The sequence below is a fragment of the Lithobates pipiens genome, unplaced genomic scaffold (genome assembly GCF_037356315.1).
Source record: "Lithobates pipiens isolate NorthernLeopardFrog02 unplaced genomic scaffold, aLitPip1_a1.2 Scaffold_13, whole genome shotgun sequence".
NCBI lineage: Eukaryota > Metazoa > Chordata > Amphibia > Anura > Ranidae > Lithobates > Lithobates pipiens.
In genome coordinates, this window is record NW_027507718.1 from 50,958,809 (window position 1) to 51,030,897 (window position 72,089).

General features: G+C 43.5%; 1 protein-coding gene across 1 annotated transcript; it reads left to right on the forward strand.

The window, feature by feature from the left end:
- The first annotated feature begins 7,996 nt into the window (after window positions 1–7,996).
- TYRP1 (tyrosinase related protein 1) lies at window positions 7,997–24,572 on the forward strand. Its single transcript, XM_077475095.1, has 8 exons — window positions 7,997–8,154; window positions 9,295–9,708; window positions 12,820–13,142; window positions 16,080–16,284; window positions 19,669–19,836; window positions 19,941–20,120; window positions 20,566–20,712; window positions 23,998–24,572. The coding sequence occupies exons 2-8, from the start codon at window positions 9,315–9,317 to the stop codon at window positions 24,186–24,188; spliced, it is 1,608 nt and encodes a 535-aa protein (XP_077331221.1). The 5' UTR covers window positions 7,997–8,154; window positions 9,295–9,314; the 3' UTR covers window positions 24,189–24,572.
- The last annotated feature ends 47,517 nt before the right edge of the window (window positions 24,573–72,089 follow it).

Genomic DNA, 72,089 nt, shown 5'->3' on the forward strand with positions numbered 1-72,089 from the left:
TCATCGCGCAAGCTTTCGACGGACTGTTTGTGCATCCGTGTGTGGTCAAGTCCGTTCATTCGAAAGTAGGACGGACTGTCCGTCGGATTGTATGGCGGACTAAGTAGGCCATACAATCCGCCCGTGTGTACGCGGCTTTACGCATCCGGTCCTTCCGAATGCAGTCAATTCACACTGTGGTCTCCTCCCTGCAAGGGGGAGAATTTATGGCATCAATAGACATCAAGGATGCATATCTCCATGTGCCAATTTTTCCCGCACACCAAAAGTATCTAAAGTTTGCAGTAGAGCGGCGCCATTTTCAATTTTTGGCCTTGCCGTTCGGGCTCGCTATGGCCCCTCGAGTCTTCACAAAGATTCTGGACCCTCTCTTGGCAAACCTAAGAGCTCAGAGTATAGCCATCATGGCTTATCTAGACGACTTGCTTCTCATGGAGAAAACAGTAGCGTTCCTGAACCACAGTGTTTCCAGAACGCTAGAACACCTGCAGCACCTAGGTTGGATTATAAACCTAGAAAAGTCGTCCCTACAGCCTGCTACCATGTTGGAATACCTGGGTATGTTTATCGACACTGCTCAGGGCAAGGTGTTTCTTCCAAGGCCAAAAGCCTTGGCCATTGGGGATCTGGTGCACCTAATTCTGGGCAGGAGATCTTCCCCCATTCGCTTGTGCATGAGACTGTTGGGGAAAATGGTCGCCTCCTTCGAGGCCGTTCCATTTGCCCAGTTCCACTCAAGGTCTCTGCAAAGATCCATCCTTGCGACTTGGAACAGGAAGCCCCAATCCTTGGATCTTCCTATGCGTCTATCCCCAGGGACACGCAAGAGTCTCGTCTGGTGGTTACAAACCGAGAATTTGCTGAAAGGCAAAACTTTTCTTCCTCTTCCATGGAAGGTTATTACGACAGATGCCAGCCTGACAGGCTGGGGAGCAGTGTTAGAGGAGACGTGCTCGCAGGGGAGATGGTCTGCGATCGAGAAGCTATTGCCCATAAATGTCTTGAAGATCCGGGCAGTTTACATGGCTCTCATAAAGGGGTCTTCCAGACTATGGGGTCTCCCTGTTCGGGTTCAGTCCGACAATGCCACAGCAGTGGCCTATATCAATCACCAGGGCGGTACCAGGAGTCTGGTTGCGCAAAAAGAGGTGAATCGCATACTTGTCTGGGCAGAAAAGCATGTTCCATGCCTTTCTGCAGTCTTCATTCCAGGAGTGGAAAGTTGGCAGGCGGATTTTTTGAGCCGCCAGCAGTTGTGCCCAGGAGAATGGGCTCTGCACCCCGACGTGTTTTTGGACATATGTCGCAGGTGGGGTACTCCAGACGTGGATCTGTTTGCGTCCAGGTTCAACATAAAACTGGACAAGTTCATGTCAAGAACAAGAGATACACTTGCTCAGGGGTCAGATGTTCTGACAGTTCCCTGGGATCAGTACAATCTAATTTATGCCTTCCCCCCGTGCCCACTTCTGTCGCTGTTCCTGGGAAGAGTCAAGAGGGAGACAAAATCGGTTCTTTTGGTAGCCCCAGCTTGGCCCAGGCGACCGTGGTATGCAGAGATCATGAAGTTGGCAGTAGGCAGGCCATGGATCCTCCCTCTCCGGCCAGATCTGCTCTCACAGGGTCCGATTTACCATCCTGCTTTACACAGTCTGAATTTGACGGTTTGGCTGCTGAGAACCACATTCTGAGAGACCGTGGGCTTTCAGGGCCAGTCCTTTCTACTCTGGTTAATACCATGAAGGCGGCCTCCAGGCTTATTTACTACAAAATCTGGAGAGCATATGTTTCCTGGTGTGAACTCAGGAAATGGCATCCTAGAAAGTATGTCATTAGCAGGATCTTGGCCTTCCTCCAGTCAGGCCTAGAAATGAATTTGGCCGTAAGCACTATCAAGGTGCCGATTTCGGCCTTATCAGTGTTTTTTCAGAAGCCACTTGCATCGCATTCCCTGGTGTGGGCTTTCATCCAGGGGGCTATGCGGATAAGGCCGCCAGTCAAATCTCCGGTATGCCCATGGGATCTGAATTTGGTTCTCTCGGCTTTGCAGGGGCAACCTTTTGAACCTTTGCATCTGGCTTCATTGGTTCTTTTGACCAAAAAATTGGTTTTCTTGGTAGCCATATCCACAGCTAGAAGAGTGTCAGAACTAGCAGCTCTCTCCAGCAAAGAGCCATATCTAATTGTTCATAAGGACCGGGTGGTCATACGCCCCAACAGGTCCTTTCTACCTAAGGTGGTTTCGGGATTCCATTTGAATCAAGATGTAATCCTACCATCCTTTTTTTCCGGACCCACAGTCCGCAGAAGAAGAATCTTTGCACACTTTGGATGTGGTTAGGGCAATCAGTATATATCTTCAAGCAACAGCTCAGATAAGGAAAACTGATTGCTTATTTATTTTGCCGGAAGGCCCTAGGAAGGGCCAGGCGGCATCAAAATCCACTCTCTCAAGGTGGATTAGACAGATTATTTCTCAGGCCTATGGTGTTAAAGGGAAAATCCCTCCTTTTCAAGTGAAAGCGCACTCTACTAGGGCTGTAAGTGCTTCTTGGGCAGTGCATCATCAGGCCTCCCTGGCTCAGATCTGTAAGGCTGCAACTTGGCCATCAGTCCACACATTCACCGGATTCTATCAGGTGGATGTCAGAGGGCAAGAGGATATCGCCTTTGGGCGCAGTGTACTGCAGGCTGCAGTTTAGGTCCTCCGACCCATGGCGGTCTATAATTATGATCTGTGTCTCCCTCCCCTCAACCTGAGCATTGCTTTGGGACATCCCACTATGTAATGAGCTCCTGTGTCCTGTGATGTATGATCAAGAAAATAGGATTTTTATATACAGCTTACCTGTAAAATCCTTTTCTTGAGAGTACATCACGGGACACAGGGCTCCTGCCCCTCTTGGGTTTTACGTGGTTTCCTATTGCTTTGCTACAAAACTGAGGTGCCTCCCATATGGGAGGGGTTATATAGGGGAGGAATTATCCTTAATTGGGGTTAACCAGTGTCCAATCACCAGAGGTGCCTATATAACCCACTATGTAATGAGCTCCTGTGTCCCATGATGAACTCTGAAGAAAAGGATTTTACAGGTAAGCTGTATATGAAAATCCTATTATTGTACATTTACATCAGTCCCTGCCCTCAAGTAGCTTTACCATCAGAGGTCCCTAATGCCACGTACACATAAGCAGACTTTTCGACAGGCTAGGTCCAAGGGTCTTCCCAACCAAACGGACTTTGCCACACACAAGCGCACCAAAGTCCAATGGATTTGAACATGACGATGTAAGACCGGACTAGAATAAGGACATTTATAGCAAGTAGCCAATAGCTGCCCTAGTGTCGGTTTTTGTCCTTCGACTAGCATACAGACAAACTGATTTTCCGACCGGACTCAAGTCCATCGGAAAGATTTGAAGCATGTTGAGGGGAAACCCGGAGTGCCCAGAGGAAATCCACCCATGACACAGGGAGAACATGCAAACTCCATGCAGATAGTGTCATGGTTGGGATTTGAACTGATGACCTTATTGCTGCTATATATGTTATGCAGGAGAGTGTTCATCAGGTTCTGATGCTTTTCTCTTAAAGCTTTGTCTGGGAAACCTGATACACTGAGAAATAAATACAAATTTACAAACAGGAATCATAAAAGTACACAATTGTATTATGTCAAAACACATCCAATAATATTTATCCAATTGGATTTAGCGATGCCTTTAAGTAGTTTATTATCAGCATGCACCTTGCACTGCTTCTCTCTTTCCAAAACTAAGCTCTGCTATACATGGACTACAAGAGGTTGATACCAAGTCAAATGCAGGTATCTTACATGGCTTGAATAAAAAAAATAAAAAAAGTAGCTGGACTTTTGTAATAATGTGAACAGTATAAGTTCACATTATGGCATAATTGTCCTCTAGTATGTCCTCTTCCAGCAATATGTCTTTTATATCCGTTCAGCTTTAAAGTGATACTTTAACACTTGCAGAGTAGCTGGACCCCTGTCATAATGTGCACAGCATACATTCACATTATGGCACAATTATCCTCTTGGTGGTCTTCCAGGTTTGCCCTGTTACATCATCAGAGAGCAGCCACTGATGATGTAACTCCTGCTCTTGCACACTTTAGTCACATTACCCTGTCACTAGGGTTAGCATACACTATAGGTTTGTAACAGACCTGGCACACCTTTGGGCGCTCCAAAGAATATGCTTAGTGCCCGCTCGCCCTCCTGTCAGGCCCTGTTCCAAGCCACATTCCTGTCTGAATATTGTGTCCCGGTTTCAGGCGGACTGAAACCTGGACACATGATTCAAAACCGAACTGTCCGAGTGGACAGGTGCCAACCCTACCCATCACACAGCTTCTTTCTCTGCATCTTGCTGATTCCAGGAATAAGCTGGGAGTGTATGCTACTCTGCAAATGCACACAAAGCAGAATACACAAAATAAAAAAATTACTAGAATCGGATGTCGGAGTGTGTCAGCAGAGACATGTCTGCCTGCAAAACTGAAGGTAAAGGTTAAATTTTTTTTTTTAAGTAATAAAGATACTTAACTGCCCAGTGCATTGGTTTTGTACAGAGCAGCCCCAAACCTCCTCTTGTAGGGTCCCCCCATTGGTGCCCCTTGATCCCCCTCCCTTCCAAGTGCCCCATAGGAAGCCACTTGCTATGGGGGCACTCATGTGGGCTTGATCCCAAGCCGGGCTGTCTGCACCTATTAACACGCATAGCACAGCTTGGCCTTGCCCCTGTTCCCTCCTCACAAGATTTGATTAACAGCAGCAAGAGCCAATGGGGGTTATTTACTAAAGGCAAATCCACTTTGCACTACAAGTGCAAACTACAAGTGCAAAGTGCACTTGAAATTGCACTGAAAGGGCACTTGGAAGTGCAGTCACTGTAGATCCGAAGGGGACATGCAAGGAAAATAAAAAACAGCATTCAAACTTGCACATGATTGGATAATAAAATCAGCAGAGCTTCCTCTCATTTCAGATTTACCCCTCAGATTTACAGTGACTGCACTTCCAAATGCACTTTCAGTGCAATTTCAAATGCACTTTGCACTTGTAGTGCAAAGTGGATTTGCCTTTCATAAATAACCTCCAATGTCTCCTACTGCTGCTTCGAAGTCTGGTGATAAGGGATTGAGAGAGCAGCACTGCTGGTTTCAGCACAGTGCTGTATTTAGATCAGACTTGGGTACAGTGGCACCCATCCTCCCCCCGAGTAGTACCACCCCGCCCCCCGCTGTTTGCCAGTCGGTCTGGCACTTACCCCATCGTTGCAGGTGGCAAGCAGCATGGTGCAACGGCTCGGCTCCTAGAGTCCTCTCCTTCATGGCGATTTACAGCTCCACCCCTCCTCCTCCTAGGCATTCAATAGGATGACTTGTCCTTTCAGCCAATTAGGGGACCAGAGTCAAACCCCGCTTCCTGATTGGCCGGGAGGAGGATCAGTATTACAATAGCAAATATTGATTTGCTGTTGTAACACACCTGGGTGGGTTTAGAGCGCACTCTCTGCAACACAAGCTCACCCTATATTGAAGACTATTAGAGTCTCTGGCGCAAATCGATGCTTGAAAAAAAAGCCCTTCCACATTGGAATCCATGTGTCTGTGTCCTGAAAAGGGGTCAGACACATGACTAATGGAGACGCCGATGGAATGAGGGGAGCAGCGCCCATGCCCCCTTAATGGATGGGCCGTAACTGCTTGGGTAAGTATTTGGGGGAGCTGAGGGGGGACCTGATCACAGAATGTTTTTTACGTGAATCCAAAGGATGCATTAGGGTAAAAAAACATATTTACCCCTGAATTAGATACGTCATCCCTGTATTGACATGCGTTGAGGAGGGGTCAGGACGGCACGACAGGCAGCTTGTAAGCTGAGAAGGACACTTATATCATCCCAATACCATTTTGGTATATACTTGTACATGCTTATCATAGAATGGCGCACTGACGTACCCGATCTGTGTGAGTACCCCTGAAGGGGATTTTGCTTTATTTAATAAATTGTTTAAAACTTTATTGTACTATCGAGTTTTCCTATTTTATATATCCCAGATGGACATGCTGAAGAGGTGGTTCACATGCGTGCTTTGGCTTAGCTTAATTGCAAAGTCGCATGCTCTAAGGTGAGCATTTGCTACCTAAGGGGGACACCTGAGTGATGACACCCTAGCACGTCTTGAATCACATACCAATTTGTTTTTCAAATTACACAGACTATATTATCACATTATTAGTGACGTAGCTGAATGCTATTCATATGCACATGAGCACCTTGTCATATGACCTGAACCAAACATTTTACTTGTATTGCTTTTTCCAGCTCGGTCATTAATGAAATATTTGGACTCTTTATTACTGCACAGGAGCACTTTGCTTTTTTATTTGTATATGCTTTTGGTATTTCAAACACAGTTACGCACCAGGCACTTATAAAATGAGTTTACCATTATATGTTATATACATTTATTTTATGTATTTACTCTTATAAGTATTTAATCTATTAATTATTCATTTGATTCAATATTTATTTTAGAAGCAATTTACACACTTTTTGATGTACTAATATCAATTTTTAGTGCAGCGTATATAATTTGTTCAGGGTAAAAAACCTTCTAACTTTATAACCACTTTAACTCTCCCAGATCTGGGTGTACTGATTCTTTAAATACATTAGTAATAAGTAAAGCTTCATACACACGATCGGACTTTAAACAAACTTTCCCATGGATTTCTGTACAAAGGGCATTGGCCGTGAACTTGTTAAACATACATACAATCTGACTTTGTCAGCCAACTTTCACCAAATCATGTGGTTTTTCTGCTCTTTACCACCACCTTTGGTCAACTTCTGTATTGTTGTCTGATCTTTTGCATTGGTTCTGAGCATGCGTGTTTGTAAAGTCAGATGGTTTTCTGTACACATGATCGGACTTTGCTCCATCGGACTTATGTTGTCGAAAAGTTTATTTGTTTGCCCAGCCAACATTTGTCTGATGAAAACCGAAAAAGTTTGTCGGATGGAGCTTACACATGGTCAGATGTTGCCTTAAAACAGCTAATTTGCAGGTTTGTTGTCAAAAAGTCTGATCGTGTGTACGGGCCTTGAGAACAACCGGTTGAACAGACATTTGGATAAGAGTTATGAGTGCTGCTCTAGACTGATAAATGTTTAAGCAATACATGTAACCAACGTTGAGGTTCATTTATAAAAATTATTATTCCTTAAAATTATTTTTGGACTGGTAAATATAAAGATATTTTATTATGTCAATCAGAGAGGACAGAAAATTGAGCCACTTGCAGTAAAGATAAAATAGCAATTTATAAAATGATTTGGTTCTCATGTTGGCTCTTTAAATTTAATACTTCCTGAGTTACTTAATCTGAACAAGCAACAAAATATATTTCTGACTTTCACAGGCTTTCACTGGTGGTATGCTTTTTCTGGGTTAGAAACACTAAAGCTAGCCACAGCCAGTCAAATAGTATTTTCCAAAAGTCAGCAGTGGAAACGGTCATATTTTATCTATGACAGGTATACTTTCAATCACTAAAAGGGTTAACATGGGAGTAGTGGTCAGCTTGATCACTCATCAATGGATTTGATAAATAGGTTCTTCAGCAAATAGTGTTGCATATACGCTGGATCTCTTTCTAGGTGAGTATTGCCACTGAAATTGGCGTGAAAACTTTATAGAATCTAGTTTTTTTTTTTTTTTTTTTTTTTTTTTTTTTTAATGGTAGTTCTATAATCAGCGTTTCCCTGTAATGTGCATGTGATATTGCACTGACTTGATAGACAATTGCTCTCTTCAATACATATGTTTGGGGAGAGTTGGTCTAATAAGCTGCTAAAGGGGAAACATTTGGTTTAAGGAATGTTATGTCCAGGTTTGTCATTCCTTTCTTTGATCCATGCTTGAGCGTTCTGGTCACAAGACGATCATAATGAAAGAGATCATGTGCTGGGTAAACTACAGTGATATAAAGGGATTAGACTGGGCAGGAAAACTCTTCTGATTCTATCAAAGGGATTATCAGGGAATGGACCTGAAAACAAACTAAAGGCTATCTTTTAACATACAACTTTCAAGAGCAGATGCAATCTTTTTGATGTAAAGGTATGTGATGTTTAAAATGGTGGGGTGCTGATAATAAATTTAAAATCTGATAGCTGCCAAGAGCTATATTTTATATATTAAAAAAATCTTCTTTTAGCGCTAAAATATTTAATATAAGCTTGTCAATTCTATTTGACACACGTGATCTTTTTGAAATTTGAAACTGCTTAATCTGTATACTTTATATGAAGGAAATGTAGGTAACCTTATTTTTCCTCTCCTCCCTTTTTTCATTACTTCTAAGACTTATTTTGCTGTGCCCCCTTTTTTAAATTTTTTTTTTTTTTTTTTTGTATTAAAATATATATGGATGGCTTGCTAAAGTGCTGTCTTTTGACAACTAATCAGAATTGTCATTTTAATATTGTAAGTTAAAACTTGACTGATAATTCGGAACGGAATAATTTTTAATTATATTCTATAGTCTTTTTGAATACATATGCCTATACAAATGTGTGCGCAAATATAGGGTTTTATGGCTTTTGGACTATACACCCCCAACATATGATTGTTTGGTGGACAAGTAGAGGCTAAGCATGGATGTTAAATGGACTAAAAGTTGTATTGGCTTGTCACTAGCAGGGATTATAAAACACATGCTTTATTGTACAAGCCTCAGAAGTAATTGATGTGTGAGGAAGCTACCTGGGTGTGGCTTTTCATCCATAAAGCTTTAGTTGAAAGCTATGTTGGAGAACCACTGAATCATTAATCTGTAGGGGTGTTTTTTTTTTTTTTTTTTCCTCTCTACGCCTGTGAAGTTAATATTACAAACTTTTTTTTTTTTCTTTTAATGTCCAAAATCTTTTTGCTGCCTTGCAGCTTCATTACATGCATATACGTTTTTTTTGTTTAGCTGACTCGAGTGTATAATTGCAGCAATCAGATTAGTTAAGCTTGGTGTGAAAATCGCTTGTTCTGTCTGAGCAAATGCTTTTTACAATCGCTAATATGGCAAACATCGGTTAATATGCCTATTAGATATGCTGAGTTACAAAGGAGGGGCCCTTCATGAAAGCTGGTAAAATTTTAACTGCTAAGCTTTATTAGGCTTCATTTCGGAGGTTTTATGTAATCTAGTTAAATGCTATAACTCTGACAACACCAGTTCTCTCATCTGTATCTGTTCTTCGTCTACAGCTGTGACTGTCCACCAAACCATGATGTTGTGCTACATGTCTTGGCGTACCTTTGCGGTGGCATTTGTGGTTGCTCTTTTTCATGGCCTGATTTCTGCACAATTTCCTCGTCCGTGTGTGACTCCAGAAGCCTTAGCTAGTGGAGAGTGCTGCCCTGGTCTCTTTCCCCAACAGTCTCCAAATCCTGCTGACCAGTGTGGCTTTACTGTTGGCCGGGGGCTATGTGTGCAAGTTACAGCAGACTCCAGACCTCATGGACCCCAGTATACACTTGATGGACTGGATGATCGTGAACGTTGGCCTCTCCGCTTCTTTAACAGGACTTGTTTGTGTAATGGACGTTTCTATGGGTACAACTGTGGAAGCTGCAGACCGGGATGGACTGGTGACAACTGTGATCAACCGCTTATAGTTGGTAAGTGAACAAAAAACTAGTTTGACCGTTAACTACTGGGGGGACCATATAAATCATACCTGTTAACCCAGACCTCTGTTATATAACCGTCAGTCAAATCCCCATTTATTTATTTTTTGATTGTGGTAAATGGCATTTGCCAATCATTTCCGGTGTTTGTAACATTTTCTGCAATAATTCACTTGTATTTACGGTAATTATTATTTTTTTTTTTCTGACAATCCTTTATTAAATGTCTTTACGGTCCAAAAAAGTTTTTCTAATGGTTATAAATATGACAATGATGGGTAGCTTTAGCATGTGAAAGGTGTATGCTAAAGAGAATCTGACTGTACATGCAATGGATTCATAAACCCCTGATTTTTTTTTCTTCCTGTTGCATAAAAGGGATATCTGGGCATCACTTGGGTGTGGGTTTTTGTTTTGTTTTATTTGGAAAGCATGGCACCTACTGATTGCAGATGCAATGCAGAACTCCTGCAGACTTCTTAGTGTATATGTTATGTTCAAAAAGTGACCATGGGCACCTGTCACTGGAGGGGGGGATGGCTGCAGCTGTTGGAGCATGTTCCAGAAGGTGAACTGCTGTTCCAGACTACCAGATGAGACTGCTTGAGGGTGGAGGAAGGACTGACCTGGTTCTCAGGGTTGGACTAATTGTTAGTTATTGATGCTGTGCTAAAGAAGACCTCCGGAGGACAATATATTCTTGTACCACTCAAATTCACATGAAATCCTCAACTGATTAAATATGGCATTTGGAACCCTTGATACATTCTCGTATGTAATGTGCTAAACCTTTCTATCAAGGGGAATATCCAACCACACTCCCTTTTTTATATATCCCTTTTTGTAATTCCAATTTTATTGGTTTGTGGAGCATGAGATCCCAGCTGGTTGGATGACCCACCCCTAACTGTCTTTGTAATGTTCTCAGGCTATTCACCACTACTAGGAAGGCCATGCCAAAATTTCAATGTATCTCATGGGATGCACTGGCCGGCTTCTTTATGGTCTCTTATGGTGCTATTAAACAGCTGCACAGCCCAGATAGCAATTAAGTCTGCCATAATGTAAGCCGACTCTAATTGCTGGCCTTACCTCAAACCTGAGATTGGATGGGGAAATGATGCGCTCAAGAGCCAGTCAATTTTGCTTGCATATTTTACCAAATATGCAAATTACAACCAACCTTCAATAGGCATCAAGTTCTTATCGCTCTCTGTATATTGCTGCAGGATTTAAAGATTCACATACCTAGTAATTGCTACAAATCCATTGTGTGCCAAATAACTATCTTGTTTGCCCGATTGTAAACCCCTTTCCTTACCTTAGAGGCCAGGAAAGACTTTTTTTTTTTTTTTCCATAGTAAAAAAAAAAAAAAAAATTTGCTTAAGAGGCCACCCAGTTTGACTGACTGCGTTTTAAGGGTCCTTGGCTAGGATCTACCTCCCACTGCTCAGACTTGGAGGCTTTGATCTTTTAAATCTGTACACCTTATGTTGTCGTCCTGATGACCCAGCTATTGCTCTTAAATGTGTTTTAAAAATAAATGAAATGATTTTGCAGAGTCAATGGGGGTTATTTACTAATGGCAAATGCACTTGAAATTGCACTGAAAGTGCAGTCACTGTAGATCCAAGGGGGGACATGTAAGGAAAATAAACAGCATTTTTAGCTTGCACATGATTGGATGATATCAGCAGAGCTTCCCTTTATTTGAGATCTGTCCCTCAGCTTTACAGCAATTGCACTTGTAGTGCAAAGTGGATTTGCCTTTTTGTAAATGACACCCCCCCCCCCCCCCCGTCTTGTTTCAAAGCACATTATGCACAATTATGAGAAGTAACATGCTCTTAACATGTTGGGTATCTGCCTTTCTCTGGTTTTAGTTGTCTGTCTGTCCCAGGGCATGTAAAGCAAGAACTGCTCTGCATACTTGTTGCAGGTTGGTAATAATTTACATAAATTGATAGGAATGGGAAAAAGTACTACATAGCTATGCCATTGGAAACCTACATATATTTACCAGCAGTCTTCCATTTAAAAGCTTTTCTGGGTTGGATGCAGTTAATCAGAAAACATGCTGGTAATTTTAATTGTGAAAATCCTAAACTTCCCCCTGCCCACACAAATTGTGACTGTCTTTCCTGATCACGTCATTTTATGCTCTACTCTCATTCTCTTGCTCTGTTTATAGTTCCTCCATTAGCCTAGGTTCGCACTGCCTGCGACTTCAAAGACTGACTCCAGCGTGATTGGGCATGACTTGCATGCAATTTTTTTTTTTTTTTTTTTTTTTTTTTTTAAGATGTCAATGCACATCAGACCAAAAGTAGTACTGGAACCTTTTTCTAATTCAGAGTGACTCGAGGCACACCGATTAGAACAGTTGCATTGCACAGAATAGGGTTTGACTTCTGATGCGACAAGTGCTCCAAAGACAGAGCGATTGTCGCATCAGTGAGAACCTGGCTTAAGTTCTGTAAACAGCATTTTCTTTTTTTTCCATAGTAAGGATACCCATCATTTAAAGATGCAGTGAGTGTTTTAGTATCATGGCATCTAAATGGTGAGCAGGTAACAACTTTAATGTCAGAAGTGGAATATGTTTGCCAGTTGAGAGTCTGTCCACCAACAGTACCCATCTGTTGGCTCCCAGAGTCGCAAACTGCAATGTATAGGTATAAATCATAACCGCAAAGACTCTCCTTATATGGAGTCTCTTTTCTGACAACAGATGAAGCTGAGCCTCAAGAGCTGGAAAGATGGAGATGAGCAGCCTTGTAGAAACCAACTGAGCACTTTCCACTGCTGTCAGGGCTGGCATCTCCTACCTACTAACAGAATAATTTTACACTTACTTTAAGTTGAGACTATGGCCATTTGTACTATGGTTTAAGATACTAATTACTTGACAGTAGTTTCACCTATATTAAATCCTCTTCCTGTGTCACAGGAAAACAAATGGCGGCAGCTTTTCTTCCTCTTGGCATGAGCAGTGACACTGTTTTATTTATAAATTATTATTATTAATAATATTATTATTATATATTTTATATTTTTCTAAAGGTAAATGTTCATGCTAATCTTTGCACTTTGTATTCTAGTAAGAAAAAACATTTTGGACCTACGTGCTGAGGAGCGCCAACGCTTTATTAGTACACTTGACCTTGCAAAAAATACTGTGCATCCAGACTATGTCATTGCTACAAGGCACTACAACGAGCTCTTCGATCAAGCTAGGAATACTACAAATTTTGAGAACATTTCAATTTATGACTTCTTTGTCTGGACACACTTCTACAGTGTCAGCAAAACCTTTCTGGGACAAGGTCAAGGAAGTGCTGGTGGCATAGACTTTTCTCATGAAGGTCCAGCATTCTTAACTTGGCACAGGTTCCACTTGATGCAACTGGAAAGGGACATACAGGTACAGTTTATCTGTAACTACAATATTTTGACTGTGTGAAATGGCTACTTCTTTTTTTTTTTTTTTTTTTTTTGCCATCTTTTACACCTGGGTGCAGGAATGTCCCTATCTGACGCCCTGACAGATATGCACACTTTGTCTTGGGTCAGCTGTAGACATTTCTCTAGTCTATTTCATATAAAAATGTAAAATCTCTTTAAAAATTAGCTGCAGGGGTTGCATTTGCAACCTTTGCTGCTCCACACTCAGCTGCATGCAAACATACCTTGGCATCACAGTACAGAAGAGTGAGACATCCCTGAGCTGCTGGATTACCGAGTGGGCGAGAGCTGTGAAGAGGGGATAAGCTGCCCTAGCTGGGGGGAGGGGGTGCAGCGGAATGGCTTGCTGCAAGGTGCTGAGATGAGAGCATATCTCTTAAGGCTCAGAGCCTGCACTGACAGTGATATGTGGCACTGAAACGGCACAATGGGCATTGGCAACATTGAGCACTGATGGACAGTCCTGATCAGTGCACTGATGACCAGTGCCTTGATTATCAGTATAAACCATGTACTGACAGTCTTGCTGGTTAACAGCTCTCCTTTCCTCAAACCAACACATGGTGGGAAGAAAGGACTGCCAAGTCTGTGTATACCTATGATCAGCTAATCGCAAGTTAAAGGGCTGCTGTGGTTAGCCTTTTACTGTGATCTGTGTTGGATGCACATTGGAGGCAGGAGGATGTCGTGGACACCTGCCCAGCGCTTGTATGGAAGGGGGGGGGCTCTTCATGGTTTCTTACACCAGGGCCCTGAAGGATCTAGTTGTGCCTCTGGCTGCATCGAAGATTACAGAAAATGTCATATTGTAGGATAGGGCAATGTCTTCTATTTAAAGTAGTTGTAAGGGGATGTGTGTGTTTGTTTTTTCTCACCGTTTATGCATGAAGGCAAAAAAATGGTGTATAGCAGTGCCTACAGCCCCCCCTAATACTTGCACTATCTTGATCCAGTGATGTGCACTCAGCTCTCCCAGATCTCTCCCTCATTAGCTGAGACAGCAGCAGTAGCCTTTGACAGTATTTGGAGCCAATCACAGCCAGTGAGCCAATGAGGGTGGGGCCAAGCCATGCTTGATGTGTGACTGGACACAGAGCAGCAACTCAGGAGTGAGCCTGCTTGGGTGCCCCATAGCAAGTTGCTTGCTATGGAGGTACTGGGCAGGACATGGGGAGCCTGGTGTGTCAGTGGGGACCTGAGAGAGGAGTAACAGGACTGCAGAGCAGGTAAGCATGATGTATAGGTTTTGTAAAATAATTATCCCATCACTTATGCTAGAGAATTTTTGAAAGCCTTGATTTAATGATGCTGATGTGATTTTTGTATTCAAATACCTCATTACATTTTAAAATTTGAGACATTATTAAAAGGAGTGGAAATGCCCAATTTCTGTGGGAAGAAGGAATAGTTTGTTTCTGGAGTCCTTAAGCACTGAGGGGCAAAAAGGTGGTGTAGTCCATGAAACCTGTACCTAAAGGAATTTTAGCTTTTGGGTAGACCGATTCTGTAATGGAAATGTGACGTGTGTGTGTGTGTGTGTGTTTTTTTTTTTTGCACACAATCCAGTCCTTGAAACATCACACTCCACCCCCTTCTCCATAATAGTGGTTGGTTCTAAAGGCAGATCATTTTTGTATCTTAATGCATTTTAGATACAAAACCTTCTGTGTGCAGCAGTCCCATTCCTCCTGAGCCCCATCTCAAACCAGCAATGTTGCACGAAAGACTCAGCTGTCCGGGACTCTCCCTGATTGGTTGAGACACACAGTGGATGCCATTGGCTTTCGCTGCTGTCAGTGAGCCAATGAGGAAAGGGGGTGGGGGCCGAGCCACAGCTTTGTGTCTGAATAGGCAAAGAGCAGCCCCTTGGCTTGGGTGCCCCGTATCAAGCGGCTTGCTGTGGGGGCACTTGGCGGGCGCCAGGAGTGCCCACGAGGGACCAGAGAAGATGATCAGAGCTGCCCTGTGTAAAACCACTTCACAGAGCAGGTAAGTATAACACATTTTGTTTTTAAACAAAAAGACTTTGTATCACTTTAACTATCTTTCTGCGGTCTTATCCCTGTTTTTTAAGAAAAAAAGGCCAGAACATTGTTTTGGTCCAAAACAAGCTGGGTTATATGTCCATTTTTACAATCATCTGTGCATGAGTAGTTGCACAGGGCCATATCAAGATGTAGGCTTTCTCTTTTGGAGGAATCAGGCAAATTTCAAAATAAGTGGATGTCAGTCTGCATAAGTTGGTGTTTCTAAAGACTGCATTTGCATGCAGACTGTCTAGGTAAGCCCCACATAGTATGTTGAGATTACATGACTGAAAATAAGAAAATACAATGAAAAGGGTAGGACCTGGGCAGAAAGGCACTAGGTGATGCTGGATGTTCGCCAGCCTGGAAATGTGGTGGACACACTCTGATTTGCTGCAGCTTCTAGTGCATATTGAGAACCTGTGCAGTACAAGCCGCGTATTCAATTTCACTACCAGTAAGGAGCCTGCACAAAAATGCAACCCACTGCAAAATTTTAGCATTAAATCTACTGCAATATTTAAAGGTGTAAGATCTTGGCATGGACAGCTTTATAATCCAGTCTACCCAAAACTAGTTTTAAATCACTAGGTTGAGTAGTTTCTTGTATTTGAAGATTAGTTAGACTGAATTTCCCATAACTATGCTATGTATCTTGCCATGGAAAAAGATCATAATGTTTTTTACACTGTATGCAATTTGCTTATGTCAAGGGGCCATGCAAGTGTGTGTGTGTGTGTGTGTGTGTGTGTGTGTGTGTGTGTGTGTGTGTGGTTCTGTTGGCATTAAACTTGCCAAAACAATGTGACAAGGATGAAGAAATGCTTCCTAGATCTGGTTAATATATAACATTTCCTCCCCACCTTCAGAATCTTCTACAGGATCCTTCTTTCGCTCTTCCCTTTTGGAATTTTGCTATTGGTGGAAATGAGTGTGACATCTGCACTGATGACTTGATGGGCGCAAGAAACAACTTTCAACAAAATCTGCTGAGTCCAAATTCTTTGTTTTCTCAATGGCGAATTGTCTGTGAAAATGTAGAAGACTACGAAAATCTTGGCACAATCTGCAACAGTAGGTCCCAATGTCATTCTGTCTCAGGCAACATAGTATTCTATAGGAATGGTCTAAGAGTAAAGTGGCCATAATCTGCTTGGTGTATGTAGCACTTACCCCCGAAGGAGCTGCTGGTAATTTAATTGGGCCCTGTACTCTGCTTCTCTCCCCCCCCCCCCCCCACTTGAGAAATTCTCAAACCCCTCCCCCTTGACACAGCTGTGTTGACGTGACACCCAATAGCAATAACAACCCAACACTAGTATCAGATATTGTGTTTGTTTTTTACCGTTACCTGGGTTTCTGACTCTCCACCTGCTATAATAACTGGACACGGTCTCACATAATTATATTTTAACCACACAGTAAGTTTACTGGACCCTGGTTTGAGAAAATGCAAACACAATAATATACCGAGTCATTACATGTAGTAATCAAAGGGCATTCAAGTATTCAGAATCAATGTTATGAGTAGCCTATACGGATGTGGGACTAATGCTCAGTGTGGTAAAACCTTGACACTGGGAACCTTCCCACTTCCAGTACAACCACACCAACACACAACCTATGATCTGCTATACAATGCTGGATATTGGTGTACATGTACTCAAAGGCTCCCCCTAGGTTGCAATACTGCCTGCTGTGCACACTGCAAGATGAAAGGCATTATGCTAGATAAGTCTCGTCTGTCTTCAGCTAGCTCCTTTTAACTGCAGCATTTGTAATCCAGTGAGTGAGCAGATAATAAAGTAATATAAAGCAATGAGTAACTGTAAACTTGTGCAACTCTCTTATAAATTTCCTCTCCTATGACAAATTAACTGGATCGTCACTCAGTAGTTAGTGGAGGGCAGGCTTTGAAGCCTGGTTGAACAGTATAATGCTGCGTACACATGATCAGGCTATCCGGCAGACCAGAGTCCACCGGACAATCTGTCCGTGTGTGGGCTCCGAACTTTGGGGGGGGGAGGAAAGTCCGGCGGACTTGGAAAGTAGTTTTGACTCATAGCGGACAATCCAGCCATCTGTGTGCTAGTCTGCCGGACCTCTGAAATGAACAGACTTTCCCGCACACGGAGAAAAGTCTGTTCATTTTGAACACAGCTCTAGGTAGACGGGACTAGCGAAGGAAGTCGATGTCGCCGCTGTCACCTGGTATGGACTTAAAGGGGAAGCCCTACGCAGAAAAAACGGCGCGGGGGTCCCCCCCCAAGGTCCATATACAACCCTTATCCGAACACGCAACCCGGCCGGTCAGGAAAGGGGGTGGGGACGAGCGAGCGCCCCCCTCCTGAGCCATACTAGGCCACATGCACTCAACATGGGGGTGCTTTGGGGAAGGCCCCCCCACAGCACCTTGTCCCCATATTGATGAGGACAAGGACCTCTTCCCGGCAACCCTGGCCGTTGGTTGTTGGTCTGCGGGGGGCTTATCTGAATCTGGGAGCCCCCTTTAAAAAGGGGGGGCAGATATCAGCCCCCCCCACCCTATGTGACATATACAATGTACCCCTACCCATTCACCTGGTGGAAAAAAATTTAAATAAAACAAAACACAACACGGGGGGGGGGGGTCTTCTTGTCGGACTCCTCCGCTATCTTCTGCTCTTTCACTAGCGGAGGAGCCCGGCTTTCTTCTTCGCCGTCTGGAGGTCTTCTTCCTACTTCGGGGGTCTTGTCCCCCCCTCTTCGGTTCATCTTGCCGGGCCTCCGCTCCTTCTTCCAGCTCTTACACTAGCGGTGGCCCAGTCTTCTGTCTTTCCTCATCGCTGCCTTCTTTCTTTTCTTCTTCCTCTTCTTCCTTGATGTTGACTCGACGCTGTCTCTGGCCATAATGGCAGGGACGCGTTGTGTGGTGACTTGTATAGGGACAATGGGCGGGGTAACCAGGTGATGTCACAGTCCCAGAGGATGCTGGGACTGTGACATAATGGGCGGGGACATCACCCGGTGACCCCGCCCATTGTCCATATACAAGTCGCCGCACAACACGTCCCTGTCATTACGGTGTTGAGTCAACATCTCGAGAAAGAAGAAAAGAGAATGCGGCAATGACAGAAGACCGGGCCACAGCTAGTAAAAGAGCTGGAAGGAGCGGAGGCCCGGCAAGAAGAACCGAAGAGGGGGTCAAGACCCCCGGACCGCGACTAAGAAGAAAGCTGGCGAGAAGACCCCCCCCCCCCAGATGGAAGACCCCCGGAGCTGTGCAATTATTTTAAAACCGTGTGTTTTTGTTTTTTTCCACCAGGTGAATGGGTAGGGGTACATTGTATCCCATACTCATTCACATAGGGTGGGGGCCCCCATATTAAAGGGGATCCTGGATTTCGATAAGCCCCCCCCCCGCCCGCAGACCCCCGACAACTAACAGCCAGGGTTGTCGGGAAGAGGCCCTTGTCCTCGTCAACATGGGGACAAGGTGCTTTTGGGGTGGGGGCGCGCTCGCTCGTCCGCTGGAAAAGTCCAGTTGTGTGGGCAGGTCCACTCATTCAGAAAGTCCGGCGGTTTGTCCGCCGGATAGTCTGACCGTGCGTACGTGGCATTAGTGAGACCGCTTTGCAAAATTGCAGGTCTCTGCAACACTCTGAAGCATTCTGCACTGTGTAGTTAAGTGTTATAAGAATCTTGGGCAACAGCCCTCTCACCACACCAGGCCCAGACAGTTGGATTTGCTCCGCTACCGTGATCTCAGTCCAAATTCTAGCTAGCACCGTCCCACTGTACTGCTCCGGGATGACTAACCCTCGGTTGACTCCGTCTGGTGTTTTGAATCATCCGATCACATTGCTGATCCAGCACATTGTGGCGTAAACTTCTTCTCCAGTGGCTTTTGTTCCGTTGCGCGCCCAGCAGACCACAGCTCTTACACACACACACACACACACACACACACACACACACACACACACACACACACACATCCCTGCAGGCAGGTCTCACGTCCTAGCCAGAAGAGAAAATGGCCACGCTGAGCCTTTTATTTCCTACCCAGCATGCAGTTCTGTGACTTGGCTTCATGGGTAAGTGAGTGTGCACTGTGGGTAAGGGAGTCTTTTCCATAGAACATTTTAAGTCGCATCATGCTCTGATATGTAAACACTCTTTTTCCCCTTCTTGATGAGACTGACCACTAGACGGAGCTAACACCAATCTAACTACATTCTAGCACTGCATAGCATTAGATGGTAAAAACCTCAGTGCTACACGTGTGTGTGTGTGTGTGTGTGTGTGTACAGGGAAAGACTAATTCAAGTACTGCTTGGGGTGCACAAGTAATGCAGGTGTTTAAGATGCAAGCAAAAAAACTAGCGCGTTTGAAGCACTTAACATATTGGGAGATGTTTTATTTTAAGGCTTGCCACAATCTTGACAATGACAAGCTGAACCTGCTTCAATTTTCAGGTACAACTGGTGGCCCAATAAGGCGAAATCCTGCAGGAAACGTTGACCGTCCCATGGTGCAAAGACTTCCTGAAATGGAAGATGTGTTGCTCTGCTTGGAAGTAAATTTGTTTGATACACCACCATTCTTCTCAAATTCTTCTGAAAGTTTTAGAAATACAATTGAAGGTACAAATTTAGTCTTGCCTTTCAGTTTGCCAGCAATAAGCTATTGTACATTGATTCTGTAACACCATGAGAGGTGGTTTACTGGTTTGTTTTGTTTGTTACAGGGTACAGTGAACCTTCTGGTCTGTACAATCCTACTGTTAGAAGTCTTCATAATCTAGCTCATTTGTTCCTGAATGGCACTGGAGGACAAACCCATGTATCTCCAAATGACCCACTCTTTGTACTTCTCCATACTTATACTGATGCAGTATTTGATGAATGGCTGAAAAGGAATAATCCAGGTAAGGTGAACATGTGGATTCTTGAGACATCCAATGACCATAGCACTTAAGATGCAAATACTAACTTCTATCTGGGAACGAGAACATTCTTATCTATCTTTTGGCTCCCCTTTTTTTTTTTTTTTTTTTATTTAGACGAATGAAGATATAAAAGTGAAAAAATGTCCTAACTGATAGTTCTTCCCAAGGGTAAAATACAGCCATAAAATCGGCTGCTGGTAGTTCATGGTTGACCTGTGTTGTGTCAGTATGTGTTCGTTAGCCACAATAAAGCCTAGAGCCATAATAGTGTAATACATTAATGGACTTCTAGGTATATGTGGGGGACTGGGGGGTTTAAAAAAACAATAATAATAATTCGGGGTGGTTTTGGGCGCCCCCCCCTTCCTGGTGTGACTGGCCACTATACTATTTAACATATGGAACTTTCTTGCTTTCTTTTTAGATTCATCCCAATATCCTCTGGAAAATGCACCAATAGGCCACAACCGACAATACAACATGGTTCCCTTTTGGCCTCCAGTAACTAACAATGAAATGTTTGTAACCGCACCAGAAAACCTGGGATATTCGTATGACATTCAATGGCCTAGTAAGTAATGGGTTGGACTATGCATTAGCTCTTTATTTCATTAATTTCATGTGAATGATCGCTTTAATCTGTTCCACTTAACTCTTTAGAGGAAAATAACTTTGCTAGTTGACAACATCACCAAGACTAAACCGTAGAGGAAAGCTATCTTTTATAGGTTGTAGTAGATAAATCCATAAGGACCAGTGTTTCACAGCACTGAAAGAATGCAGGTCACTGCTAGGACCTGCAGAACACGTTCTCTTCTGTGTCCTATTCAAACTGCAATGCACCCCGGAGGTGCAGTGAGCTGTGTTTTTAAAAAGCAGACAAGCTGCAATTTATCACAGCATGCTGGATAGGATTGCACATTGGAGTGTTGTGCTGCTGTAGACTGAATAAAGTCGGGGAGGTTCGCGCCCCCCCCCCCCCCCCCCAGACCCTGCCCTTTTTGACCCCTCCAACTTCCCATAATCCACCCACTCCATCCCCTGTATTCCACTTGCTTCCACCCATAGTGTAAGGAATATACAGCCCCAGAATCACAGAACGGGGTATATAGCTTAGCACCACAGACACTGACAGCATGACAATACCTCCATCCCGTCTCTGCTCTGTCCCACCTCTACCAAAGCGTGGCCATCAAATAGGGATGCCTGGCGCTTTGGCCAATCAGGAAACGGGTCTCACTGACTTGCCTCCAGATTGGCTGGGAGGCAATGTGGTGTGAATATTTGCTATAGACACACAATTGGATGAGATCCGGGTGCACTTCAGTGTGTGAATGAACAGGTGGACCTGTGCAGAGCACTTCATGTTAGTTCTTCTGTGTAGTTGAAGCTGCAGAGATGGTGTATTCTATGTCTTCAAACTCCTTTCTCAAAAGTGAGACATCAAGGGTCTGTTTAGACCCCTGATATGTCACCGAAGCCCTTCCAACAGGACTGTTAAAATGCCTTCTACTGCCACTGTCCACTTTTAAGCTGGGCTAGGTTTATGTTTTTAGTGAAATTGGTTTTATATTAAATGTTTTCCCTGCTAGTTTGTTCAGGACAAAAAGTCATGCCCCAGTGATCTTTCATCTTCACGTAGAGGTCCACCTCTAAAAGGTTGCCGATCCTGTTAACCCAAAATCCTTAAAGTGATATTCAAGCTTTGTTAAAAAAAAAATTCTTGTTCTACTTACCTGCTCTGTGCAGTGGTTTGCACAGGGCAGCCCTGATCCTCCTCCTCCTTTTTTGAGTCCCTTGCTGTCTCCTCCCCCTCAAACAGTGCCCCCAGAAAGCTGCTTTCCCTGGGGGCACCACTGCATACTCTCTCCTGAGCTTCTGCTCTATGCGTCCATAAGACATACAGCCATGGCTCAGCCCTGACCCCCGCTCTCCTCTTTTGCTCACTAGCTGTGTTTAACAGCCAATGAGATGGAGTCCTGGGACAGCCAAGTCTCTCATGCATATCGCTGGATTGAGTGGGGGCTCAGGTAAGTATTCGGGGGGGAGCAGCACACAGGTTTTTACCTTCATACCTGGAATGTATAAAGGTAAACCTTCAGCCTTTTTAGAACCACTTTAAAGCCGCTATTTTGTGGGGGTGTCCTGTAAATTGCATATAATCTGTAGGCTTGGGGTGCCTACTAGATTCATTGTAAATGGTGTAGCACCCTGATGGCCTACTAGGTTTTCTCCTCCCAACACTATATTATGTATTAAAGGTAATTTTGCCATAGGCTCCCTGTAATTGGCAAGTGTGTGTTTTTTTTTTTTTTACTCAGCTTAGGAGCTGGGAAATCCTTTTGTATACTGTTTAACATGGTAAATGGTTTAGATTTGAACAACTATAACATTTAAACACACATTGATGATCTAACCTTGTTTTAAGGACGGTTAACATGCAAACCATAAATCTCATTGCTACTTCACAAATGTACGAAGCATGATTTATTTTCCACCTTGCAGTTGCTGGCAATGGTAGAAAACCTACTCTGCTCAAAGACTGGCACCGTTTTGCAATTGGTGAAGTGGATATTGTGTGTGTGTGTGTGTGTTTGTTTGTTTTTTTATTATTAAAATGGGATATATATATATATATATATATATATATATATATATATATATATATATATATATATATATATATATATATATATATATATATATATATATATATATATATATATATATATAATTTCTCCATACCTAAAGTAAAACTATAGGCAAAACTTGTCTCATAGCCAAATGGGAAGAAGGAAGATATCCCTGCAAATTAAAGTAATCCCTTGGGGAGCCCGCAGGTCACCAGATCTAGGGTCCCCATTAAAAGACTTTTTCAGGGGACAACCCAAAATTTTGGATTTTCTTTTTACTTACTTTCGCTTTTTCAATGATCATGGTAAACAGGACAAATGGGGTGGATCTCCCTAATGGGGGCACAGACGGTAATAAAAACTTGCAAGCATTGTTATCCCTCTCCACTCTATCCAAAACGCAACGTTTTTTGGCTTTAGGTATAGTGATTGTCTTTAAAAGAGGTGTGTGTGTGTGTGTGTGTGGGGGGGGGGGGGGGGGGGGGTTCCTTTCAGTTGTGGAGCAATAGTTTGCAATAGTGTAAACTAAGCCTAGCCTTAAAAACTATCTGTGGCGCACCTTACAGCAGGAGGTCTGGTACGTTCTCATTCGGGTTTTTTTTATTTATTTATTTATTATTTTGCCTGAAATGGTGCCAAAGATGCTCAGGACTTCTGTAGTGTGCTCCACGGGAACCCCGAGATGTGAAAACTGGCTCCATTGAGAGGCTGTCATGTGACTTGAAGGTGAAAAAACACCTCTGCTGACCCCCCCCCCCTTTCCTTACCTGAGCCCATCCGATCCAGCGATGTGCAGGGCCTCTCTCATTGGACAGGTTGATGGAGCCTTGCGTGGGTGGGGTACCCTAGAAGAGGATCAGGGCTGCTCTGTGCAAAACCTCCTAAGTGTAGATATGTTAAACAACAAACGTTACAACAACTTTATGACCTGCTTTGTTTTCATGCGTGCGCCCATGGGTACTAGGTATTGGAATGGCAGTGCCCACAGGATTTTTTTTTTTTTTTTTTTTTTTTTTTTTTTTTTTTTTTTAGAATTACTTTTGTCATTGCATAAGTAAAGTGTTTTTTGTAATTTTGTGTCTTATTCTTTGTATTGGGGTTAATACTAGTATTAGTTCCGCAATCGTGCCGCCCCCCCATTTTGTATCCTAAAGTGTTTACTACACATGAGAGCTACTAGCAGGAACTTGGAAAAATGATGCCTGAATATTCTGTTTCTTTAGGTCGTCCATTGAGCAATACAGAGATTATTACTATAGCAGTAATAGCAGCCTTAGTTCTTGTGGCTATAATCTTTGCTGGTGCCACATGTGCTGTTCGGCGCAAGAACCAGAAGAATGAGGTACTACAGCCACTCCTTGGTGAATCTTACCCACGTTATGCTGAAGACAAAGAAAACACTCAAGCAGTGTGAAATCTATACTAGAACTATTGCAATATAGACTTTACATGTCCTCTGTTCACCATTTGTGTTTGAAATGGTTCTGCCCAATTTTAATGCCTAGAAATCCTGCATAGTTTTAGTGCCATGCAGTGATGTAGATGTCATTGTGGGCTTTCAACTTGAACTGAACCTTAAATGTATTCTTTGAGCTCTTATATTTTAACTGTATAGTATGCTCTTAATCCCTGCTTGTGGGATTTCAAGCTGCCCAACCTGTAGGGATGTGAAATGCCTAATTTGTGTGGAGGAGGAATGCTTTGTATCTGCATAAAACTATGAACAATTTAGAACATCTAAGTTGCAATATTGGTAAATGTGTGAATGCCAAATCCGAATAAACAGTGTGTATATATATTTTGGCAGTGTTTAATTTAATTGCTCTTTCAATGTCCCTTTTTTAAATGTGCTGGTTGTAGCAATTTAACTTTTTATACTAATAAGTTAAAATATTATTCTTTTTTTTTTTTTTTTTTTTTTTCCCTGAGCTAGAAAAAATTAAAATTTGGCATAAGTAACTTAACTAAGGGTAATTTCAGACATTCCAGATGGTAAATTACAACACTGGTTATAGTTTGTACAGTCACCTTCACAACTTGGACTTCAACACTGATTGTAAAACCACGAGATATAGAGATGGATATGTTCATATTCCTTTTCACTATGAACTCATGCTTAAATAGATGTGGGGTATATAGTTATGCTATATACCCCATAGTTCTTTAAGCGACTCAAGAAAACTGATTAAAACTAGTTGCTGCTTAAATACATCTATTGGCTAGTCTGCAAATCCATAACTGACCCTGCCTCATCCACCATGACTGTGAAGCATACAGTGGGGAAAATTTGATCCCCCTGCGGATTTTGTAATTTTGCCCACTTGCAAGGAACATGTGTATAAAAGACACCTGTCCCTCGGTCTGGAGTTCCATGCAAGATTTCACCTCATGGCGTAAGGATGGTCATGAGAAAAGTGCGGGATTAGCCCAGAACTACACAGGAAAAGCATGTGACTGGTCTTAAGGCAGTTGGTACAGTCACCAAACCATTGGTAATGCAATACACCGCCATGAATTGAAATCCTGCAGCACCCGCAAGTTCCCCCTCAAGAAGGCACATGTACAGGCCCATCTGAAGTTTAGCCAATGAACCTCCTAAATGATTCAGAGAAGGACTGGGAGAAAGTGCTGTGGTCAGATGTAACCAAAATAGAGCTCTTTGGCATTAACTCGACTCTGTGTTTGTAGGAAGAAAAATGCTGACTATGACCCTTTATAGCACCATCCTTACAGTCAAGTACAGGTACTTTGCCTCAAAGGGTAGGGGCATGTATTGTAAACTCTTGGATGAGAACCTTTTGCCAGAACACCGAAGATGGTGTTTTCCAGCATGACAATGACCCAAAACATACTGCCAAGGCAACAAAGGAATGGCTCAAGGAGAAGCACATTAAGATCACGGCATGGCCTAGCTAGACTCCAGACCTTAATCCTATGGAAAATTTATGGAGGGAGCTGAAACTTCATGTTGCTAAGTGACAGCCAAGAAACCTTTAAGGATTTCAGGAAGATATGTTAAATGGCCCAAAATCCCTCCTGAGATGTGTGCAACCCTGGTAACCAACTACAAGAAACAGCTTGCCTCAATACTTTACCAAGTCATGTTTTTGTTAGGGGATTGTTGGGGAATTTCAGAACTGGATGGCTAGGGGACTCCTGTCGGATCTTGGACCACATAATGACACCAGAAACAAGATGAGTTCAAAACATGTTGGAATTTTCCTGGAATAAACCAAAGTTTATATACAGTAAAAATGCTAGAAAATAGACTGTTGAACTGGCCTGAACAAGAGTTCAAATCGGATACATTCCAATAGTGTTTACAAGTCAAGCTGTTCTCGCAAGGACATTTCTACTAATTTAAGCTTGTACATGCAAATGCAATCTAATGACCATGATTTGTGCATAGTTATATGTAAGGAAGAGAAATGTATACAGCATAAAAACATAATTACCTGCATCTCCATTTGTATCCTGTGGGGATTTTTGGTTGCTCAGCCCTTCCTTCTCTGAGCTGGCCGCTTAGCTGTTGGCTAATTGCCAGCTCCTATCTCTCCACAGTGACTCACCTGTTGACATCCTGCTTGTTGGTCCTACCTACCTTAGCCGTCCAGCCCAGATGATCTCTGCCTTTTTGCCTTGGTCACATCTCTAGATGCACTCTCCTGTGTTCCTGTAAGACTTGCTTGGTTGACATTCCTTCCAGAGCCAGATCCTGCTTGCTGTTCTACTATGCTCATCTCTGGCTCCCTGATGTTTTGGCTTGTCTGGCTATGTTTTGACTACATTTTACTCTATTTACACACTTTTTTTTTTTTTTTTTTTTTACTGCTGGAGGGTACAGTTCTCCTTTTTGGGTGGACATCATATGACGGCCCTCCAAAAAGGCCGCTCTTGCGTGCCCTGGGGGGGGGGGGCGCACACATCGCAGCAAGGTGTGACACACCGATCTTGGTAAAGAGCCTCTTTATCACTTGATCAGCCATGGCTGATCACGGGTGTAAACGAGAAAAGCGGTTGATCGGCTTTTGCTCACTCGCGTCACTCACTACGCAAGTAGAGGAGAGCCGATCAGCTGCTCTCCTGGCGAGGGGGGGTTTCTTTATCAGCACAGCCCCTTGCACCACCAGGGAAATGCCTGCCAGTGCCATCAGTGATGCCTATCAGTGCAGCTTGGGCAGGAAGGGGGTGCAAGTGCCTGGTATTGAAGTAGTTAAACAAGTTGGCTTTAACTGTACTTCTTTCTCAGTCAGAATCATGGTTTCTGACACTTTATCATTTAAAATATACCCATTGTTTTAAAAAAATGTATAGACCCTTCATTTTTGTGTGGACAAACTTGCAAAATCTGCAAGGGATCAAATGGGCTTGAATGTAGCACAGTTCTGCATTTTTGAACTTTTCAAAATGCATGTACACTTGACTGTGTGTTTTTTAAGCTGCAGTATTCCACTAACCTGAAGGTGGACTGCGCTGTTTTAGGCTGGCAAGGGGTCACTGAGGACTAGAGCCTCGTACACATGATCCAATTTTCGTTCAGGAATTGTGTGACGGACTGCCTAAAATCCAACCATTGCTACGCTCCATCAGACAATTGTCCAACTTTCCGCCAACAAATGTTGGATGGCGGGCTAGTAAATTTTCGGCAGCAAATGGTCCGTTTTTAGATTTTTGTATCTTGTGTACCCAAGTCCAAAGTAAAAACACGCAATGCTCGCCAAACATGACATTAGCAGAAGGTGCCCAAAGGGTGGTGCTCAAGAGCTCAAATTTCACATAGTACGTCACTATGTTCGCGTTTTGTTGGCCGACAATTTTGTGTACTGTTTTTGTATGCAAGATACGTTCATGGCACACGCCCTTCAGACAAGTCTGATGCTTTGTTGGCCAACAATCCGATCATATGTACGAGACGTAACTTGTCCACTGCTATAGGCTCCAGGCAGCCATCTTGGGAGTACAGTGTTTTATTGGCTAATCTAATCATGTGAGATTGATGTGTGCCTAAAACTGTAATTTGGCACTTGCAATTTCAGACCAGGGATAGAGCCTCACTGCGTTAGGAAAGAGTAGGAGCAGTATTCGAGGGAAGTACCTGGCATGGAGGGTAAGGCCCCTTTCACACTGATCCGCCCCGGGTGTAAGCGGTGCTCTTTTTAGCGCCGCTTTACGAGTGCTATTTGCAGTTTTAATACCCCCCCCTCCGTGCGCTAGTGGCCTAAAAGGGGTTAAAACTGTGTTTTTGAGAGTCGTTGGAATTCATGGCTAAAAATTGAAGGATTCTCCTGCATTCAGCCCACCTCTAAATTAGTTGTGGCAGCAGGCAGGAAGCTGCTGGAACAAGGTGCTACATATCGTATGCAGCTAATGCTACAACAGTATTTTACAGCACACATAGAGAAGTTTATTAAGTGTTTTGTTTGGGCCACCTTCTCCTAAATTAACTATTTCAAAGCTTTAATAAAATTGGAATTCTAAAGAGCAAGTGTAGCTGACCCATGTATATACAAGACTGCCATCTACAGTATATGAACAAACCTAAGGTTAGAAGGAACATTTCTTTTCTTCAGAGGTATAGTACCTATTTATTTTCCTTTTAATCACTGACCAGACTATACATGACTTCCTTCCCCCCCCCCCCCCCTTCTCTCTCTCCTCCTAGCTGTAAATAACACTATATACACAAGAACACAATGGTTATCATACACAGGATTTAAACTCAAAAGCCAGTCAAATAAGGCAATGGCTTTTATGTTCTTTCAGAGAAACTGATTAGCGTACCATGTATTTGACTGCAGAAAGTCTGCGTGTTTTACAGCAAAAAATAAATGAAATGGACCAATATCCCAGTGGAAGCTTTGCCACCTCCAGTGTTTTTACGGTTTATTGCCATAACAAATGTCAACTCCTTTCTCCAGCTTGGGGCATGTTCACATTGCTGGCAGGCCCAGTGCCCCATGTACAAGATTTCACATGACTCTGGGAGCACTGGACAGAAAAAAAAATGCAATGGCATAGGGTAGGACCTGGGAGGTGGGGTAGAGTAAGTTACACAAAATCTTTTCACTTTCCTTTACAGTTTTAGGTTTTTGTTTTTGTTTTTTTCTAACAAGTTTTCCCTATTCTTGTTTAGGGAGAAGAGCCAATGTTAAACGGCCTCTGCGGAGAAAATCACGAGCATGATGATGAACAGAGAGTGTGTAAAACTCCTAACCAATTCTCTCATTTTAATTTGTGATTAGATCTGTCAATCTGTGGTGGTGGGTTAAGGCTGGAGTCTTTGCACAACTGTTCAAAAGATATGTTTGGATTATTTTTATTTTTTTACCAGTATAGGATGTAAAACTAAAGGGAATATCGAGCAAACTCTTGTTCTCATGTTTTGTTGATGCAGCTAAACATACTTTCAACTTTTCAGTATTGTACGTATGCAGCAAATACTATTTTTCAGTAAATTCTGGGTTTGCAATAGCATGTTAAATCTTCCAAAAAAATATTCTGGTCAACGTAGAAATCTTGTTGCTGCCTATCATGGCCCTTCTAAGGGAATGGATGCTACAGAGGCTAGTGTTTTGTGAGCCGTTTCTTAATGGCTTGGCTGATCTGGTATCCTATTACCAAATCTGGATCTCATTTGCACAGATTTCTCCTAAGTTTTTGCTTTATCTCTATTTAACTTTTCAAACTTCAAAAATTAATAAATCATCGTACTAAACCTGTTTGGTCCATTTCATTCATTTTAAATATTTGTTATATATATATATATATATATATATATATATATATATATATAAAATAAATTTTTTTTTTATTCCAAAAAATTTAAAATTAACATGGTACATTTGAACTATTTTAACTGTCAAAGATAATTACAATATCTTCAAGTAAGTGTTGGGAAGGTAACTATGAAATCTGTACTGGTAAGTCAGAAAATAGGGCTGTCGCTATAGCGTATAACTCCCAAGATTGGATAAATAGAGTGTGTGTTAATACATATGTATGTGTGTTCTCACAGTTCATTAGGCACCAAAATGTTATGGTACTGCTAAATGCATTTTCATAATCTCTCAGACCTGGTCATGTCCCCTTTGTGAGGGATGTAGCTATTACTCTTCTACGTCCTGAAGAAAGGAGTACAGGATGCACATTTACCACTGGGGGGAAAGATGAACTGACTGCATCCATGAGCATAACTATGTTTACCAGCGTACAGCAACATCCTGTCATTGATTTATACACACAGCTGTGTGCAACACCTGTGACTACAAGGTACGTGAAAGGACTGAGCCTTTAACCACTTAAGGACTGACCCACTTTCTGAAATTTGTTTACAAGTTAAAAACATTTTTTTTTTTTTCTGCTAGTATATTACTTAGAACCAGGGGTGGACTGACCATTGGGCCACTCGGGCACTGCCCGAGGGCCCCGTGCCACTAGGGGGCCCCTTCAGGGTTGCCAGCCTCAGTAAAACCAGGGAAAGTATGTAAAAATCTTTTTTTGTTTGTTTTGTTTTTTATTTTTTTTACATCTGTCTCTGAAATGTCCCTTACCAACATCCTTTTGGTCTAAAAATCCCAAGATTATAGCTACCCCACCTCTCCAGTACCTTCTCAGCCAATAGAAACATGTCTGTGTATACTATGTGGCCCCATAATGTCTGATTGCCTGGGGCCCCCATAATCTCCTATTGCCCGGGGGCCCCATGAGTTGTCAGTCTGCCCCTGCTTAGAACCCCCAAACATTATAAAAAAAAAAAAAAAAAAAAAAAAAGTATAACAACCTAGAGAATAAAATGGTGTTCGTTGCAATACTTTCTGTTACACCTTATTTGCGCAGCAGTCTTACAATCGCACTTTTTTTTTTTTTTGGGGAAAAAATACTTTTTTGAATTAAAAAATAAGACCACAGTAAAGTTAGCCCCATATTTTTTTAATTTGTTTTTAATATTGTGAAAGATAATGTTACACCGAGTAGATTGATACCCAACATGTCACGCTTCAAAATTGCGCCCGCTCGTGGAATGGCGACAAACTTTTACCCTGAAAAATATCCATAGGCGACATTTAAAAAATTCTACAGGTTGCATGTTTTAAGTTAGAGGAGGTCTAGGGCAAGAATTCTTGCTCTTGCTTCACTGATCATGGTGATACCTCACATGTGGTTTGAACACAGCTATCATATGCAGGCGCAACTTGCGTATGCGTTTCGCTTCTGCATGCAAGCTCGGCGGGACGGTGTGTGTTTGAAAAAACATTTTCTTATTTATTTTACTTTTTATTTTTACACGGTCCTGTTAAAAAAAAAAAAAAAACACTTTGGTTATAAGTGCTTTATTAAAAAATTTAAATGTCCAGCGATGTCGGTCCATCTCACGCCGCCCGATGAGCCAAAAAAAAAGCGCAACAGCTCCACCATGTGATGTCAGAGGAAGGTGGGGTCGCCGTTTACGTTACGAGTGGCCCTGCCCTCAGCTATATAACAGCTGTCACCAAGAAGAAGCATAACTCGGCGGGAGCCTTCCATGGAGGCGGAGCTATTGCTGCTTTTTTATTTTTTTTCGGTCCGTCGGGCAGCGTGAGATAGATTTGCATTACGGGACATTTTTTTTTTTTTTTTTTTTTTTTAAATAGAGGACTTGTCTCAAAGTGTCTTTTTTTTATTTTTTTTACTATTTTTTGACACTTTTTTTGTGAAATGGTAGGAGTACAATATACCCATTACCAATTCACATAGGGGGGAATCTCAGATTCCAATAAGCCCTCCTGCCCACAGACCCTCACAACCACCGGGCAAGGGTTCTGGGGATGAGGCCCTTTTCCCCATGTTGCTTTGGGGGGGCTATTCCAAAGCGCCCTCCTACCAGCCTACCAAGTTGTGTGTTTGGATAAGGGTCTGGTATGGATTTTGGGGGGCTGTGTTCACTGGTTGATGTGTATGTTTATTGGTGTGTGTTTCACTGTAAATAAATATCTTAATCTATATATTAATGAGATATATTTTGTTTGGTCTCATTTCCCTTGTGTAGCTACGTGTCTGGTCTCCTTAGCCACTGATCTCTGACATAGAAAATTAAAGTGTTACTAAACCCAGGACCCAGCATTCACTATATCTGGTCTCCCGCAGTACACAGAACATGGAAATGCAATTATTTTAGTAAATATAAACTACTAAATACCATTTCTCATCAGCAGTTTTGTGACTTCAGTGCCTGGTTAAAGCTTGTAGGATGAGTTTTCATACTGCACTGGCTGTCTTATCAGAATGCAGGACTTCGCCTTGGTCACATCTCTATAGACCAGTGTTTCTCAATTCCAGTCCTCATGGCCCACTAACAGGTCATGTTTTCAGGCTTTCCATTATTTTGCACAGGTGATTTGATCAGTTTCACTGCCTTAGTAATTACCCCAGCTGTTTCATCTGAGGGAAATCCTGAAAACATGACCTGTTAGTGGGCCATGAGGACTGGAATTGAGAAACACTGCTATAGACGCTCTCCTGTGTTTCTGTTAAAGACTTGCTTGGCTGACATTCCTTCTGGCTCCAGATCCTGCTTGCTGTTCTACTACACTCATCTCTGGCTCCTGACGTTTTGGCTTGTCTGAGTATTCATTCCGGTTCCTGAACTCTGGCTATGTTTTGATTACATTTACTCTGTTTACCTTTTTATTATTATTATTAAACAAGTGTGATTTAACTGTACTTCTGTCTCAGTCTGGTTTCTGACACCTATGAGGATGCAGGACCCCTGACTCTCTGTCTGGACAGTGCTGATTGGCCCTGTGCCGATCACACGCACTCTCCCAAAAAAAAAAAAAAACTCTTTAGCAAAACACACCAAACTGAGCATGTGCAGACTGACTTCACTAAATCTGTCTTATCTGGAGATATTTTTGGGGACAATGCAAGAAGGGGAGGATCTGTGCATACAGGATCAAATAGCCTTTTTACACAATGCAGACGAGTAACCCCTTAGGTTCCACAGTGAGTATAACAAGCATGCTTTACTGCATATAAAGATTTTGCTGTTGTGGATTTAGTAACACTTTAAGGCAAGTTACAGTATGTGTCAAGTTGCTACTGATTAACCACTTCAGCCCCGGAAGGATTTGCTCCTTCCTGACCAGGCCGTTTTTTGCGATTCGGCCCTGCGTTGCTTTAACTGACAATTGCATCGCGTGACGTTGTACCCAAACAAAATGTATGTCCTTTTCCCCCACAAATATAGCTTTCTTTTGGTGGTATTTGATCAACTCTACAGTTTATATTAAAAAAAAAAATGTTTGTACTTTTTGCTATAATAAATATTCAAAAACAAACACATTTCTTCATCAGTTTAGGTCGATATATATGCTGCTTCATATTTTTGGTAAAAAAAAAAAAAACGCAATAAGCGTATATTGATTGCTTTGCGCCACAATTATAGCGTCTACAAAATGGGGGATAGATTTAAGGCATTTTTATTATTATTTTTTTATTTTAACTAGTAATGGTGGCAATCTGCTTTTTTATTTTTTTCAGGACTGCAACATTGTGGCAGACAGATCGAACACTATTTTGACACTATTTTGGAACCATTGACATTTATACAGCAAGCAGAGCTAAAAATAGCCACTGATTACTGTATAAATGTCACTGGAAGAGAAGGGGTTAACACTAGGGGCGATCAAGGGGTTAACTGTGTTCCCTGGGTGTGTTCTAACTGTGGGGGATGGGACTGACTAGGGAGGAGACTGATCTCTATTCATACTTAGTATGAACACACGATCTGTCTCTTCTCCCCTGAGAGAATCTGGATTTGTGTTTTTACACACACGGATCCTGGTTCTCACTCTGTCACGAGTGATCGCGGGTACCTGGCGGTCAATGCACCCGCCGGGCATGTGCATTGGCTCCGGGGACATGTGGTTGCTGTGACATCTTAAAGGAGCGACATACAGCTACGGCGATTTGCGCAGCCATGCCAACCTTCCACAGTATAACTGCAGTGGCCGGTCAGCTTGCAGTTAAAGTGGCTGTAAAGTCCGAATATTTTTTATGCAAATGCATTTGATGCATGTAGCGGATCCTATCTCACACTCCGCTTGAGTGCTTCCATCAGTATATCCCACTTTCTCCAGTCTGACCATCAGAGAGATATATTATTATAGCTGCATTGAATACAAGTCTACCCAAAAATAACTTGTAGAATCTTGTAGAATCTTAAATGATTTGTTGGACAGAATACAGCCTTTTTATACACTTTTAACACAAGGGGTAGGGCTGGCTCATGGATACTCCTCCCTCCCCTCTAGCAACAATTTAAAAGACAATTATATAATTAACATGTTAATTAACACAGCACTTAAGGCAGCCTAGGTGACCAAACAATCCGTTCCCTGAAGGTTAATGTGATCAGCTCTTTCAATGATCATGTATTGTTCAGAATTAACAACCAAGAATAGTCTTTGGGCAAATCCAAAAAAAAACTTCTCACATTAGCAGGGTTAATTAACACAAACAACAATGGGTGAAAGACTCTTAGAGCCAACACTAGCCTGATTTACAATAAGCACAATATAGCAGTCAACAGACAGGTGGCTGGAGTTGATGACATCAGCATCTCCTCACAGGTTGTGTCCCAACAGTATGAATCAGTCGCTATTTCTAATATGGCAGATACAGGGTCCCCAGAGTCTGCGTGTCTTGGGGAACATGGACCTGAATCTAATATAACACCACCTCAAGGGTCCCCAGGCATACAACTCACAAAGAGCACCGTTTCCCCAAATGCGAGGACCCATAATCAGTAAGCGAGAGGCTAGCATTCAGTCCCCTCCAAAAGCCTCTGTCCTGGGGGAGTCTGTCACAATGCATTAAGATACAAAACCTTCTGTGTCACCCTCCAGCACCACCTAAGACTCAGCTGAACCCCATCTCTCCAGTGATGTCCATGAGTTCCTCGGCCATCCAAGACTCTGCTCCTGATTGGCTGAGGCTCAGCAGCAGTGCCATCAAAAGTCAGTTAGCCAATCAAGAAAGAGTGGGGGCAGGGTCGAACCAGGGCTCCATGTCTGAATGGGCACAGGGAGCTCTGACTTGGTTGGCTCAGGTGCCCCCCATAGCAAGCTGCTTGCTGTGGGGGCACTCAACAGGAGGGAGGGAGCCAAAGAGGGAATTGAGAAGAGGAGGATCTGGGCTGCTCTGTGCAAATCCACTGCACAGAGCAGGTAAGTATGACATGTTGGTTATTTTTAGAGAAAAAAAAACGACATCTCAAAATGTATCACAGCTCCTTCAAATTGTACACCGCTTATACATCTGAGTTTTAAACATCAATATGGCACGCTGATGAAATTTTGCAAAACATAAATAACCCTTGGTCATAGGTTTCAGATATAACATTCCTATTGCCCAGCTGTTCCACAGTGCAATCTATTGCAATGTGAAAAAGAGTTAATATTAGCAGTTAGGAACCCTATGGCAGTGCACAAAGGTACAGAATGTTTCTTATGCTATGTAACAAACAAAATATATGACATTTAATTGTTTAACTCTTTTTTTCATTTTTAAAATAAAATATAACTATATTTAAAAAATAAAGGCTATTTTTTTTGTAATGTTTGAAGAAAAACATGAAAACCATGAAAAAAGGAACCACGTATAAAGGAGTGAGCCTGTTAAAATTTTACTGTAAACTAGAACACATTTGCACCTATCAATTATGCTTCTATTTGTAGCACTGGCCAAGCTAGGGTCACACATAAGATTTTTATGCCATCAATTTCACACCACGTATCCTGTCAGGTGAGAGGGTCTTCTCCCAGCATTCCTATGTCTGTTTTCAAATGCACTATGCATTCTATTTTCAATTGCTAGACAAGCAGGGTGAAGCAATGAAAGTCAACAGTCCTGCAGAGTCTGATGTGCAGGCAGCTTTCAAGACAGGACATGGCGGGACAACGCAAAAACACTTTGCTGGGAATTAGCATTTACGGAATCAATGAGTTTAAAACACACTGGAAGCATTCAGAATGGATGCTGAGTGCCCTTTTTTTAAAAGCCCCATGAATAAAACTTAAGGCCAAAGGCATACTGCTGCTTTCAGTACCAATTACCATATTATCATTAGCAATTACTACAACATGATGTTGAAAGTTTTCACGTTTGCCTATTTTGAACTTTATTTCTTGCTAAAGTATTTTTTTTTGCATTAAAAGTTTATAAAAAACTTGTCTCTGCCTTTCTTTTAGTCTTAGGCCTCTTTCACACGGGGCGGATAAGTAATGATCCGCCCCGTGAAGATTCGCTCGCTCAGCGGGGATCGCTCCGTTGTCCCCGCTGAGCCGGCTGTGGACAGGGCGGTCTCTGCACACTGTGCAGGGACCGCCCTGTCAGATCTCCGCTCTCCTCTATGGGGATCGGACGAGCACGGACCGTCTGTCCGTGTTCGTCCGATCCGCTCTGCAGACGGATAGAAAAATAGGATTTTCCTCCGTCTGCAGAATCGGACTGTTGCTCATCCGCAGACACCCGCTATCCCATAGGGATGAATGTATGTCCGTATTTCATCCGCAAACGGATGGATGAAATACGGACATATCGTCTGCATGTGTGAAAGGGGCCTAAGTTGTATCTCAGTGCTACCAATCACCTGCAACCACTTCAGGTCTACATACACTCCAACAAAGGCATGACTCAAGAGCATGTTTCCTTATGGTGAAAACAATGGACCATGCCTGTGTAATGTTAATGTGGCCACTTATACTTTCCATCGGAAGGCCATGTGACAGAGTGACAATACAGGGACAGGAAAAGTGTTATCACCCTATGACACAAATTATCTGGACAATATATTAATGGCTTGATCACCATGTATACTTTTAAGGAAAGATATAATATTAAACAATACTTTATAATTACATTAAGATTTTAAAGCTTTTAGAAAAGTTCAGTGATTAGGAGGGAAATGGTGCTTAAATCATCGCTCTGGCATTGTAAATCTGTAAAAGCAGACTCTATTAAAAATTCAAATAGTAATATTCGTAACAATAACAATTATAACAATTTGGATCTACAGTTAAAACTGCCTGCAGGCACTTTGTGTCATCATATACAATGAAGGACCAGCAGTGTCCTAGAGAAGAAGAGAGCACTAGCTGACACAAGAGTCAGAATAATATATATATATATATATATATATATATACACACACAAAAGTGAGTACACCCCTAAGTGAAAATGTCCAAATTGGGCCCAAGGTGTCAATATTTTGTGTGGCCACCATTATTTTCCAGCACTGTCTTGACCCTCTTGGGGATGGAGTTCACCAGAGCTTCACAGGTTGCAACTGGAGTCTTCTTCTACTCCTCCATGAGGACATCACAGAACTGGTGGATGTTAGAGACCCTGCCTTCCTCCACCTTCTGTTTGAGGATGCCTCACAGATGCTCAATAGGGTTTAGGTCTGGAGAAATGCTTGGCCAGTTCATCACCTTTACCCTCAGCTTCTTTAACAAGGCAGTGGTCATCTTGGAGGTGTGTTTGGGGTCGTTATTAAGTCGAAATATTGCCCTATGGCCCAGACTCCGAAGGGAGGGGATCATGCTCTGCTTCAGTATGTCACAGTAAATGTTTACATTCATGGTTCCCTCAATGAACTGTAGCTCCCCAGTGCTGGCAGCACTCATGCAGCCCCAGACCATGACACTCCCACCACCATGCTTGACTGTAGGCAAGACACACTTGCCTTTGTATTACTGACCTGGTTGCCGTCACACACGCTTGACACCATCTGAACCAAATAAGGTTATATTGGTCTCATCAGACCACAGGTTCCAGTAATCCATGTCCTTAGTCTGCTTGTCTTCAGCAAACCATGCAGACCAATTTGATGGAGTGTGTGGTGTATGGTCTGAGCATTGACAGGCTGACCTCCTACCCATTCAACCTCTGCAGCAATGCTGGCAGCATTCATATGTCTATTTCTCAAAGACAACCTCTGGATATGATGCTGAGCACATGCACTCAACTTCTTTGGTCGACCATGGTAAGGCCTGTTCTGAGTGGAACCTGTCCTGTTAAAGTGCTGTATGATCTTGGCCACCGTGCTGCAGTTCAGTTTCAGGGTCTTAGCAATCTTCTTATAGCCTAGGCCATCTTTATGTAGAGCAACAATTCTTTTTTTTCAGATCCTCAGAGAGCTCTTTTCAATGAGGTGCCATGTTGAACTTCCAGAGATCGGTATAATAGAGTGAGAGCAATAACAACAAATTTAACACACCTGCTCCCCATTCACACCTGAAACCTTGTAACTCTAACAAGTCACATGACACCAGGGGTCAAGTCCTGGGGAAAAAGTGTGGGAACTCCCACCCAAGATCCTCCCCCCACCAAAAAAAAATTATACGCTCATATGCACGAACACTTCAAAAGTGGTATTTTTCATCCAATTTTTGTATTGTGTGCATGAAGCTTAACTGTTAGTACATTAAAAATAGCAATTCTCAATAAACATAAATACGGTAATTCTCTGAATAATCAGCATTCATTCAATTGTGCTTCCATGCAAATGTGAACATCATGTTCTGATCTTTATTGGGGAATGTTCTTTTGTATATAGAGTGTTTATGTGGTGAGTTTACACTTTTCATTGAACGGAGTTTGTATAACATAGGGTTAAACAGAAAGGTCATAAATTAACTGCACATTATATGGACAGAATGCTTGGGGAGATAGTGATGTGTTCCTTCTTAGGAGATGTATGTTAGCTTTGGGGGACTGAAAACTCTGCAGGGCTCCAACATACACTCGCTGCTATTCCAACCCTTCACATATTTCCACATAAACTTCCCTCCTGGCATTAAACTTTGCCAGGTATTGTGATCAGCTTACCACCCCAAACCGATGTTCCTCCCTCAGCTCACCTCTCTCCCTGCATGTCCTGTGAGCAGAATAGCTGTGCTCCTCCTCTGGGTTCTCTCATCATATGGCACTGAAGATAGAGGAGGGGGGATTCAGCGGGACACACAGAGCAAGTATGCAGGAGACTGGGGGGGGGGGGGGGGTGAGGAGAAAAAACATCAGGAGGGGCTGGCGGGGAGGAGCGCATCACGAGAGGTCTGACTAAATACAATCTCTTAGCAGCAGGGACCTGATCTACCCATCAGCTAGCTGTGATTGACAGGTAGATCAAAGAGGAAGCTGTCATGGGGCCCCCTACTGGCAATGTCTGAATGGTCAGTCCACTTACTATTGCGAGCTGTGTCGGCGGCTGCTGGTGTAGCACCTGCCACACAGCTTGCATACTTCAAAGTCTTGCAGCACGCGGCTGCTAACGGGAACTGAGTTCCTGTTGTGGAAAAAGTACAGGAACTCCGTTCCCATGCGTTCCCGCAGGACTTGAGCCCTGAGTGTGACCATACAGTGGCAAAATCAGATTGTCCATCAATTATTGCTACAAAATCAATTAATACAAACAGTTTCTTTTCAGCCATGTCCATTGTCATGTACTGTAAAATTGTCATACACTGTACAATCTGATTGTACAATCTCTTATATTGACCAAAACGATGTAATATAAGGACAAGTTTAAAGTGACACTAAACAATATCCTTGTTCTTCAACTCTACTAAGTGCTCCCCATGAGCTCCCTGGGGTCATTATTGACTGTGATTGGCTTTATGCAGGGAGGGGGTGGGTGCTAAAGCTGACACAGCAGTGGGGGTGGGTCTACAAGCCAATCACAGTCAATCATAGCTCCGCCCCCTACTCTCCGTGCTGTCGTTTAATAGCCCTCCTCTTCCCAACACAAATAAAAAGTGTTTCCCCCATAGCTGCCTGTGACAAGCACAGCTGTAGGGGAGACAAAGAAAGATGAATGACTTTTGTTCTTCTCCCTGGACTTTCTACATTACTCTGGATTCTGCAACTCCAGCCCTCCGCCCTCCTTTTCTTAGGTCAAGTGGGTGGGACTATGGGTAGCTGTAATTTAACTCTGCCTACAGGATTAGCAAATAGGAGAACAGGAGAAGAGCCAGAGCTCCAGTACCCTGTAGTATGAAGAGTCCAATGAGAAGGAGAATACAGGTAAGCAGTGCAGAAATGAGAGAGAGAGGGTCGCCTACTACTGCACTCTGTACCCTGTGTCTCTATTGACAGTTCAGGGGTCAGAAGTAAGCAAGGCAGAGGTCAGGGGTCAGTAGTTAATGAGGCAGAGTTCAGGGGTCAGTAGTAAATGAGGCAGAGTTCATGGTCAGTAGTAAGTGAGGCAGAGTCCATGGGTCAGTAGTGAGGCAGAGTTAATGGGTCAGTAGTAAGAGAAGCAGAGTTCATGGGTCAGTAGTAAGTGAGGCAGAGTTTAGGTGTCAGTATAAAGTGATGTGGAGTTCAGAGGTTAGTAGTAAGTGAGGCGGAGTTCAGAGGTCAGTTGTAAGCGAGGTTGAGTTTAGAGGTAAATAGTAAGTGGTGTGGAGTTCAGAGGTCAGTAGAAAGTGAGGCGGAGTCGAGGTGTCAATAGTAAGTGAGGCGAGGTTCAGGGGTCAGTAGTAACTGAGGCAAAGTTCGTAGGTCAGTCGGGAGGCAAAGTTCAGGGGTCAGTAGTGAGGCACAGTTCAGGGGTCAGTATTAATTAACAAAGAGTTCAGAGGTCAGTAATAATAAACAATTAGCTTGGCTTTCAGACTAATGCTGTGCAGTTTTCCCACACCGTGGGTGCAGTGCAGTGTTCCCACAGTTTTCGTGTGGGTTAGCTCCACTTTGCCATAGACTTCTATTATGTCCCATAGTTTTGATGCGCTTTCTGAAAGTGCACAAAAACCACCCTTTCAGTTTTTGTTTTCAGACACGGCACCGAAACTGCGGGACATAATAGAAGTCTATAGCAAAATACAACTAAACCACATGAAAACTGCACATACACTGCAACCATGTGTCAGGGCTGGACTCTCAGCCCTTCCTTCTCTGTGCTCAAGTTTCTCAGTTGTCGGTTAATTGCCAGTACTCATCGTTCCACAGTGGCTCACCTGTTGATCATCTCCTGCTCCTCAGTCATCTTCAATGTCTTCACCTTGGTCAACATATTTAGAGACTCTCTGCTGTGTTCCTGTTGAAAACTTGCCTGGTTAATGTTTCTTTTGGTTCCTGATCCTGTTTTCTGCCTCTGACTATGCTGTTTTCTGGATTCCTGATTTCCTGGCTTGTTTTGACTACCCGATTTGGCTACCGAACCCTGGCTATGTTTTGACTACGTTTACCAGTTGTACCCTTTTTTCCATTGTATTAAATGGTTTGATTTGTTATTGCATTTTCTGTCTCCGTTTGATTCATGGTTCCTGATATGATTAAGTATGCCTACCCGATTCCATTGATTATGGAATTATTTGACCGCCTCGAGGGAACTATGGTTTTCATGAAGCTCGATCGGAGAGGGGCATACAATCTTGTGAGGATCAAGGAGGGCGACGAATGGAAAACTGCGTTTAACACCAAGACAGGACATTACGAATACCTAGTAATGCCGTTTGGTCTTTGCAATGCTCCTGCAGTTTTTCAGGAGTTCATCAACCATGTCCTCCAAAATACGTTACAGCAAAGTGTGGTGGTTTATCTTCTCATTACGATATTCTTATAAATTCTAAATCCTTAGAGAGCCACCACACAGATGTCCCCCGTGTGCTACGGAGGCTGAGAGTTAATAACGTGTATTGCAGTGGCGGCTGGTGCTCAAAAGTTTTGGGGGGGAGTAAACAAACTGAAAAATTCTGAAATATACTCTAAAAAAAAAAATCTAATCAATTGCAGCCTCAAGAACCATACACATCAGATTTTCTGCTAATTTTTTCCTTCAGATTTACAAAAACCATGTAGCCCAAGGGCCTGCCTGATTGCATACAAATTGAAACTCCTAAGGTTCGACCTCATATTATCTGGTTTTGGTAAATCTGAACAAAAAAATTAGCAGAAAAACTGACAGGGGTACCCAGTTTGTCTCCAGGTTTTGGCGAGTCTTTTGTACACAGTTAGGAATTCAGCTTTCCTTCTCCTCTGCGTATCACCTGCAATCCAATGGGGCCGCAGAACGAGCCAACAAAGCCTTGGAGCCTTCATGCTGACCGCCGACGTCCTTCCTACCAGGTTGGGGAGAGGGTCTGGCTGTCACCTCGTAACCTCCGACTCAGTGTTCCCTCACTGAAACTGGCACCACAATTTATTGGGCCTCTCCGTATTCTTCGTAAGATCAACCCAGTGGTTTACGCATTAGACCTTCCTTCTAACATGTGTATTTCAAATGTTTTTCATGTCTCCTTATGAAAATCTTTGGTGTGCAACAGCTTCACCTCGGTACCACGTCCTCACCAGGTGCAGGTCCAGAACCATGAGGAGTATGAGATACAATCGATTATTGACTCCCGTAGGTTCTGTGGGTGCATAGAGTACCTGGTTCATTGGAAAGGGTACAGTAAGGAGGAATGCTCTTTGGTCTCATCCTCGGACGTGCTCCAGTCCTCCCCCATGCTTTCCATAGACGTTTTCCCCTCAAACCTGGTGGTCCTCCGAGGGGGAGGGGTCATTGAGGAAGGGGTATTGTCAGGGCTGAGCTCTCAGCCCTTCCTTCTCTGTGCTCAGGTTGCTCAGCTGTCAGGTTAATTGCCAGTACTCATCGTTCCACAGTGGCTCACCTTATGATCAACTCCTGCTCATCAGTCAAGCCCACAGCCAGCCCCTTTTGGCTATTTAAACTGCCTGGTTAATTTTTTCAATGCCTTCACTTTCATCAACGTATCTAGAGACTCTCTGCTGTGCTCCAGACTTACCTGGCTGACATCCCTCCTGGTTCCTGATCCTGTCTGCAGCCTCTGACAACGCTAATCTATGACTTCCTGATTTCCTGGCTTGTTCTAACTACCCAATTTGGCTACCGAACCCTGGCTATGTTTTGACTACATTTGCCAGTTGTACCATTTTTACCATTTTATTAAAAGGTGGAATTTTTACTAAATTTTCTGTCTCCGTTTGTTTGCATGGTTCCTGACACCATGTAAACCATACCGCATCAGTGTGAATGCACCCTACTGGGGGGAGGGAAGACCAAAAGCATATTTTTATGGGTACTGGAAGTATTTTGGTTTATTTAGCTACGCCCCTTTAAGCAGCTCCCACTGTAAACACAATTTGGTCAAACCCACACCTTTGGGCTGCACACCCTAATGTAATAGGCTGCGCACACATGTCCTAAATTCATCTAGGGAACAATCAACAGAAGGTGACTAAGTTCCTACATACAGTAAAAGACCACATAGCATGAACAAATCCACCCTCTAACAGGTAGGTGGACCACACCAGCAAAGGAGCAAAGCAAGGAGACTTGGAGCAGGTGATTTTTGGAGTCACTTGAGTAACTTTTGTTTAAACCAGATTTTTGTGTCACTAAACAAATTTAAATTTTCTTCAAATCAGGCAGGCTCTTGCACTTTATAGTTGATTGTAGATCTAAAGGAAAGTGTACATTCAAATTGTATATTGTATAGACAGCTTTAGAAAGTGAACATTTTCTTTCTTTTAAACCTAAAGAATATATTAAAGAGGTCCAATAGGGTATACCGGCCATGACTGTATTGTTATTAACACGTCACAGGCCATACCCTTGTGGCTGACAGAGGATAGAGTCAAGAAAAGACAAAAAAAGCTTAACACAAATAAATCACCAGGATCAGATGGCTTACACCCGAGAGTCCTCAAAGAACTCAGTCAGGTTAGAGCTAGACCATTATTCCTAATCTTTGTGGAAAGCATACTGACCGGAATTGTACCAGCTGATTGGAGAAAAGCCAATCTGGTACCAATATTCAATAAAGGCAGAGACATATGCCTGGAAACTACAGGCCAGTCAGCCTAACATCGATTGTAGGTAAACTATTGGAGGGGATGATAAGGGACTATATCCAAGAATTTACTGAGGAAAACAGTATCGTTAGTAGTAATCAGCATGGGTTTATGCCCATGCAGACCAATCCGTTTACATTCTACAAGGAAGTAAGCTGCCATCTAGATAAGGGGAGCCCTGTGGATGTGGTGTACCTGGATAATGCAAAGGCATTTGATACAGTTACTGCTAAGCGCTTAAAGAGGAAGTAAACCCTGATGAGTTTACTTCCTCTTTCATTCCCTGCAAAGGCAAAGCATAATGGACTACTATGCATCGCATAGTAGTCCATTATGTGTCTCTTATTCCATTATGTCCATTATGTGTCTCTTACCTGACACAGGAGCCAGCGAAGTCACCGCTGTCCCCTGTAGTCCGCCGCATCCATCTTCTTGGTGGGGTCTCGCAGCTCCGCCGCTGTCATTCGGCGAAGCCGCGATGACGTCACTCCCGCGCATGCGCACGGGAGCCGACACGCGCGGCAGCTCCGTCGTTGAGAATGCCGCGCTCAGTGCGCCTGCGTGCCGCTGTCTATGGCGCATGCGCCGCAGACAGCGGTGCCTGTTTTCGGGCAAATATCTCCTAAACCATATAGGTTTAGGAGATATTTCTTGGACCTACAGGTAAGCCTTAATCTAGGCTTACCTGTAGGTCAAAGTGGTTTGTAAGGGTTTACAACCACTTTAATTTACAAACTGAGGTCTGTAGGCATGGACTTAGGGTTTGTTCTTGGATAGAAAACTGGTTACAGGGATGTGTCCAAAGAGTGGTGGTAATAAATAATGTGTACTCAGATTGGTCTGGAGTCGTAAGTGGGGTACCCCAAGGCTCTGTCTTGGGGCCAATTCTGTTCAATGTATTTTAAATTATATAGAGGATGGGATAAATAGCTCAATCTCCATTTTTGCGGACGACACAAAAATAAGCAGGGCAATAACGTCAAATCAGTATATAGAAATTTTACAGACAGACCTGAATAAAATAATGGGGTTGCCTCATGGCAAATGAGGTTTAATGTGGAGAAATGTAAAGTAATGCACTTGGGGGCTAAAAACATAAATGCAAACTACTCACTAGGGAGAGAACCTCTGGGGGAATCAAGGAAGGAGAAAGATCTGGGAAGACAGTAGCAGTAGTAGTGGTAGTAGTAGTAGTAGTAGTAGTAGTAGTAGTAGTAGAAGTAGTAGAAGACAGACTGAGCAATAGCATGCAATGTCAGGCTGCAGCTACCAAAGCTGGCAGAATATTAGCATGCATAAAAAAAAGGGGATTTACTCGAGATAAAACTATAATCCTGCTACTTTATAAAACTCTGGTTATGCCACATCTGGAGTATTCCGTGCAGTTTTGGTCACCAGTCCTCAGAAGGGTTGTGCTGGAGAGAGTTCAGAGAAGGGCAACAAAATTAATATGGGGACTGGAGAACCTCAATTATGAAGAACGACTACAAGCACTAAATTTATTCTCACTGGAGAGGAGATGCTTGAGAGGGGACATGATAGTGATTTACAAATACCTCAATGGTGATCCCAGCATAGGAAAAAACTATTCAGTCTCAGGGAGTGTAAGAGGACAAGGGGCCACACAATGAGATTGGAGGAGAAGCGGTTTAACCTTAAGCTGCGTAGGGGGTTTTTCACTGTCAGGACAATATGGATGTGGAATTCTCTTCCACAATTGGTGGTGTCAGAGGAGAGTATTGATATTTTTAAAAGACTCTTGGACTTACATCATATTCAAGGATAGGAGAAATGATTATCAATATTGACACACGTGCAACTACATGGGTTGAACTGGATGGACTATTGTCTTTATTCAACCTTACCTACTATGTAACTATGTTATAAAATAAAATATATGGTATAATATGTTAGGAATCAGGATAGACCATAAGGACTCATTCACATGAGCACAGAGGGCCTTACACCGACAGAATTCAACAAATGTCTGCCCCTGTTTTTTGATTACAGCTGCAGCCATCCACCTCTACAAATCAATGACAGGTTAGCAGACACCACAGGTGTGTGTATATTCAAGTGGTTACATGCTTACAGAGACAAATGAGCAGACCTGGATGCAAACTGTCTGAATTTGCTAAATTCTGTCAGTGTACAGCCCTCTGTGCCCATGTGAATAAGTTCTGAATAAAAAAATGTATTTGATGCCATACTAACATACACTATATTGTCAAAAGTATTGTGACACCTGCCTTTAAACGCACATGAACTTTAATGGCATCCCAGTCTTAGTCCGTAGGGTTCAATATTGAGTTTGCCCACCCTTTTCAGCTATACCAGCTTCAACTCTTCTGGGAAGGCTATCCACTAGGTTTAAAAGTGTATCTACGGGAATGTTTGACCATTCTTCCAGAATCACATTTGTGAGGTCAGGCACTGATGTTGGATGAGAAGGCCTGACTCACAGTCTTCACTCTAAATAATTCAGTGGGCACAACCGCCCCTTGAACATAACTCAATAGGGCCATACCATAAACACCCAATGCAATGCACACATAATGGTGTGTGTTTTTAGGCGTTAGAACAGGTAGTGAGATGGTGAGATATCCCCTTTTCATCGCCTGTCAAACTTCCTCTGGAGAGTGATCCACCTGTTGTGGGTTTAGTAACACTTTAAATACATCATTTCTTTTGTTAGCTTGCTTAACTGAAGAGCCCATACCCGGCACTGAGAAGTGCTGAAGATGTGCATCAGTAGTGGAGCAACAGAAGGTTAGAGGGTGTGCAGGTACGTGGGCTCTATCAATGAGTGACGTGTGACTGTGTAAAAGCTGGGCGTACTTCACAACTGACTAGAGCAGTTTTCTTTTTTTTTCTAGTTGTGTTATAACTAGCTTTGGTAATGAGCGTGTGACACTGCTCTGACTTGACAGATAATTGGTCTTTTCTTTAGATGTGCTAGAAGGCAGGGGGAGGTCTAACATTTGCCGATGGAGGAAATCCCTCGTGTTCAAACATCTGAATGAAACCATCATTTTGGTTAAATAAAGGAATGTTAAGTCAAGCTCTTGCTGTATGCTTCACTTTGACCCATGCTGGGGCACTGTGGTCACAAGGCAATCAGCTTGAGAGTGATCATGTGCTGCATAAACTACACTGATATAGAAGGATTAGGCTGAGCAAGGAAACTCTCCTGACCACATCAAAGGGATTATTAATAAATGGGCCTTAAAGCAAACTAAAACCCATCTTAGGATATCAAAAGTTCTAACTCTATTAAAGTGAACAAAACAACTTTTTGACTTAAAGAGCACCAGTCAGCAGTTTATTACCTTTATTGTACACTGTGTGGTTATTATTATTTTTTATTTTGGTGCAGTAATAGTACCACTTTAGAAAAAATCACTTTAAGAATCTGCTACACGTGTCGATAAAGCTACTGAGACCAATGGCAAGGATTTTTTTTTACTCCAGCTTGGGCAATTTTAAAGGGTTATTAGGGCTTTACTCAATCCCTGCCATTGTCTCATTTTATTTCCTCTATTCTGAAAAATGTACTACAGCTCAAAGTTTGTAATATTATTTTAAACATTGAAATAATACTTTTAAGAAATGTCTTTAATGGTATGTCGGCATAGAATTATTATACACACATAGTAGTGCAAGGGAGACAAGTAAAGTGAATCTTTAGATTATCTCATGAAATGATTCCTCCCTGGGGCACCGCCATTTTGGCAAGTGTGCAGATGCACCCATGGGCTTTGCCCAGCCTTCTGATACTGGCAGAGCCCAGTAACACATCAAAGCAAGCGTTGTGGAAGTGCTGCAAAGTGCAAAAAACTGCACAAGCACAGATACGGAGTACCCCTGGTGCATGCACAGTTGTGCCTCACATCTCTCTTGGGATCTGAGCCTTGCAGGGGTGGTGACAAAGTCAAGGCGACAAGAGCAGAAGCCCAACAACCAGGGGGTTGTATTATAAAGTTCTTCTTCTACTTTAAGCTGTAATAATTTTACTCTTAGGGCTTATTCACACCTATGTATTGTGGTAACTTGCAGCTCACCACAACTGACAGTAATGCACTATACATGTGTTAAGCTCCATACACACTATCAGATTTTCTGCTGATTTTTTCCTTCAGATTTACCAAAACCATGTAGTAGAAGGGCCTGCCTGATTGCATACAAATTGAAACTCCTAAGGTTTGACCTCATATTATATGGTTTTGGTAAATCTGAAGGAAAAAATCAGCAGAAAATTGGATAATGTGTATGGGGGCTTAAGAGTCTCAATTTGTATGCAACCAGGCAGCCTTTGCACTACATGGTTTTGGTAAATCTAAAGGAAATCAGACAATAAACGTTGTATAGTGTGTATGGGGTCTTAGTGAAGTTCTCCTGCAAATATAGTAGTTAAAGGGGTGAGACAAACAATTTAACATTGATAGGTATTCTTACAATGATCAGCTTTTATTCATTTATGTAAAACCTTTATCCCAAAAGGAAAAATGCTTGCTGTAACTGCTTAAACAGTGTAAGCAAGAGTTTGACTTTAGGTTGTTAGTGCATCTAAATCTGTTAGTACATCTTATGCTGCGTACACACGACCTGACTTTTCAACATCAAAATTTCGACGGAATGATTCCGGCAGACCATTCGATCGTGTGTGGGCTGCAGCGGACTTTTGATTTGCAAAAGTCTGACAGACTTTAGAAATGGAACACGTTTCAAATTTTTCCGACAGAACTCCGCCGGACCCAGTTCCTACTGAGAAATCCGCTAGTGTGTATGCTAGTCCGACGGACAAAAACCGACGCGAGGGCAGCTATTGGCTACTGGCTATGAACTTCCTTATTCTAGTCCAGTCGTACGTCATCACGTTCGAATCCGTCGGACTTTGGTGTGATTGTGTGTGGCCAAGTTCGTTCATTCGGAAAGTCCGTCAGAACTCTGTCAGAACTCCGTCAGAACTCCGTCGAAAGTCTGTCGGACCTAGTCCCTCGAAAAGTCCGGTCGTGTATACGCGTCATAACACTCCCCTCCCCCAGATTATCAATGCTGCTGTCCAAAGGCTTCTCTGTTGCTCCTTCATCCAGAGCGTAGGTAGTACTCTAATGCAAGAGATGTTTTCACCAACACTGGCAAGATCACCAGGTATTAACAGAGGGAAAAACGATTAAAAATTAAAAAACTAATGCAGTCACCACATCCAAGGGTCAATAAGCTGCAGTACAATTTTTGGTTTTGGGTTTAATACCGTTATAAAATCAATTTTTGTGGATTTTATGAGGGACCCTACATTACATCTAAGCAATCTGTGATGCTATTTTTTGTGGGATTCCCTGTATAATATATAAGAAAATAATAATATCTAAGAAAAGGGTCTGGTATGATTGAAAGAAATCCCCTCTGTTTACAAACAGATGGAAATTTTCCTTGCCGGCTATTAAAAGTTTATTTCTTTCTACATGTCACTTTTGCTTGTGTACACTGTTTTTATTGTTTCAATTTATTGTTTGTGCATTGGTACATGTCGCCTAAGGCAGTGTCCAGCTCCCCATGTCCTTCATATTAGCCTTGATAATGGCCAGAATTGATTTTAAAGAGCGACTTCAGTGGGATTCATATTAACATTTAGAGGGGTTGAAGCCAACCTAGCAGGACATGTCTGACTAGAGCTCCTTTCCTCACAGACATCCTTGGCCATCTATTGAAGTCACCCAGCAACCGTCCCCACACCCGGCGCATCGCCCCTCTGCTGACAACCGCCAGAACCAGCCACGAAGGTACACGGCAGCTTTAAACCAAAGCAGAAGCCAAAAAACATCATGTATTAAACATGTATTAGCGTGAGCAACATCCAAAATGACACCGGCTTCCTCCTTACAGACAAACATATCCCGCCTACACGAATAGACACAGACCTTGGTATCACTCCCCCAGCTTTCCACTCAGAAGCCTCACATTCTGACCTACTCCACCAATTTGATGCTCACCAATGCCCTTAAACAAACATCTGACCACATCACAGACATATTATCGTGGGAAATCCAGCCCTAGAACAGCAGGCAGATGACCTAGAGGTCATGACGGCCAATCACTCCGAAGAGCTTGACGCCCTCCATGATGAAAACATCACCCTTCAAACATGCCTTGAATAGGGCCCACAGTTCAAATCTCTGCATTTGTGGCTTCCCTGAAACTATCATTGACCTTCAAGCAACAGTTACATTGTTTCAGCTGGCCCCTCCATCCCCTTTCACCGTCTGGAGATGGACAGAGTGCATAGAGCCCTGTGAAAACCAGAGGGCCCCCCTCTGGACATTGCAAAAATCTATTTTTTTTATACCATGGAGCAGCTTATGACAGCCGCCCACAACTAAGACACCCTAACTTTTCCAGGTCACTCCTCTCAGGTATTTGAGGATCTCTCCTCTCTGACCATATCCAAGAGGCTTTCCATGAAACCCCACCTGCAAGTCCTGCAGCAGCATCATATAACATACATAGGGTTTCCCTGTTCGGTCAGCTTTTCCTTCCAGGGAACCCACTACACATGCAGATCCACAGGGGACCCCCAAGCTATCCTACATCACCTACATCTGCTCCAAGCTAGTCCATCGCTGAAAGCTTCCGTCACTGCTCTGCGCCCCGCTCCCCACAGAAGCTCCACTCCTCCCCTGTCTTCAAGCACCCTCCAAGTACCCACAAACGGTGGCACTTTAGTTTTCCTGCACCTGCTCAAGAGGACTCCAGGGACTGAAGAACTCCCTCCTCAACTGTGAGCAGTCTGCCTTTTCACCTTTACACCCACTCCAATGAAAGCTAGAGGAAGAGGTTCCACCCTCATTTCCTGTGCTTTGGTCACTCGGCCTCCATGGTCGATGGCCAATTGGACCCTTTTCTACCCCTTGTTTCTCCACAACACAATACCTAACTGCATTTTCCGAATCGTGGGACTAACTATAACCTCAACCCACCAGTTCTACCCTAGCCTCTTTCCTCTTCTTCATCCCATCCCCTCCCCCTCACCTCTTCTTTCCCATACTTACCTTCTCCCCCCTCCCCCTCCCAAACCTAACTGCTAGTCTGCAAACTCACTTTGAAGGCCCCTATGGACCCCAGGACCCCTCCCTCCAATTGACAGTGGCACCATACTTCCTCCTCCAGACCCTTTTGCGCACTCTGCCTATCGAGTAGACTGGTGGGTCATCTTACCCACATTTCCTCCACCTTCGATGTGTTTTTTTGCTCCAGGTCTCCATATAGACCATTTGTCTTAAGATGACCTAATATTTGTATTGCATACTCTCTCACCAGCTTTTAAGCCTAGATTGAACTATGTTACCTTTTACTAAATGCATGTCCAATTCCGAGGATACCTATTCTTTACAATTATTTTTGATTTAGAAGTCTTCTAGCCACTCTCCTATCCCCTACCCTCCCTATTGCTCTTTGCTTGTAATATCTGTAGTTCTATGGTTAATTTGTAATTGTTTTTCCTAGCACCAGCTAGTTTTCAATGCACCACCATGACACCCACTACGTCTAGGTGCTCACTATTGTTGAATAATAGATGCACCCTACCCCTATAAAACTCCATGATAGGGGTTTCTCTAAATTATTTTGTTGTTGTCATTTCTACTTTACATATTTTCATCTTTCTACTAGTACTGCTAATGTCTCTCCCCATCTATGACTTAGAGCTGCCCTCCACAATAGCCCACCTGTTGCTGGGGTTTTCTCCTTCACAAATTTTTACATCCACCTTGATGTACATAAAACCAGTTGGCTGTGGTGACCCCTGACAAAGGTTACTGCCTCCCCCACTCTGTCTATGTATGCCAATTCATGGACACCCTGTTGACTATTTTTGTTCCTTCGCTGGGATTTTTTTTTCCCTTCCCACGGGATGCCCTTCTTACCTTTGTTTGATTCTCAGATATACTGATTCTTTTGCCACCCCTCCTTCCTTTCCATCCCCAGGGCACCCCTGTGGTCCGCTACCCTGTGTATTACATCAACGATATAGTGCTTACTACCCACACCTATGGCCCCCTTAAATATTCTCTTCTTTAACTTCCAAGGGCTCTACTCCCCCAACAAATGAACTAAGGTTTTCCGCACTTTCGCCACTGTTAAGATGCCTGCCTCAAGGAAAAACACTCCACAACTCGAGACTCCAAAGGATACCTGACAGGCAATCTCTTAGCCCACATACACACGGTCTGAGATTTTGCCAACCAAATCCGTCGGATTTTGCCCGTCGGATTTAGTCAGACGGATTGTGTCCGAAACTGTTGCATACACACGGTCGAGCCAAGTTGGCGAAAAATCCGATCTTTCAGAAAGTGATGATGTAATTTTGTTACGATGGGACTACATTCAGGCTAGTAGCCAATAGCTTTGATGTAGGAATTTGATCTGAGCATGCGTGGCACTTGGTCGGATGAAAATGCTCTACAAATGATCGGATTAGGTCCGTCCGGCCCAGTTGGACGGGAAATATTTCCAACATGTTGGAAAATTGGGTCGGACGGAGATTCGGATGGAATCAGTCCGATGCATACCACACACAGTCGGATTATCTGACAACACGGTCCGATAAGACTCATTCTGACAGATTCTCCGACCGTGTGTACAAGGGCTTAGACAATGACATCACCATTGTATCCTATTATGCACCCAACAAAAACTGGATTCCCTTCTTTCCCATTTACTATTGACCATAAATGCCCACAAAAAGGGTACACTCTTAATATGTGGTGACTCCAATCAAGTTCTTTACCCATTCATCGACAAGTCCCCTGTCCCACTCTCCTCCCAAACCACTAGATTGACTTTTAAGCAACTATTAAGCCGCCACTCCCTTCTGGACTCTTGGCAGGAATGCACCCCAGCCAGACATCAATATACACGCTACTCCCATCCTCACAAACGTTTTCACAAATTGAACACATATTCTTCATGCTAGGCTCTTCCCCCCTACTTATTTCTTCGAACTATACTTACAATTCCATAGTCAGACTATAACACAGTCCTTATCATTTTGTCCTCTCTTATACCTACACCCAATAACCGATCCTGGTGCATAAACGACACCATCTTAACACACCTTGAACGTCACCTTGAACTATAATGGGCACTCAAGGGTTACTTCACCCATAATTCTACAGAGGAGACTTCCTTGCTGATGCTATGGGATGCCCATAAGCCGGTTTTAAGAGGGAACTGCATCAGTCAGGCCTCTCATCTCCATAAGAAGGAATGTGGGTTTCAAAAATGCCCCAAAGAAGCGTTCTATACAAAATCAGATGTGCTTCAAGATCACCCCTCTCCAGCCTTTAGACAAGACCTTGACAAAGCCTGACTGGAACTCGACATATTCCTTACAGAATCAACAGAGAAAACTCTACGCAAAACCTGACACAAATGCTACACCAAGGCAAACAAACCAGACATGTTTCTTGCCCTTGTCCTCCATAAGGCAGACGATACCCACAAACCAGTACACCTAAAATTCTCATGCAAAACTTACTCCAGTACCCCCCTAAAAATACTACAAAAATTCAGCCATAGGCTAACTGATTTATATACTGCTTTGGCCACTTTCAACTAGACAAAGGCCGAGAACCTTTTCTCTCGCATCAAACTCCCCAAACGCTCAGCCCCTAACACAGAGAACCTCGATAAAGCCATCACTACCTCAGAGGTCCTTACAGCTATCAAAGCTCTAAAGCCAAAAAGCGCCCTGGCCCCGATGGCCTATCAGCCACATGCGATAAAAATTTGATGATCTCCTCTTACCCATGTTGGGGTCAACTCGATTTTAAACGGTCATAGTTTCCAGGACCTTGACAGCAAGTTTCTCTATGATCCCCAAACCATGCCCCGACGACACCATATAGTCTGATTATACGCCCATGTCTGTCCTTAAAGGGGTTATAAACCCTTGTGGTTTTTCACCCTAATGCATTCTATGCATTAAGGTGAAAAACCTCCTGTAATGCATCAGCCCCCCAGTGCCCCCCTTTTACTTACCTGAACCCAGTCTTTCCAGTGATGGGGATGAGCACACCAGCTCCAGCCAGTGTCTCGGGTCCTGATTGGATAGATTGATAGCAGCGCAGCCATTGTCAACCGCTGCTGTCAATCAAATCCAATGACGTGGGAGTCAGGGGGCGGGGCCGAATCCCGCTGTCTGTGTCATAGCAGCAGGACACGGGAGCTCCCCCTGCCCTGAGGAAGAGTGGCTCTCCAACGGGGCACCTGAGAAGATGAGGAGCCAGGAGTACCACTGATTTACCCCAGAAGTGAAGGATCTGGATCCCAATGTGCAAAACCAACTTCACAGAGGAGGTTTTTTGTTTTTTTTAAACAAACCTTTAGTTATCCTTTAAATTGGACATTACAGTTTTAGCAAAAAATCTCTCTAACTGCCTGAACTTAACAATTGCCACATTGGGATCAAGTTAGCTTTCTTCCCTCTCGCCAAGCTGGCAATAATATCCGTTGTGCAATATTCATAGCCCATGCAGTTTGTACTCATCAAATTTCCTCTTGTTTCCTATCCCATGATATCCGCAAAGCCTTTGATACGGTCTCATGGCCTTATCTTCAGTCTGTCTTACACAAATGGGGCTTTGGAGCACATTTTCTTTCCTTGGTCCTCTCCCCCTATGCCAACCCCAAAGCCTATGTTCAACACACTAGATATAAATCAGATCTCCTTCTCATTGCTAGAGGCACTCGTCAGGGTTGTCCCCTCTAACCCTTACTTTTTGCCCTAACCATAGAGCCTTAGCTCTCCTGATCCAGTCTGACCCCGACATTACAGGCGTTGAACTGGGGGGCACCCACCACAAGCTCTGGTTCTTTGCAGATGACAGCTTACTCTTCATGATGTCCCCGCTCATATCTGCTCTTAATCTCCTCTGTGTCCTGGACCATTTTGGCAGTGTCTCAGGCCTGCAGGTAAATCCCCACAAGTCAACAGCGCTCAATGTCTCACTGCCACCCCCTCTTCAACGTAAATTACATGGTGTACTTCTATTTTCTTGGCCCTCACATCACATTCCCTTCCTTTGAATTAAACTCACTGCTGACCCCTCTGAATTTTACTCAGCAAACTACCCCTTATGCTTTCTCACCTCGCTACACTTATGTCCATATGGTCCTCCAAACCCTTTGCCTGGTTAGAATAAATAACGGTTATAAAAATGACCATTCTACCTAAAATATTCTACCTGTTTAAAACAAAGGTAGATTTTAAATCTAAAAATGCACAGGTTTGTAAAATGCTCCCTGACACCTTAAACTAATGTTTTGCTCGCTTTGAGGGTCAAAATATGAGATGTAAAACCCATAGTAAAGAAATAGTGGAGGACGACCATTTACTGGTATTAAAAATACATGAGGTCAGGTCAAATTTCAGGAAGATTGACATCAGAAAGGCAACAGGACCAGATGGGGTGTCAGGCCTTATACTGAGGGGATGTACAAACCAGTTAGCAGGTGTTTTTACTGATATTTTTAATTTGTCATTGAAGCAGGCTGCAGTACCTTCTTGTTTTAAATCTACAACTATTGTCCCAATACCTAAAGAAAATCAGCAGTAACATGCTTAAATGATTATCGCCCAGTTGCCCTAACTCCTATCATCATGAAATGTTTTATGTCTATCACATCTTTAGGCAAGCATTCCTGTTGATCTGGGTAAGTATAAGTTTGCCTATAGTGCAAATAGATGCCTTGGAGTGCCTTGGAGTGACTGAGGATTGAATGCTGGGCTAGGCAGGGTAACAGGTGGGCTACAACACTCAGCAGCCCCTATGGGGGCATATAATTGTAGCACCCTGCTCCTAATGAGAAGACGCTATTGTTTTTGTAAATTTAAGTTTGTCTGAAGCTGCAGTTTGACTCAGACAAATGATGTCAAAGTTCTAGTTTCTGTACCAGTTCAGTTAAGTTGTGCTAGTTTTCACTTAGGTGTCGCTGTCACCACCGGTAAGTGTTGGAAATGCAACAGGCTGAATGCATTGGGTACCGCTTTTACTCAGAAATAGCCCAGTGGGAGTGGTTCCCCCGATTGCGTTATACTGACAAGTCTGTGGCAGAGACTTTGTTCGAGCATCTCACTGGCTGCTAGGTCAGTGAAAGAGGCCTATCCGGTAGTTGCTAGATCCAGCTTGTGGAAGTCATTTGTTCTCTGGATCAAGGAAATACCTCTAACCTGCAATTGCAAGGTACCTGAACTCTCCTTAACCCTCTATCCCTCTATTGCAAAACTTCATGTTTCTTTCAAATAAATCTTTGGAAAAAGGACTAAGTGTTGGAGCTCACATTTTTTAATCCACTCCACAACGGAACCACTAAGACGGACACGGTAAGCCCAAAGAAAACCAGCAGCTCCTTCGGGGGTCAGTGCTAAATAATAAATATATATTACTACTACTAGCCAGGCCTCAAAGGTTACTCGCCACCAGTGCCTCACTCAATCCCTACCCTGCCACCGGCCCTAATTCCGCCCTAGACACGCCTTCATAAATTATCTCATGAAATTACACTTAAATGTTTTATGCAAAAATAAGTTACAAAAATATTATATATATTAACAAAAACTTTATCAGTGCAGCCTCACCTGTGCCCCTCAGTACAGCCTCACCTGTGCCCACCATTGCTGCCACGCTGTGCCCATTGTGCCAGTTGCAGCCACACTGTGCCCATTGCAGCCTCACTGTGCCTATTGCAATCCCACTGTGCCCAGTTCAGCCTAACTGTGCCCATTGCAGCCACACTGTGTCCATTGCAGCCATACTGTGCCCATTGAAGCCTTACTGTGCCCATTGAAGCCTTACTGTGCCATTTGCAGCCTTACCCTGCCCATTTCAGCCATACTGTGCCATTTGCAGCCATACTGTGCCCACTGCAGTCCCACTGTGCCCATTTCAGCCATACAGTGCCAATTTCAGCCTTACTTTGCTCATTGCAGCCACACTGTGCCCATTGCAGCCTCGTCTGGGCAGAGGAATGCATGGCTGGAGGAACAGCGTGCTATCCTGCAGTTCTCCTCTACCTCCCTGGGGCGATCGCTGGGGGAGTGGCTCCCAATAACCCCACTGGCGGTGCTCTCCCCCCCCCCCCAGGCAGGCAGCCCAGCTCGCAAGCCCTCATTTTCCACTTGCAAAATGTGCAGACAGTGTAGCATATAATACAGTGGAGAATATTTAGTGCAGTCAGTGTAGTATATATAATACAGTGCATGGTATATAGTGCAGTGCCGAGTATATAATACGGTGTATTGAAGTGATTAAGGTGGAACTCTTTGACAGAATTAAGAAAAAAATTGCATGGAGTCCCCCCAAAATCCATAACAGGCCCTTTGGGTCTGGCATAGATTATAAGGGGAACTCCACACCAAAATGTTTTAAAAAATTGGCGCCCCCCCCCCAAAATCCATACCAAACCCTTATCTGAGCATGCAGCCTGGCAGGCCAGGAAAGGGAGGGGGACGAGCAAGCGCCCACCCCCCCCTCCTGAACCATACCAGGCCACTTTCCCTCAACATGGGGAGACAAGAGCCTCTTCCCGACAACCCTGGTCAGAGGTTGTCATGGTCTGCAGGCAGAGGTCTAATCAGAATCTGGAAGCCCCCTTTAACATGGGAACCCCCAGATCCCGGCCCCCTATCCATTCACCAAAAAAAGTTTCAAAAAGTAAAAACCACATCAGACAGTTTTTGACAATTCCTTTATTTTAAAAAAGTGTCTCGCGATGTCCATTTATCTTCAAACACGCTGCCCGACAGACCCGAAAAATAGAAAAAATAAAAAAGCTCTACCTGTTATATAGGCAAGGGATAGGCAAGGGCAGGCTAACCCTACTGACATCATGTGATGTCATGTGACGTCAGAGGTGGTTGGGTCATTCCATTACCCTTGCGTAAATAAGAGCTGTGACAGCGAAAAGACAGCAGTCGACAGGAGACCTCCAAAGAAGGCAGAGTTTTTTTCTTTCTTTTTTTTTCAATTTTGCAGGTCCTTCAGGCAGCATAATTAAAGATAGATGGACATCGCGGGACACTTTTTTTTTCTTTTTTAATAAAGGAATTGTCAAAAACTGTCTGTTTGTTTTTACTTTTTGACCCTTTTTTTGGTGAATGGGTGGTGTACAATGTACCTGCTACCCATTCACATGGGAAGGGCCAGGATCTGGGGGCCCCCTTGTTAAAGGGAGCTTCCAGATTCCAATAAGCCCCCTGCCTGCAGACCCCCACAACCACCGGCAAGGATTGTGGGGAAAAGGCCCGTGCCCATCAAAAAATGTGGTTTGGCGGGGACCCCAAAGCACCCTCCCCATGTTGAGGGCATGTGGCCTGGTATGGTTCAGTAGGGGGGTGCTTGTCCCCCCCTATGCTGACCTCCAATCTACATATTCGGATAAGGGTCTAGTATGAATTTTGGGGGGACCTCCACGCCACTTGTTTTTGAAATTTTGTCGTCGAGTTCCCCTTAAAATCCATACCAGACCCGAAGTGCATTAATGTACCAAATGTTTATACTATTGTTGGTGCCATGGGGGGACCCCAAAGCACCCTCCCCATGTTTAGGGCATGTGGCCTGGTACGGTTCAGGAGGGGGGGCTCGCTCACTGACCTCCAGGATGCATGCTCGTATAAGGTTCTGGTATAGATTTTGGGGGGACCCTATGTAAAAAAAAAATTATTTTGGCATGGAGTTCCCCTTAAAATCCATACCAGACCCGAAGGACCTGGTATGGACTGGGGGAGGGGACCCTACACTGTTTTTTCATAGATTTTTAATCTAAATTTGCCAGGAACCGGCAATACATTACAGCCGTGAGGAAGTTTAAATTACATTTTTTCCTTTAGAAATGTCATTTTGCTGCGGCACTGTTCTACACATAGCACAGATGCACCACTTTACAGGCAGACTAAGGGGGCCCCGAGACACGATATTTAAAGCAATATTTCATTTTCACTGTCATAGATTTTGGGCTGCAAAAGAACTATTGCCTGGAGAACTCTGTGTTATAATGTGTTCTTAAGTTATGCAAAGCTGGTCACTAATTGCTTGTGGCTTCTTATGCAAGTTATCCGGGGAGCCGGACTGTCTAAGGAGGTCATTGTTATGATAATAGGACTAGCTCTACTGTGTAAGGTGACCTTTGTCTCAGATAATAGGAGTAGCCCTCATCTGATGGTTTGCTGTATAAATTCAGTGTGTTTCTAAAAATAAAGCATTTCATTTTCTGGTGTACTCCAAGACTGGTGTTGTCTGGTCCTTGGGATTTCTATAGCCAGATCCATTGGTCTCATGCTCCAGGACTTGGGAAGCAGCTTCTTGGCGGAAATACCTAACAAGGTGTCTAGAGTCCATCACATTTGGTTGGCAGAGGTGGGATGCTTTCTTGTGCCTGGAACATCCAAACCACCAATGGGACCTTGTCAAATGGATCTTTGCTAATCCAGCCTGAAGAGAAGCACACTCAAGGATCTGCTGGAATCAATGGGACATAACGCCAGCAACAAGTCAAAGACAACTTTAATTGCCAAGTTGATGAAGAGTGACCAAGCCAGAGACCGAAGCAGAGGGCCAGCTATGGAGGTGTCTAGGATGGCCGAACTCCAGTGAGAGATCCAGTGGCGGCTGTCGCTATACAGCACCATTTCCCCCCAAGAGGTGATCACCCAGATAATTGCAGACCCGACACGTCTGAAAATGCTTGAAGTTCAGAAGGAGATCGGGGGTACTGCAGCTGCAGAACGGAGTAGCCACAGGAAACTTCCTTACGCAGCTTTTTGACTCTTCCAGGATGGGGTGGAGGAAATCGACCAGTACCTTCATGTCTTCGAGACCCAGTGCAATCTCAAGGAAATTGATGAAGCTTATTGGGTCACCATCCTCATCAGCAAGCTGTCTGGTCGAGCGCTGGATGCTTTTGAAGACTACCAGCGAGTCAAGAAACGACTGTTCGTAATATAAGCAACCACCCCTGAAGTTCATAGGTCCAAATTTCGCAGCCTACAATGGAAAGAGTGCCAGCCCTATATGGAATGGGCTCATCAGATGTCCCGATTGGTAGATGCATGGTTCTCCGGCTGTCAGGCAACTACACTAGTGGATGCTGCCCAACTGATCCTACTGGAACAGTTTTACAACCAATCCCCTAGAGAAGTTCACCAGTGGGTCCAAGACCAAAAGCCCTTGACAGTAGACAAAGCAGTGGAACTAACCAACCAGTATACGGATACCCAGAGATCCCACCAAACAGAGCCTAAAGGAATCTCCAGAAAACCACCAGCACTTGCCCATATCCAGCCATCCACCCAGCAGTCAGTCGCCCTCCCTACAATGGCCCAACTGGCTATACCCATCAAGAAGACAGGGCCTCACTGTTATGGGTGTAATCAAATGGGATACCAACGAGCTAACTGTATACCAACGAGCTAACTGTCCTCAAAATGTCAAAGTCACTTCATGGAACCATGCTGCCCCTGGCCCAGCCCGAGCATCTGCTCATTACCTGGAAGCCACCCCACCATCTACCTCAACTGGCTGGAGTGAAGAAGAATTTGGGCTACTCCATGAGGTGAACCCGATACAAGCTGCTGATGAACGTAGCAGGCATCACCAACAGGATGTATGGGTGAATGGGTGACCCGCCCAAGGAATCAGGGACAGCGGAGCTACTATTACTTTGGTGCAACACAGGATGGTTACAATGACTGGGAAAACTGGGAGGTCCATAGCTGTGTGAGTGGCTGGAGGCAAAGTTTTACGCATCCCTACTGCCCAAGTGCATATGGATTGGGGCTCAGAATACAGAAATGTGGAAGTTGAAGTTATGAGAGATATACCCACAGATGTACTACTTGGAAATTATTTGGGACATCTTTCTTCATCTTTCCATGTGGATTTATCCCCAGAAGCCTTCCCTGTGACCACTCAGCAGCAAGCAAGGCAAGTGGGGGAGGCACTCGATGATGGGACCCAGGGGAGGCCTAACTTCCCTAACCATGGCCAGACTGTACCACCCTTTATCTGGGCTACCCCGACTGACTTTACCCAGAAACTACTATCTGACTCAATGTTAGCTAGTTACCGGGAAAGGGCAGGGATGGACCCCGGGGGATTACAAACAGAACAGATAGAGTGAGATTAGGAATTACTTTATCGGGTGACCGAAGGGAAGGGATCTCACCCAGTACCCAAGAGACAGCTGGTTGTGCCACAGAAATATCAGCGCGACCTGCTTAGCATCGGGCATGACATTCCCCTAGCTGGTCACTTTGGAGTGACCAAAATTGTTCACTGTTTGACTCAGCTATTCTTCTGGCCAGGGATAACTGGGGATATTTGACAGTATTGCTGTACCTGTGATACTTGTCAGTGTGTGGGAAAGAAGGGCAACTGATCTAAAGCTCCTTTGTACGCCCGATCATAGCTGAGCCCTTTAGTCAGATAGCCATAGACCTGGGAGATTTTTAAGGGTAAAAGTTAGTCGCCATTCCACGAGCGTGTGCAAATTTGAAGCGTGACATGTTGGGTATCAATTTACTCTGCATAAAATTATCTTTCACAATATAAAAATAAAATCGGGCTAACTTTAATTTTGTCTTAATTTTTAATTCAAAAATGTGTATTTTTTCCAAAACAAAGTGCGCTTGTAAGACAGCTGTTCAAATACGGTATGACAAAAAGTATTGCAATAACCACCTTTTTATTTCTCTAGGGTGTTAGAAATATATATATATAATGTTTGGTGGTTATAAGTAATTTACTATCAAAAAGACTTGTAAACATCAAATCTTTTTACTTCCTCTTTGTTTCCCTGCAAAGGCAAAGCATAATGCATCGCATAGTAGCATATTATGTGTCACTTACCTGACACAGTAGCCTGCGATGTCCCAGATTTCCTCACCGGCTGGAAGCATCCATCTTCCTTCCGGGGTCACAGACCATGGCCCTGTGACTGGCCAGAGTCGTACGATGTCACTCGCACGGGAGCCGCCAGTCACGGCATGTCCTTTAAGGAAAATGGCACGCCATGACCCTTCAAAAGTACCCATGTGCCGAATACATCAGCGCATGCGCAGAAGGAATCCTTGTATGGGGAATTGTAAATATCTCCTAAACCATGTAGGTTTAGGAGATATTTACAGCACCTACAGGTAAGCCTTAATTTAGGCTTACCTTTAGGTGAAAGTGTGTTGTAAGGGTTTGTAACCACTTTAATATCCATACCAGACCCGAATGGCCTGGTATTCTACACATCACACAGATGTGCCACTTTACAGGCAGACTAAGGGGACCCCCCAGGTACGATATTTAAAGGAATTTTTCATTTTTATTGTTTCACTTTAAGCATCATTAAAATCACTGCTACTTTAAAAACAATTGTTTTAAAAACGTTTTTTTCAATTGATACATGTCCCCATACACTTTTTATGGCAAATAACTTGCATAAAAGCCTTCAATGAGGACTTTGGATTTTGCAGGTTCGAACCCCATTGACTTCCACAATTCCCGCATATGATATCTGACAGGCATGTTTGCTGGCAATAGCATGCTGTTCCATTTGTTTGTCCACCCAGTTGCCAAGAGTCCTATTTGGCTATTATTGGGTGCTATTAAATGGAAAGCGCTGATACTTTCCGGCAATCTTAGTAAATGACCCCCTCTGTGTTCTAGCAGCCCAAAACAGCATCAAGCAAGCTATGATTAATGCTAAAATAGAAGCTGTACTGTTGGATAGGGTCTCTAAATATGAAAAACTCTGGAGCCCTTGGGTTGAACGCTATTTACCCTCCAACTTTGACAATATATTTTTACTTCTATAGAGGCTTCCGTGTACAAATGAGTAGCGATGTACACCCCCCCCCCCCCTACCCCTTAGATGACCTAGTCTCCCCCGGAGATTGCTACCTTTCCCTCTTCTACCCTTTCACGATTCATAACCTCTGCTACTCTTCTCTGTACTTTACTACCCTTCCACATGTCTCTCTCTTCATCCTCATAGCTTATCACAACCGTTATATATTTTATACTCAGTCATCTTCCATATTGCCATCCACGATACAACACAAGCCCACCCTAATACTCAGGGCTGAAGACAACTAACATATGCCCTTTTTCAACCTCTCTCCCTGGTGTACATATACTACGGTTCCAAATGATTATGCTATTCAGTTATACTGGGTACAACCCCATGGCCATGGCGTTATCGGCGCCAACAAACCTTGACCATTCTATTCTAAAGAAATTGTTCTCCACATTGCGCTATTGTTAACATTGTTTTCATCCTATTTCTAAAGAAGAATAATTACACCAATCTTTTTTATACCACAAGTTCTACCGTGACATGTTAATTGTATTTTGATTGTACCAATCCTCTTATACCGCAAATTTTACTGTGACATGTTCATTGTATTCTGTTCACATCCTCTCCAATAAAATATTTGAACAAGATTACCATTTAGAATTTACGAGCAGTTCAGCAAACCTCCCACGAATCAAACCCAGGTACTTTCTGCTCATGCCTACAATGACAGGCTGATTATTCCAGTGTTGAAACAATAACAATACTAATTTTCTTTCAAATATTTAATTTATGCCATAAAATATTGGAATTTTACCTATGTCATATTTTACTATTGCATATTTGCCAAGTGTATCATTTCCTGCCAGACAGTCCCAGGATTTTGGACACTGTCCTGCAGTTTTCCATGGCCTATCCCACAGGATCCAAGACATTGTGCACAGTGCAATAGACACTGTAATTATGGTGGCACTGCAGAGTGATATCCTGCCGATAGAGACCACATAGTTCCAGCCAAACAGCTGGGAGTCAGGCAACAGAGCAGGAGTGTGTGCTTAGGCCACTGAACACCAATGAAAGAGTGTTTATTACTACTGCCACTTACTAAGGGGGATTATAATTATTTCTGCTGATATCAATGATAGAGTTTTTTAATATTTTTCCCTTGGGCTGTATGCTTATTGACAAAAAACAACAGTGTTTTTTAATGCCCACTGAGACCAAGCACAGGGTTTGCTTTATGCCTTCTGATAACAACAATGGTACCTATTTTCACTCCCACCAATGCTAACAGCAGGAGTGATTATTTTACACCCACTGACACCAACAACAGGGTTTATTTTTATGCCCATTGACATTAATGACTGGGTTCGATTTGCACAAAACTACCAGCATTCGCAGCCAGTTATCAACATTACATACTCTTAACCCAACATATATGTTTCATAAACAATTGTTGCTTACTATGTAGTCCCCTGCTGATTTAATTTAAGTTCTCTTTTAAAGGGGTACTAAACCCTCATTTTTTTTTTTTTTTTAAATAACAAACATGTTATACTTACCTCCACTGTGCATTTGGTTTTGTACAGAGTGGCCCTGATCCTCCTCTTCTGTGGTCCCTCAGCAGCGCTGGAGGCTCCTCCTCTTCTCGAATGCCCTGTCGGAGAAGTGCTCTCCTTCAGGACACCCGTGTGGGCACGCTCCCATTTACTGCTTCTGCGTCTATTAACACAGAAAGCAGGACTTGGCCTCGCCCCCCCAGCGCACGCATCATTGGATTTGATTGTCAGCAGCGGGAGCCAATGGCTGCACTGCTATCAATATATCCAATCAGAACATGAGACACCAGCCATAGCTGGTGTGCTCGTCCCTGGGGCGAGAAAGACAGGGCTCAGGTAAGTAAAACAAGAGGTCTGGGGGGCTGCAGCATGAGAGAAGGTTTTTCACCTTAATGCATAGAATGCATTAAGGTGAAAAACCATGAGGGTTTACAACCCCTTTAACCCCTTTAACCACTTCAGCCCCGGACAATTTTGCTGGTCAAAGACCAGACCACTTTTTGCGATTCGGCACTGCGTCGCTTTAACTGACAATTGCGCGGTCATGCAACGTGGCTCCCAAACAAAATTAACGTCCTTTTTTTCCCACAAATAGAGCTTTCTTTTGGTGGTATTTGATCACCCCTGCGGGTTTTATTTTTTGCACAAACAAAAATAGAGCGACAAACGCATTATTTTTTACTTTTTGTTATAATAAATATCCCACAAAAATATATAAAAAAAAATTCCCCCAGTTTAGGCCGATACGTATTCTTCTACATATTTTTGGTAAAAAAAAAAAATCGCAATAAGCGATTAATTGGTTTGCACAAAAGTTATAGCGTTTACAAAATAGGGGATAGTTTTATGGCATTTTTATTAATAATTTTTTTTTACTAGTAATGGCGGCGATCAGCAATTTTTATTGTGACTAAGACATTATGGAGGACACATCAGACATTTTTGACACATTTTTGGGACCATTGTCATTTATACAGCAATCACTGCTATACAAACGCAGTGATTCCTGTGTAAATGACACTGGCAGTGAAGGGGTTAACCAGTGGGTGGCAGTGTAGGGGTTAAGTGTTCTTAGGGGTGTGTTACTAACTGTTGGGGGCTGGGCTTTCTTTTAGTGAACACTGATCTCTGCTCCAATCACATGGAGCAGAGATCAGCGTCACTTGTTGCTAGGCAGAACGGGGAGATGCTGTTTACAACGGCATCTCCTCGTTCAGCCACCCCGTGAGACGATCGCGGGTATGCCTGCGGCGATCGAGTCCGTGGGACCCGCGACTGGACTCACGGGGGTCCCGAGCGGCATGCGAGCGCACCGCCTGCGGCGTGCTCGCAATGGCAGGGTGGCATTTAAAATTGGACGTACCTGTACGCCAATATGCCTGCCTGTGCCATTCTGCCGACGTACATCGGCATGCGCTGGTTCGGGAAGTGGTTAAGTAAGGTTAAGAGAAAATATTAAATCTCTGCATATACAGTGGTGTGAAAAAGTGTTTTCCCCCTTCCTCATTTCCTGTTCCTTTGCATGTTTGTCACACTTAAGTGTTTCGGAACATCAAACCAATTTAAACAATAGTCAAGGACAACACAAGTAAACACAAAATGCAATTTGTAAATGAAGGTGTTTATTATTAAAGGTGAAATAAAATCCAAACCATCATGGCCCTGTGTGAAAAAGTGATTGCCCCCCTTGTTAAAACATACTATAACTGTGGTTGTCCACACCTGAGTTCAATTTCTCTAGCCACACCCAGGCCTGATTATTGCCACACCTGTTCACAATCAAGGCATCACTTAAATAGGAGCTGCTTGACACAGTAAGGTCCACCAGAAGATCCTTAAAAGCTACACATCATGCCGAGACCCAAAGAAATTCAGGAACAATTGAGAAAGAAAGTAATTGAGATCTATCAGTCTGGAAAGGGTTATAAAGCCATTTCCAAAGCTTTGGGAATCCAGCGAACCACAGTGAGAGCCATTATCCACAAATGGCGAAGACATGGAACAGTGGTGAACCTTCCCAGGAGTGGCCAGCCACCCAAAATTACCCCAAGAGCGCAGCGACGACTCATCCAAGAGGTCACAAAAGACCCCACAACAACGTCCAAGGAACTGCAAACCTCACTTGCCTCAGTTAAGGTCAGCATTCATGCCTCCACCATCAGGAAAAGACTGGGCAAAAATGGCCTGCATGGCAGAGTTCCAAGGAGAAAACCACTGCTGAGCAAAAACAACATCAAAGCTCGTCTCAATTTCTCCACAACACATCTTGATGATCCCCAAGACTTTTGGGACAACATTCTGTGGACCGATGAGACAAAAGTGGAACTCTTTGGAAGGTGTGTGTCCAAGTATATCTGGCGTAGAAGGAACACTGCATTTCATAAAAAGAACATTATACCAACAGTAAAATATGGTGGTGGTAGTGTGATGGTCTGGGGCTGTTTTGCTGCTTCAGGACCTGGAGGACTTGCCGTGATAAAAGGAACTATGAATTCTGCTGTCTACCAAGAGATCCTGAAGGAGAATGTCCGACCATCTGTTCGTGTACTCAAGCAGAAACGAACTTGGGTTCTGCAGTAAGACAATGATCCTAAACACACCAGCAAGTCCACCACCGAATGGCTGAAGAAAAACAAAATGAAGACTTTGGAGTGGCCTAGCCAAAGTCCTGACCTGAATCCTATTGAGATGTTGTGGTATGACCTTAAAAAGGCCGTTCATGCTCGAAAACCCTCTAATGTAACTGAATTAGGACAATTCTGCAAAGATGAGTGGGCCAAAATTCCTCCAGGACGCTGTAAAAGCCTCATTGCACGTTATCGCAAACGCTTGGTTGCAGTTGTTGCTGCTAAGGGTGGCCCAACTAGTTATTAGGTTTAGGGGGCAATCACTTTTTCACACAGGGCCATGATGGTTTGAATTTTTTTCACCTTTAATAATAAACACCTTCATTTACAAATTGCATTTTGTGTTTACTTGTGTTGTCCTTGACTATTGTTTAAATTGGTTTGATGTTCCGAAACACTTAAGTGTGACAAACATGCAAAGGAACAGGAAATGAGGAAGGGGGCAAACACTTTTTCATACCACTGTAGTATGTGTGCAGGAAAATCATATGTAATGGAAGAGTTTCATTTTTTAAAGTTGATTCTTTGACCTGTGGTTTTATGTGTGTCTGTGCGATTTGCACCTGTGATACAATAATTAAGATTTTGTGGATACAAGGACTGTAGAAAATGTTTACAGCTCAACAGTTTACTGTCATTGCATTGCACAGTCAATACAATATAATAAATAATTCCACTTAATCAGAAAAAGCAGGAAATTTGCTATTGTATGGGGCTAGACTTCTGACAGTAAAGTTGATTTCAGAATTCCACAGCTCCCAACTAGGAATTGCTAGAGAGTGGTAACAATGAGTGTGCAATGAAAATGTCACATTAGCCTTTCTACACGGGTACTTTTGAGATGATATCTAAAAGAATAGCAAGGGTCCATTAGGGCTAGTGATGGACGAACTTCCGATGGGACGTTTCGCAAACCGCGAACCGCGAACGCGGCCAAAAGTTCACGAACCGCAAAGTTTGCGGTGGGCCCCATTAATTTTAATGACAGGCGAACCTTAAAAACCTACAGGTCATATTTTCAGCCACAAAATACTTACTAGCTGTGCACACATAGTCCCACAACATGGACACTGACATAACAAAAGTATTAAGTGAATCTGGTATCTGGCAAATTTTGACAATTCAGGAGCGCATGAAGGCCATGGTGGAGAGGCAAGGTCAGGGTAGGCTATGAAGGGGTGCAGGAGATGATCAGTGCCACAGTCAGGGCAGCGCAGTCCTGTGCCAGTGTCCCAGTGTGCCAACCTGTGCTTGAGCCCCTCCCTCTGCCCGGCTCCTACCCCCACCCATGCAGGGCTCCACTGCGGTGGTCCGGAGGTGCCAGTCCAGTGCTGATCCTCGGCCATAATGCTGGCACTGCCTGCTGATTGGCTTCTCCGCTGTTAGCTCCCTCACCGTCTGAAACCAGCACCGCAATAGAGACTGAGCACTGACACCAGCACCATGATAGAGAGCACTGAGACCACACCAGCACCAAGATAGAGAGCACTGGCACCACACCAGCACCGAGATAGAGAGAGAGCACTGACACCAGCACCGTGATAGAGAGCGAGCACTGACACCAGCACCGTGATAGAGAGCACTGATACCACACCAGCACCGTGATAGAGAGCACTGACACCACACCAGCACCGTAATAGAGACCACTGACACCAGCACCGAGATAGAAAGCACCGACACCACACCAGCACTGTGATAGAGAGCACTGACACCAGCACTGAGATAGAGAGTACTGACACCACACCAGCACCGTGATAGAGAGCACTGACATCAGCACCGAGATAGAGAGCACTGACACCACACCAGCACCGTAATAGAGAGCACTGACACCAGCACCGAGATAGAGAGTACTGACACCACACCAGCACTGTGATAGAGAGCACTGACACCACACCAGCACCGACATAGAGAGCCCTGACACCAGCACCGAGATAGAGAGCACTGACCCCAGCACTGATACCAGCAACTCACTGCGGGACCCAAACATATGACACTGCTCAACCTCTTCAAACAGGAGGGTACGGGCATATAGTATGGTGTGCTTTTTTTGTACAAGTGAGCCAAAGGTAGAAAAAAAAGTCAGTGTGCTCGATTATATAAATCGTTTATAGAGATATGCATATACATGGTCTACTGGTCACATGTGTTGAATTCCTCTGAGATCCATGCCTCATTCATTTTTATAAATGTGAGGTAGTAAACACTGACGTGAGCTAGGCGAGTACGCTTATCGGTCACGATCCCCCCTGCTGCGCTGAACGTCCTTTTGGACAGGACACTGGATGAGGGGCAAGCCAACAGTTCAATTGCAAATTGGGAAAGCTCTGGCCAGAGGTCAAGCCTGCCCACCCAGTAGTCCAGGGGTTCATCACTTCTCAGAGCGTCCACAACGGCCGTTAACCCGATCTAGTCGGACACCTGTCGGTCTAGGCATTCCCTGATGCTGGTTCCGGATGACACATGTCGATGGGTCAGCTGAAAGAATGATATCATAGCAGAACTGACCAACACATCTTCAAACCGCCCTCTTCTTGCAGGCGCTGTTGGATTGGTACCCGCAACTCTTTCTCTGGGAGTGGGAATTCCTCTGCCAGCGCACGCAAAAGCAGAATGCAGCATTTCTCTAAGCAAGGCCTGTAAGTGCTCCATTCTGACAGCCCTCTGTGATGGTGGTAACATTTCCTGAATTTTTTTTTAAATATTCTTTATTTAAACTTCAAGGAGGTTACATAGTCCAGTTACATACATTTTCATAAATATATACAAACATTCGTCGGTGCTCAGTCCCTTTTAATCTCTACCAAAAATACCATTTCCCTGGTTTGCATAACTGAGAGCCCATTTCTTATTTATCTCTACTGTTTTTACGTCTTCCACTTTCCCTCCTTTTATTTTAGTTTTTTTCCTTTCCCCTCCTTCCCTCCCACCCACCGGAAAAAAAAAAAAAAAAAAAAAAAAGAACACCCCTTCTGCTTCCAGCCCATAAAATTTACTTATTCCCACTGCATGGTGATCTCCTTATCTTTCCCTATTCCCTAGCAGTTTCTTTCCCTCTTCTGAAGAGAGGAACACATTCCATCCCGCCCATATCCTGGCATATTGCTCGCTTCTGTCTTGGGCCGAGTATATTAAATCTTCCACAGCCCCTACCTTCCTCACTTTATTTAACCACATTGTTATTGTTGGTGGTTTAGAGTCTTTCCAGGAACGAGCAATGCAACCCTTAGCCTCATTAACCATGTGACACAATACCGAGCCCTTATATTTTCTTATTGGGATATGTGAGAGGTGCAACAAGAAAAAAGCCGGGTCCTCCGTTATTGGATATTCTGTAAATTTTTGCATAATTTTTTGCACGTCTTTCCAATACTGTTTGATCCTGGGACATGTCCAGAAAATATGTAGTAAAGTCCCCTGTCCCCCGTTGCACCTCCAACATTGATCTGATGCTCCAGGGGAAAACCTCTGGAGCTTCGATGGGGTATAATACCACCTCGTCAACAGTTTGTAATTCAATTCCTGAATTCCAGTACAGATTGATGTGTTTAACGAGAGGTATATCATCCTCTGACGTTGATCTAATGAGAATGTCCTATCCAAGTCCCTTTCCCACTTTACAAAGCATGGCATCTCATAATTATCTGGGGGGGCTATAAGCAATGTATAGATCTTTGATATCGTTCGAGACAGAGGTTCCTTCTCTTCACAGTAAATTTCAAATCTAGTTAGATCTTGTTTATAGTTTATTGCTGGACCTAATGACTCAAAAAAGTGCCGGAGCTGCATTGCCTGCCACACCTTCACTTCAAATTGGCCCCCTTGTTGAGTCAGAGTAGTCACTGTTGGCCAGACATTAGATTGTAAAAAATGTGATACCTGCATATACCCCTTTTCCCGCAGGCTCTTAAAGTCTCTCCTCTCCATTCCTGGTTTAAAACTGGGGTTACCTAGCACCGGAACTAATGGGGAATGCGCTGACGAGAATTTAGGGTTCTGACTAATTCTAAATCCTATTTGTAATGTTGGGCCTATAAGCGGATGCTTTTTCATAGAATCTGGTAGATTAGTATAGCACCAGATCGCTCTTCGGAGAGGTACTATACACATTTCTTGTTCTAGTTCTATCCAAATCTTAAATTCTGTATGTCGGCACCAGTCGATAATCCTCCCAATATGCACTGCCTTATAGTATTTAAGTAAATCTGGTACTGCTAAGCCTCCATCTCTTTTTAGCATAGTCATCCGGCTTCTACTGATCCTCGGTCGTTTACCTGCCCAAATAAATTTCGTAAACACTGTGTCTATTTCACGAAAAAAAGCAGATGGAAGTTCTATTGGTAGGGCCTGTAGTAGATATAAAAATTTTGGCAGAATACTCATTTTAATGGAGTTGCAGCGGCCAAACCATGAATGACGTCCCTGTTGCCATTTCTCTAACAATATTTTAACTGCCTTAAGAAGCGGGGGGAAATTCAACTTAAATGTCTCTTCTATTTTTACTGGGATCTGTGTGCCCAGGTATTTCAGGGCTGTCCCTACCCATTTAAATTTAAAGTTGGGTTGTAACATTTGTTGTTTTTCCCAGGGGAGGGCTACCCCCATTGCCTCTGACTTTGAATAATTGATTTTAAAATTTGCCAATGCACCATATTCATCTATTTCCTTCATTAAATTTGGCAGTGAGATATGTGGACTAACCAGAGAGAACAGCAGATCATCTGCATAAGCAGAGATTTTATAGCTCCTATCTCCAACTTGTAGACCTTTAATATCTGCGTTTAGCCTAATTTTATTCAATAACGGTTCTATCGAGAGAGCGAACAGCATAGGGGAAAGTGGACACCCCTGCCGTGTCCCATTTGAGATTTTAATCGGTTCTGAGAGTACCCCATTGACTTTAACCACGGCCTGCGGAGAGGAGTATATTCCAGATATCCACCTTATCATATGCTCACCTAGTCCCATATGCCTCAATACTTCGAACATAAACCTCCAGTTCACCCTATCAAATGCTTTTTCAGCGTCTGTACTTAAAAAAATAGAGGGCGTTCTAGTTTGATTGGCATAGTGGACCAGGTTGAGTACCTTAACAGTGTTGTCTCTCGCCTCCCTAGTAGGGATAAACCCTACTTGGTCTCGATGTACCAGTTGATTTAATAATGGTTGGAGGCGAGAAGACAACAGTTTGGTGAAAAGCTTCAGATCACAGTTTAACAATGAGATAGGTCGGTAACTCCCACAGTCCGCAGGGTCCTTCCCTTCCTTTGGGATTACCGAGATATGTGCTCTAAGTGCATCCTGTGGGAGGGCCACAGCTTGGCCAATTGCATTAAAGGCCTTTAGCATATGCGGACCTAAGATTGGGAGGAAACTCTTGTAGTACTGGATTGAAAATCCATCGGGCCCCGGTGCTTTCCCTTGTTTAACTGTTTT

Coding starts and splice junctions, on each gene's coding strand:
- TYRP1 (XM_077475095.1), top strand. CDS start 9,315: ATGATGTTGTGCTACATGTCTTGGCGTACCTTTGCGGTGGCATTTGTG. Junction 13,143..16,079: donor AACTGGAAAGGGACATACAG/GTACAGTTTATC, acceptor CCCCACCTTCAG/AATCTTCTACAGGATCCTTC. Junction 16,285..19,668: donor TCTTGGCACAATCTGCAACA/GTAGGTCCCAAT, acceptor TTCAATTTTCAG/GTACAACTGGTGGCCCAATA.